Source organism: Arachis hypogaea, chromosome 6 (genome assembly GCF_003086295.3).
Source record: "Arachis hypogaea cultivar Tifrunner chromosome 6, arahy.Tifrunner.gnm2.J5K5, whole genome shotgun sequence".
Lineage (NCBI taxonomy): Eukaryota > Viridiplantae > Streptophyta > Magnoliopsida > Fabales > Fabaceae > Arachis > Arachis hypogaea.
Window position 1 is genome coordinate 114,316,383 of NC_092041.1, and position 70,222 is coordinate 114,386,604.

The 70,222-nt window shown below is 33.2% G+C and overlaps 8 protein-coding genes across 15 annotated transcripts; all 8 read left to right on the forward strand.

Moving 5' to 3' along the window:
- Nucleotides 1-5,324: 5,324 nt before the first annotated feature.
- Nucleotides 5,325-12,707, forward strand: LOC112755922 (glycine dehydrogenase (decarboxylating), mitochondrial). 2 transcript variants are annotated; one of them, XM_025804257.3, is made up of 16 exons: nt 5,325-6,239; nt 6,721-7,283; nt 7,632-7,874; nt 7,956-8,033; nt 8,140-8,240; nt 8,324-8,519; nt 8,646-8,771; nt 9,078-9,263; nt 9,380-9,493; nt 9,920-10,072; nt 10,451-10,639; nt 10,744-10,821; nt 10,909-11,034; nt 11,138-11,236; nt 11,607-11,724; nt 12,470-12,707. In XM_025804257.3, exons 1-16 carry the CDS (start codon nt 5,579-5,581, stop codon nt 12,562-12,564), a joined length of 3,126 nt encoding a protein of 1,041 aa, XP_025660042.1. In that variant the 5' UTR covers nt 5,325-5,578; the 3' UTR covers nt 12,565-12,707. The 2 variants fall into 2 exon arrangements, 1 of the variants encoding a protein (XP_025660042.1); XR_011862707.1 differs by lacking the exon at nt 10,744-10,821 and having other exon boundaries at nt 5,326-6,239; nt 10,451-10,664; nt 10,867-11,034.
- A 1,686-nt stretch (nt 12,708-14,393) lies between these two features.
- On the forward strand, nt 14,394-19,178 carry LOC112755923 (uncharacterized). Its single transcript, XM_025804259.3, has 8 exons — nt 14,394-14,745; nt 15,136-15,236; nt 15,837-15,930; nt 16,052-16,140; nt 16,239-16,409; nt 17,534-17,644; nt 18,406-18,472; nt 18,562-19,178. Exons 1-8 carry the CDS (start codon nt 14,481-14,483, stop codon nt 18,840-18,842), a joined length of 1,179 nt encoding a protein of 392 aa, XP_025660044.1. The 5' UTR covers nt 14,394-14,480; the 3' UTR covers nt 18,843-19,178.
- Nucleotides 19,179-20,795: 1,617 nt separating this feature from the next.
- LOC112755926 (uncharacterized) lies at nt 20,796-25,393 on the forward strand. 4 transcript variants are annotated; one of them, XM_072197772.1, is made up of 4 exons: nt 21,185-21,398; nt 23,409-23,630; nt 24,247-24,339; nt 24,426-25,393. In XM_072197772.1, exon 4 carries the CDS (start codon nt 24,456-24,458, stop codon nt 24,930-24,932), a length of 477 nt encoding a protein of 158 aa, XP_072053873.1. In that variant the 5' UTR covers nt 21,185-21,398; nt 23,409-23,630; nt 24,247-24,339; nt 24,426-24,455; the 3' UTR covers nt 24,933-25,393. The 4 variants fall into 4 exon arrangements, with proteins under 4 accessions (XP_025660050.1, XP_025660048.1, XP_025660047.1 ...); XM_025804263.3 differs by lacking the exon at nt 24,247-24,339 and having other exon boundaries at nt 21,132-21,398; XM_025804262.3 differs by lacking the exon at nt 24,247-24,339 and having other exon boundaries at nt 21,139-21,398; nt 23,406-23,630.
- A 5,545-nt stretch (nt 25,394-30,938) lies between these two features.
- On the forward strand, nt 30,939-40,884 carry LOC112755924 (probable serine/threonine-protein kinase SIS8). 2 transcript variants are annotated; one of them, XM_025804260.3, is made up of 13 exons: nt 30,939-32,310; nt 33,075-33,515; nt 33,972-34,075; nt 34,681-35,711; nt 35,900-35,940; nt 36,744-36,812; nt 36,887-36,987; nt 37,249-37,327; nt 37,754-37,852; nt 38,696-38,764; nt 38,858-38,907; nt 38,984-39,160; nt 40,244-40,884. In XM_025804260.3, exons 1-13 carry the CDS (start codon nt 31,888-31,890, stop codon nt 40,335-40,337), a joined length of 2,778 nt encoding a protein of 925 aa, XP_025660045.1. In that variant the 5' UTR covers nt 30,939-31,887; the 3' UTR covers nt 40,338-40,884. The 2 variants fall into 2 exon arrangements, with proteins under 2 accessions (XP_025660045.1, XP_072053874.1); XM_072197773.1 differs by having other exon boundaries at nt 31,633-32,310; nt 33,005-33,515.
- On the forward strand, nt 40,417-46,483 carry LOC112755925 (uncharacterized protein ycf36). 2 transcript variants are annotated; one of them, XR_003179105.3, is made up of 5 exons: nt 41,038-41,644; nt 42,905-42,933; nt 43,120-43,176; nt 43,547-43,856; nt 46,378-46,483. XR_003179105.3 is itself a non-coding variant. In XM_025804261.3 (4 exons), the coding sequence occupies exons 1-4, from the start codon at nt 41,146-41,148 to the stop codon at nt 43,760-43,762; spliced, it is 801 nt and encodes a 266-aa protein (XP_025660046.1). In that variant the 5' UTR covers nt 40,417-41,145; the 3' UTR covers nt 43,763-43,977. The 2 variants fall into 2 exon arrangements, 1 of the variants encoding a protein (XP_025660046.1); XM_025804261.3 differs by lacking the exon at nt 46,378-46,483 and having other exon boundaries at nt 40,417-41,644; nt 43,547-43,977.
- A 2,550-nt stretch (nt 46,484-49,033) lies between these two features.
- LOC112755929 (protein REVERSION-TO-ETHYLENE SENSITIVITY1) lies at nt 49,034-52,696 on the forward strand. Of its 2 annotated transcripts, XM_072197766.1 has the most exons (4): nt 49,113-49,349; nt 50,535-50,783; nt 50,967-51,383; nt 52,149-52,696. In XM_072197766.1, exons 3-4 carry the CDS (start codon nt 51,099-51,101, stop codon nt 52,569-52,571), a joined length of 708 nt encoding a protein of 235 aa, XP_072053867.1. In that variant the 5' UTR covers nt 49,113-49,349; nt 50,535-50,783; nt 50,967-51,098; the 3' UTR covers nt 52,572-52,696. The 2 variants fall into 2 exon arrangements, with proteins under 2 accessions (XP_025660051.1, XP_072053867.1); XM_025804266.3 differs by lacking the exon at nt 50,535-50,783 and having other exon boundaries at nt 49,034-49,349.
- A 3,870-nt stretch (nt 52,697-56,566) lies between these two features.
- LOC140173780 (uncharacterized) lies at nt 56,567-57,355 on the forward strand. Its single transcript, XM_072198367.1, has one exon. The coding sequence runs from the start codon at nt 56,567-56,569 to the stop codon at nt 57,353-57,355; it is 789 nt and encodes a 262-aa protein (XP_072054468.1).
- A 3,907-nt stretch (nt 57,356-61,262) lies between these two features.
- Nucleotides 61,263-66,989, forward strand: LOC112755930 (uncharacterized). Its single transcript, XM_072197775.1, has 9 exons — nt 61,263-61,728; nt 63,260-63,550; nt 63,668-63,791; nt 64,445-64,574; nt 65,060-65,096; nt 65,200-65,440; nt 65,973-66,083; nt 66,172-66,268; nt 66,513-66,989. Exons 2-7 carry the CDS (start codon nt 63,320-63,322, stop codon nt 66,068-66,070), a joined length of 861 nt encoding a protein of 286 aa, XP_072053876.1. The 5' UTR covers nt 61,263-61,728; nt 63,260-63,319; the 3' UTR covers nt 66,071-66,083; nt 66,172-66,268; nt 66,513-66,989.
- Nucleotides 66,990-70,222: the final 3,233 nt, after the last annotated feature.

The following is a 70,222-nucleotide window of genomic DNA, read 5'->3' on the forward strand; positions in this document are numbered from 1 at the left end:
TAGTATTTAAATTTCCTATTTTGTTTCCTTGTAATTGTTATGGATGGACAAGACAACTAGTTACAGCCAGTTACATACATTTTCTTTTTTGGCGATAAAACCGCGTGACGCCTAAAATTTTGTATCAAATAGTTATACAAAGGGTTAAAGCAGCTCCTCTACAATCATTTGAAACATGTTTCTTAAGGCAGCTGGGGATAAGTCATTAAGTCAATGAAATGGAATTTGGGATTTTGGGGGAATTTTTTTTTTCATGATATCCCTCGGCTCAAACATAGATTGCTGCATGTACAATGTAAAATTCAAATTTTCGACACTTACTTAAACAGATTCGTGAGTTAACCGTTCGGCTGATCTTTGCTTTGAGACTATCCAATGCAAGCCAATATGCTCCTATCTAAAAAAGAGCCCAACTGATCTAAATCCAAACCACCAAGGCCCAAACGAAAAAGTATACATCGTAATGGACCAAATCAAACTATATAAGCCTCCTAACAAAAAAATTATATAAGGCCCAAACCTGAATAAAGACATATTTTTACCACAAGGAAGACCCCCCACTCTCTCAATTCAATTTTAATTTTTACTTTTAAAGATAAGTTAGCGTTCAAGAGCAAAAAAAAAAAAAAAAGGTAGCGTTAGTATCTGTTATTGGTAATTTGGTATTGTACTATTTTAGTGTGGTGTGAATGTGCGCATTTTAATTTATAGATTTTATAAATCGGTACAATAATTTATTTTCATATTTTTTGAATGTAAATTTTAGTTAATATAAATGGTTTTCCTTGCATTTTAACTAAAATCTACATTTTTTGGTTAAGAAAGGATTTACTGGTAAAAGGAAAGATCACCATTTGTTCCACTGGATCAATGAATCATGCCATTATAACTCTACTTTCCTCTCAGCAATAAATTAAAATCTTAGTATTTTATAAACCAATTAATTAAGATGTACTATATATCTTATAAAAGTTTTTGATAATATTTAATTGAAAAAGACTTGATAAAGAGGAGATGGAACATTAAATCCAAGTACTTTTTTTCTTTGTCAATTTTTAAATCCATCGTCATATTAATGCATATTATATGAGAATCTCACTCCCCTTTTGGACCAAAGGTCTAGCAAGGTTGAAAGTGCAATTATGCCGACACTTTTATAACATCTTCTCTTCCATATTTAGTTTAACCATCCAAATCGATGGAAAAAAGGTTCAGAATCAATGAAACTCCTTTTTTTTATAAGGCAAGTGAAGTAATGAGCAAACAAGTTCACCTCATTAAATTAATCAATGACAAATATTTTCATATATTTAAGAAAAAAACTAGAGAAAAGATAACTAAGATTATGTTTGAAAAAATTAGATGAAAATTTTGATTATAATCTCTAATTATTAAATACAATATTCCGTCACAATCTCAGGGCTATTTTTTTTTATATTGATTAAATATATGTGTAATACATTGTTACTGGACGATTAAGTATTTTTTTTATATGGTGTTTTATTCAAATTGGACGGTCCGATTTGTTTGATGAAAAAAATAAACTATAAATCGGAGGGTCCGATTTGTTTAAAAAAAATAAACTACAAATTAGAGGGTACAATTTGTATTTTGTATTTTGTATTTTTTTATTTTTTAAAATAAAAATCAGACGGTCCGATTTCAATATTAAAAATTTTTTTATTTTCGAAATCACAAATCGAACCGTCCGATTTGTGATTATTTGTTTAAAAAAAATAATACAAACAATTCAGTGCCTCCAATTTGTATATCCCATATCAGTGTGAAACACACATCTCCTCACAACTTTTTGTTATATACTTCTCTCTCACACATGAAAAATAATAAGTGCAATCACAGTATCAATTCTAAAAAATAAATGTAGTCTAAAAATCTCAAATAGATTTTCCTAATCAAATTATTTTTTTATTTTTATCTTTGTATTTGAGAGTATTTGTCTTATAATTCTATTTTCGACCTGACTGGGTAAATTTTCAAAAGTTTTAGACTTTTATGAGAAGTCAAATTAAAATATGAATGTATTGAATGTATATACTAAAAAAAGTAAAATCTTTTAATCCATTTTAGAATTAGTAAAAGCAATCTCAATAAATATGCAAATAAATTTCCTTAATCTTTGGATCTTAGTCATCGGTTTGGTTGAATATAGAATTGCAAATACTGATAGTCTGATACTACTGTACATACCAAACCCCTTGTTATTCAATCACCATAGATACCTACCATTATTTTTCCTTTTATTAAGCATAATAATTTGAATAGTGTTAAATGTGCATCTCTTTTCCCTCACCTACCACCTTAAGCGAAATTTATATTATTCTCTTCCACACCAATTGAGATTCTTTAGCCCTAAAATACTGTCCTTTTTCACCAACTCATTTTCCCATTTTTCTTTCTTTGTACTTAATTATTTATTTCTTTAATTATATTATTTATTTATTTTGCTAGTGTTCACCTACTACCTTACCATTTCCATTTTGTTTTAGACGCATGAACCCTCTCAGGCCCTCACGGTCACATAAATATTTTATTTATTTATTACAAATAATAAGTTTATGAGTAAAAATCATTTTGATATAATGAGAATTCATGTACAAAACAAATAAATGACCAAGATTTAACCTAGTTGATAGTTAATTAGATTCATTAAACATTTAATCCTTATTAATGGTATAAGGAGAATCTCATAACGAGGTAGGTACTTTCTTAAAAGAAAATAAACTTACATCCTGTAAAAAACTAAAATTAAATTATCTAAGAGGGCTAAAAAAAATGTAATATTATTATTTAATTGCATATTATTATTAAAAAATAAACTTATTTCTATCTCATTTTAATTGCTACTTAAATAGGCAAATCCTTAAATAGAGTTTCGATTTGGTAAAAAAAAAAAAAACTAATTTTTTTATATTAATTAAATATATATAACATGTTATTATTGAAAATTTGGATTTTTTTATATGACATCATTTTTTTAATTGATATTAATCAAATCAGATGATCTGATTTGTTTGAAGAGGGAAAATAAACTATAAATTAAATTAGAGAGTCTAATTTATATTTTTAAGTTGATTTTAATATAATTTTTTTAATTTTCAAAAAACGCAAACTGAACTGATTTGTGATTTTTTTAAAAAATTAGACAATGTAAATCAAATAATACGATTTATGGACATCACCATACAAAGAAAAAAGAAATCGATGTCTCAGATTTCCTAAAGGCCATAGCAATAAAAATCACATTTCATGACTCATCTTTTTACACACTTAGATGGAGCACAATAAAAATAATAAACAACTTAAATAATCATACATATAAAAAGATCCAAATGATAAACTATATCCATAAAAACATATATTAAAATTACTAATTAAAATTATTTTATAAAAATGTACAAAATTTAATTTGTTGATATATTTGTTATAAAATAAAAATAAAAAAATTCAAAATTTTAACATATATTTTTAAGATACATATAAATTTGGCTCATAAAAAAAAAATCTTTTTTAGTCAGATTTTTTTTCCCCTAAAAAAAATCCTCTTATACTATTAATGTGGATTCAAAGGTAGAGGAAGCCAGGGGGAACAAAAATCTTTGACTCGTACAACTTCAGAATCTAGATTGCATTTGTCAGTCAGCATTAAACACAATAGCCACCACAATTATCTCATTTACTAATCCAGTGTGTGCTGCGCAAATACCTCAAAAATTAAAAAAAAAAATAAAATTAGTAGAATAGCCTAAGTATACTCTAATCAAAATCTCACGTTGTTTTTGATTGTGACGGTTACTTGGTTACTTTCTAGCGTGTGATTACATACACCATTCACTTGGATCTAAGTGAGTCACATTATTTTTCATGCCCTAAAAACACCAACCCCAAGTACCCGTTTGTTTCTTTCTGCCAAATTACACACTCAAGATAAGCCAATTGTGAAAGAGATTCTGCCAGCAACTTCACTCACTAAAAAATACAAAATAAAATAGAGAAAGAAAAAAGGGAAAAGAGAATTGAAGTTCTATTAATTCCCCAAAATCTAACACCCTTTTAATGTCTTCCATTGAAACTCAATCCTTAAAGATTGAATGCCTTCCATACATTTATTTGAGTTCCACGGTTTGTGGTGGTGTTTTGTAAATACATGAGACAGTGATAACTTTGGAATGTGTCCTTTTCCTTCATTGGTGGGCGCACAGTCACCAACCACCTACCATCTCCACCAGATCTTGAATCTACACTTTATCATCCTCACAAAATATTCAGGGTCTCATGTTTCTTTTTTTTTAATTTTCTACGTTAAATTTAATTCCTTAATTAATCCATCCTTTCATCTTACTTTATGTCAAACTCTTTACTAGTTACAAGTAAAATATGAGAAATTCTTCGAAACTAGTAATTTTCAGTAGTTTTAGTTATTATTTGATGAACATAAATATTAAATTATTTTTAATAAATAAATTTTATTAATTTATGTATGTAAAATTTTGATAAATATAAATACAAATTATATATTTTTTGTGTACAAAATTTTTATAAATATATGTGCAAATTATTATTAGATAAAAATAATAATATTTATTGATCATATAGCATTGTTAGTTTATTTTTCTTGATGTAAAGTTGTTAGTTGATAATTATTAGATTATTTAATATATTTGATTAAATTATTATCTAACAATTTTTAATTAAGAGTAAAATATCGTTTTTGTCCCCAACATTTGGGGTAAATTCTATTTATGTCTCTAACGTTTAAATCGTCCTATTTGTATCCCTAACATTTGTAAAAGTGATTCAATGTTATCCTGGCATCAATTACACATCATGAGATCTCTTCTTGAAGTTAGAATACAAATATCTGGGATACAATCGATGATTTACTCCGAAAAATAGTTCATCAAATGTTGAAACTAATTCCTACAACATTTACATAATTCACTCTTATAAGGATATAATTGAATCTAAACACAAATAGTGAGTATAATATTAAAATCGAACACATCCAAGTGAGACTTAATTGAGAATGAATGTATCCAAGTGAGAATAATTGAAAAATATAATATGATTTGTTAATATAATTGATAGTAGAATAACATTGAGTCACTTTTATAAACGTTAAGGATACAAATATAGCAATTTAAATGTTAGGGACACAAATAGGACTTATCCCAAATGTTGAGGATAAAAACGATATTTTACTCTTTAATTAATAACTTCACATAAAAATAACTGTATTACATTTTCACCTTAACAAAAAAAAAATTAAAAATGATAAATATCTAATTTATTATCAACTATTTTTTTATACGGACTGTTTTCACTTTTCATGCAAAAATAAATAAAAGCTAAAAGTTTTATTTTATTTAAAAAAAAAATTGATAGATTTGTAGCCAGGAACCACACTATATTATCGGGAGGTCCAATCCACCATCCTCCACTCACTTCACACACTCCAATGGAATCGTAATCGTAACATAATAATAATAAGAAGAAGAAGAAGAAGCTCAAGACAAATCTCATTTCTTTCATTGTATCGATTGAATCTCTGCATTCATTGATGGAACGTGCAAGGAGGCTCGCAAACCGCGCCATTCTGAAGCGCCTCCTCTCTCAAACAAAACAGCACCGTCACCACGAGCCTCTCTCCAACTCTTCCTCTTCTTCCCCCGTTCTCTACTCTCCGTCCAGATGCGTCTCCACCGTAACTCCCTCTGTTCTCCGCAACAGAGCATCATTCCATCATTTCTCTCAACAACAAACTCGCCGAATTTCCGTTACTGCCCTCCAGCCCAGCGACACCTTCCCACGCCGCCACAACTCCGCTACCAAAGAAGAACAGAGCAAGATGTCTCAGTCTTGCGGCTTCGACTCTCTTGATTCCCTCATCGACGCCACCGTTCCCAAATCCATTCGCCTCAACGACTTCGCCTTCTCTAAGTTCGATGCAGGATTGACGGAGGGCCAGATGATTGAGCACATGAAGGATTTGGCGTCGAAGAACAAAGTTTTCAAGTCTTTTATTGGAATGGGATATTACAACACTCATGTGCCACCTGTCATCTTGAGGAACATCATGGAGAACCCTGCTTGGTACACGCAGTACACTCCTTACCAGGCTGAGATTTCGCAGGGCCGTCTCGAGTCATTGCTTAATTTCCAGACCATGATCACTGATCTCACTGGCTTGCCTATGTCCAATGCTTCATTGCTTGATGAAGGTAACTCCGCCGATTCGGTTATTTTACTGTTTTAAAAGTTTGTTAGATCTGTTACCGACAGTTAGGAGGGAGTTAGTTAGTTAGTTAATTAATTTTGTTTGTTTTTGCTTCTGAGTCCTGGCACGATGGTACTGTATATGAGGCCACAGATTCTGTTGGTGGATTTGAATCCTGCCTATTTGCCTTGCAACTCAAGGCTGCAAATACTAGTTACAACTTACAAATGAAGGGTGAGTCTTGCTTTGTGAGGCTATGTAGTTAGTTATGAAGGGGAGTCTTGGATTTGATTGGTAGATTCAAATCTGGCATCTTTATCTTGCAGACTTATTAGGTGAGGGGTGAGAGCCTCTCCGGCCTCTTTGCCTTTTGAGCTAAGGCTGCGAATATCTATGCTCGATCGATGGGTGTTATTAGTTGGTTATGAATGTAACATGTAATCATGTATGTATAACTCTCTGTTAATTAATTAATTTTTCAATAGGAACTGCTGCTGCTGAAGCAATGTCTATGTGTAACAACATCCAGAAAGGGAAGAAGAAGACTTTTGTTATTGCAAGTAACTGTCATCCTCAAACAATTGATATATGCAAAACAAGGGCTGCTGGTTTTGATCTTGAGGTTGCCACTGTGGATCTTAAGGATATTGATTACTCAAAAGGTGATGTTTGTGGTGTGCTTGTTCAGTACCCCGGGACTGAGGGTGAGATTCTGGACTATGGGGAGTTTATCAAGAAGGCACATGCTCATGGGGTTAAGGTTGTTATGGCCAGTGATCTCTTGGCACTGACTGTGTTGAAGCCTCCTGGTGAGTTGGGGGCAGATATTGTTGTTGGCTCGGCTCAGAGGTTTGGTGTTCCGATGGGCTATGGAGGGCCTCATGCCGCTTTCTTGGCAACATCACAAGAGTACAAGAGGATGATGCCTGGGAGGATTATTGGTGTCAGTGTTGATTCTTCTGGAAAGTCGGCTTTGAGAATGGCGATGCAAACAAGGGAACAGCATATTCGGAGGGACAAGGCTACTAGCAACATTTGCACTGCTCAGGTAACTTTGCTGATTTGGTTCAACCAATTTTAGCTATATAGTTGTCCTCTGTGAAGACTTCAGAACTTATTTAGAAGTTTTAATTTGTAAATTCTAAAGTGTCTATTTCTGTTCCAGTTCAATTTTGGTTTGGAAGTTCTGTGTAATGAACCACCACCATAGTGTTACACAAATGATTTAATTATATTTCTAACATGACACACAGATATTGCACGTACTCTTATTTACCATTCAACCTGTATATTATTCAGTTATATATATTCTTTGATATCATATCATATACAATCTCTTCAAAATGCTTAAATTATTTTAATGAGGGCATATGAATGATTCTTATAACTATCATAGGCGCTGCTTGCAAATATGGCTGCTATGTTTGCTGTATATCATGGACCGGAAGGCCTTAAGACCATTGCTCAACGTGTTCATGGTCTTGCTGGTGTATTTGCCCTGGGATTGAAGAAACTTGGAGTAGAAGTTCAGGGTCTTCCCTTCTTTGACACTGTGAAGGTTAAGGTTCCCAATGCCCACGCAATCGCTGATGCTGCTGTGGAAAGTGAAATAAACTTGCGAGTTGTAGATGGAAAAACTGTAAGTGTTTATTTTTGTTGCAACTCAAATCAATTAATATCATTTGTTTGTCTTTGGATTATTGAGCTTGGTTGCTTTCAGATAACCGTTGCTTTTGATGAAACAACCTCATTGGAGGATGTTGATACACTTTTCAAAGTCTTTGCTGGTGGCAAGCCAGTAAGTATGATTAATATATAATATGATGTATCCTTTTTATAACTATCAATTGTATCATTAATCTTGAATTATTGTAAGTCCCTCTAAAATGTTTGTTCATACACAGGTTTCCTTCACAGCTGCTTCTCTTGCGCCAGAAGTCGAGTCTGCGATTCCTTCTGGATTAACTAGGGAGAGCCCTTATCTGACGCACCCTATCTTCAACACGTAATCCCTTCATATGGAATTTGAATATAATTCCTCTGGTTACATTTTTAGAAACTTACCTCAACTTTATTTTGTTCTAATAGGTACCACACTGAGCATGAGTTACTCAGGTACATTCATAGGTTACAATCCAAGGATCTCTCATTATGCCACAGCATGATTCCACTTGGATCTTGTACTATGAAGTTGAATGCAACAACTGAGATGATGCCAGTAACATGGCCCAGCTTCACTGATATTCACCCTTTTGCACCAACTGAACAGGCTCAAGGTTATCAGGTAGCTAGTTAGATGTTCAAATGGTTCTTTTTAGATTCTTATAAATGATCTTTGGCCTGAAAATATGGGAGAGAAGGGATTTTTTTATTTTATTTTCTGTGTCTAAACAATAAAATTTGGTGTCAGGAAATGTTCGACAATTTGGGTGACTTGCTGTGTACCATCACCGGGTTTGACTCCTTCTCTTTGCAACCAAATGCTGGAGCTGCAGGAGAGTATGCTGGGCTGATGGTTATTCGAGCATATCATTTGGTATGATGACTTGGCTCATTTTAAATATGTCTGCTTAACTTTTATGGAAAATATTTGCTATTGGAAAGGATTTTTTATCAATTTATGAGTTAATTTATGACTCTTCTGATTTACTTACATTCCAAAGCAGTATTTGACATTTTTATTTAACATTGTACTTGTTCATTTCATCCGATAATTGATAACCTTCAGTTGTGCTATTGTCTCTTGCTATATATTTATAAAAGATCAATTTTTTGTTTTTTAATGTTGCTTAAATAAATTCCTGCAATGGTTCTTAATTATTTTGGAAATTGGAAACTGCAGGCAAGAGGAGACCACCACCGCAATGTTTGCATTATACCTGTCTCGGCACATGGTACAAATCCTGCCAGTGCTGCCATGTGTGGCATGAAAATTGTTTCTGTGGGAACCGATGCCAAGGGTAATATTAACATTGCAGAGTTGAGGAAGGCCGCTGAAACTCACAAGGACAACTTATCAGCACTTATGGTAAAATTTGCTTCCTATAGATTGATACTTGTATATTCTAGTTATATCGGCAAATTGACATTATTGTCAAACTTTGAGCCTTTTTTACACTAAGTTTGGTTATGATTTGATTGTAGGTAACATATCCCTCAACCCATGGTGTTTATGAAGAGGGTATAGATGAGATTTGCAAGATTATTCATGATAATGGAGGCCAAGTATACATGGATGGTGCCAATATGAATGCACAGGTTTGTTTTTATATGCATATTTTACCTTCATGTACGTTTGTGTAACATGAAACCAGTTTCTCTCCTTTTTTTCTGGTCTATCCAAATTGTGAGTTATGTTAATTCAAAATCTTAACCCCTATAGTGTTCTAAAACTTGACAGTATACAACTTATGTAATTGTAGCCCCGTTCTGAATACAAATTGTTTCTTGAACGCCAAGTCTTGGTTGACACCAGATACCAAGTGGGAAAAAGAATGTATTGTGTAAGAAGATAGATAATCTTGTAATGATGGGTCCTGCATGACTTTTGTGAGTGTGGTGTCTAGTGTCTGAAAAATGGGTTCAAATAACAAGGCTCGTCTACATATCATGTTGATCGAAAAGGAAACAATTTGCGCAGTCGTGCCTAACTTTGAATGATGTTTGTAATGTTTGTATTTGCAGGTGGGTCTTACAAGCCCTGGTTGGATTGGAGCAGATGTTTGCCATCTCAATCTCCATAAGACATTTTGCATCCCTCATGGAGGAGGTGGCCCTGGTATGGGTCCAATTGGTGTAAAGAAACACTTGGCACCATTTTTACCTTCACACCCTGTGGTAAGCCCTTTTTATTTGGTTATGATGAAATTTTGTGTAATATACATGCATGATTTTAGTTATTTCACTAAAAGCACATGATTTTAACTTTTAATAGAGTCCTTAGTTTTTCTTCCACCAAACTGGATGACATTGTTACTCCTTGTATATGATCTAATAGATATAAAACCCTTTATATGCATCTAAGCAGCTACTTAAAACTATTTATGTACCTCTTCCTAACAGCTCATGATTTTAGAAGAGATGGTTTTTATGAATTATTGAACTGAGATCCTTTTATTTTTTTTTTTTTTATTTTAGGATAAACCATTTTTTTAAGTTGATGTTAATAAAATCTTTGGTCTTCTTTGTATTTAATTATCTGATATCATAATGAAGGTACCCACTGGTGGAATTCCCGCCCCAGAGAACTCTCAACCTCTTGGTACCATCTCTGCTGCACCTTGGGGCTCAGCACTCATATTGCCAATCTCCTACACTTACATTGCCATGATGGGTTCGAAAGGACTCACCGATGCATCAAAGATAGCCATTTTGAATGCGAACTACATGGCGAAACGATTGGAGGTTTGTGCTTTCTTATAGATAATTTGTGCTGCTTTTCCCTATGACTTTTTATTCTTCTTATGAGTTGTTAAAACTTGTTTTCACATATACTTTGATGTACACAGAATCATTACCCTGTTCTTTTCCGTGGAGTCAATGGAACTGTTGCTCATGAATTCATCATTGACTTAAGAGGCTTTAAGGTAGGATCACTTGATAACTTGAAGTTGCTTTTCTCAATTAGCCAGAACTCTTCATGTCTGATTCTCTGTATGCGATTTCAATTTTAGAACACTGCTGGAATAGAGCCTGAAGACGTTGCAAAGCGCCTCATGGACTATGGCTTTCATGGACCAACAATGTCATGGCCTGTACCTGGCACACTCATGATTGAACCCACTGAAAGTGAAAGCAAGGTAGACCTTTCTGAAAAAAACCTCTATTTTTAATTATGTCCACTTTTCCTTGAAGTTTCTTTGTTGTGATGTCTTTTTCTTATTCAACTAATTTTCATTGCAGGCTGAGTTAGACAGGTTCTGTGATGCTCTTATTTCCATCAGAGAAGAAATTGCTGAGATAGAGAAAGGAAAAGCTGACATTAACAACAATGTGCTCAAGGTAAAAAACCTTTTGTTCTCTCAACTCTGATAATATTAATGAGAAGAAAAATACTTCTTTAGATTGCATCTCATATTGGCAAAAATGGGGGTAAAATTTCGTTGATAAACTCTGTTTGATTTTACATACGGAGCCTATTCATGAAAATGAATCCCTCATTTTTTACCAACATAGCAAACAAACCCAACATGGGTGGAAATTTTCACGGATGAGTTTCAACTTTCAAGTGAAACACATCAAACTCCTCCATTGAAAATTTTCACCCTTCCCAAACCCATGAAGAGTGATTATTTATACTTGTCTAGATATTATGTTTACAATTTCAACCTAATTCATGCACTTTTGAGTGATTATCTTAAATATTTTGCAGGGAGCTCCTCATCCACCATCATTGCTCATGGGAGATGCATGGACCAAACCATACTCCAGGGAATATGCAGCCTTCCCAGCTCCCTGGCTCCGCGTCGCAAAGTTCTGGCCTACAACAGGTAACTATACGATTGTTCACTTGTCTCTATTGTAAGATATACTAAGCATCAATGCTACATCATCAAAGAATTGGTCAGAATAATGAAAAAAAAAGGTAGGACAGTTCTATTACTTTTCTAAGGATCAACAAACATGAGTGTTACCCTGCAATAATTTATAGTTGTAACTTCACTGCAGGTAACTCTTGTGTGTTCCTTAAGAACATTTAGGCAGTGTTTGGTTGTTGTCTCAAAAAAATAGAGACATAGACACAAAGACACAAATACACATGAACACAAAGATACACAAATTTTATAACATGTTTGGTGATAATACACAAGACACATGTATTTAATTCAAAAGTCCATTTTATCCCCAAACTAAAACAACTCAAGTGTTAAAGATAAAGGACAATGGTTGGAATTTTAAAAAATAATTAGGGATAGAATTGGAAAAATCTGTGTCTCATGGGTTGTGTTTTAGTGTCACGGCTTGAAAGAGATACACTAAATACATGTCTTTTATGTGCATCTATGTGTAACCGTGTCTTTTAAAATTTTATGTCTCAGCAAACAAACGGTGTACACGTACCACCGTGTCCATGTCTCTCGTGTCCATGTCTCTGATGGACATGGACATTAACCAAACGGAGCCTTAATGCATGCTCTAGAAATATCCATAACCAGTCATTTTAATTTCCATAATTTTCTCTCTCTCCAATAGATATAGACTAATGAATTCAAAACTATGGTTGGTTGTTATCAGGGCGTGTTGATAATGTGTATGGCGACCGCAACCTCATCTGCACCCTTCTGCCGGCAGCACAGGTCGCCGAAGAACAAGCTGCTGCAACCGCATAGTCCCTCATTCCTTTCATCAAGCATTTTCATCATTTCTAGTTGTACATAAACTCCTCCTCCTATTTATACAGTCATTGCAGCTGCTGACTTTTGCTTCTGAATATGATAATGATGATAATCCAATGCTCTTAAGTTTCATACAACCACAACACATATCTGCTCTTTCCCCTCTCCATCTTAATAAACTAGAGGGAAAGTTCACCCAAAAAAAAAAAAGGAAAAAATTTAGAATATTGGTCAGGTAGTAGAATTAAGTGCTATTAAAGTTACATATTCGTATGCATGTAAAATCAGTAAATCATAGGTTTGAATAAACTCGTTAGTCTCAGCTAGTGTATTCATAGGCATCAATGTGCATATGAATCCGCTTTTTATTTATTAACTATGTATAACAATAATAAATATGAGATTAGTTAAGATTACAAGTACTTTATGCTTTAAGTTTAACTATTTATCAAATCCCTTCCAATTTCTCGTTATATACTGTAGAGTGTAGAATACCTACATGAAGCAAGATGGAAATCCATTTTAACTGTAAGGTGAAAATCATTATTAGATGGAAGGATAAATAAGCCTTAAAATTTTACCTATGAATACTTGTTTTATATTACAAAAACATAAATACTTTCAGCAACTATTCAAAACACGTAATTTTATCAAAAGAAAAGAAAAAGTTGAGACAATACAATGGAATTTAAAAGCATGCTAATTGAAGTTCAAATTAGTAATTTGATTTGTACATTACAATCCTAAATTTTACTGTTTCAAGTTGATTACAAATCCTTAGTGGTAGAACTAATAGATCTGCCAAGTGTTTTGCCATGAATTTCTACGTCTTTAGATTAAAAATAAATACTAAATAAATTCTCGAAAAGATTTTATGGAAGACTTATTAGTTCTTGAGGAGGGAAAAATTATCAAGTCTGTCTTGAAGAATTATAAAATTTACAGGTTCTTGAAAAAATATGAATGTTAAACACTTTATCCTTTTGTTAATTTTTTATCGAGTAAAGTATATTTTTTATCTTTAAAATTTGACAAAAATTTTAAAAATATCCCTAAGTTTTATTTTGTTTTAACTTTGTTTCAAAAATTTTCGATGTGCATCAAATATATCCTCAACGGCTAAATTTTTTCAAAAAATTTAAGACCAATCTAACAATAATGCATAAAAATTATACTTGATTTGTTTATGTTAAAAATTATTCTTATGAAATTGTTGTTAAATTGGTATTAAATTTTTTGAAAAATTAGCATCAGGAATATATTTGATACAAATAAAAATTTTTAAAAAAAAATTAAAACAAAATAAAATTTATCAATATTTTTAAAATTTTTATCAAATTTCAAGACAAGAAATATACTTTGTCTTTTTTCATCTCATTAACATACAAGTTCAGCATTACAAATTTTAGTGATTTAGTACTTTTTTTTCAAAAATCTTTTCAAAGACTTAGAGATCTTTCTACCATATTAAGTACAAACCATGTTAGGCAAATTCTAATATGAAACCATTCTAGTAAAACATGAAACACGCAATAGTGTATGACCAAGTTGGGTTACCAGCTCATAATATATTTTCTTCAGGCTATTCTTCGCTGGTAATCAAATTTTCACCAATAATTCCAATATCATTTTTGTAAAAACTGATTTATTTTTAAAATAAATAAACATCTAAATGAATGAACCCTATTCAATTTTGGGATTTTTGGCTACTTTGGTATGTCTGTTAATAGAATATTTGGACTTAATTGAAATGCAATTTAAAAAAAAAAACTTTAGAAAAATATTATTTGATCAGTTTTGTCTCCCTTAAACTATGGCGTTTTAGTTTTTTCACCTAAAAAAATAAAAAATCAAATAAGAAATTCAACTAACCCAAAATCACTGAACTAAAATCACTGAACTGATACGTGATGATGCAGCAGCATTACCCCATCCTCTCAAACCCTAGCAGCCACCTTCATCCCATTCCTCTCCGTTGGCCAGAAGTTCGGCCGGCATCGTCACAGCCGACGTCGTTCACCAAGCCCGCGTCATTCACCTCTCACCTCGCCACTGTCTTTCACCGAGCTCACGTCGCTTCCACTTCTCTCTTCGCCGTCGCTCACCTCGCCGGCTCGCCTCTCCGGCCTCTGCTTACCTCGCCGTCCCTCACCTTCCTCCCTCGTCATCTCTCTGGTAAGCATTTCTCCCGCTGTGATTTCTGTGATTTTCATTTACCTTGAAGTATTTATTAATTATTATAGCATTGTTGTGATATCTGTGATTTTATATTTCTGTGATTTTCCGTGATTTCTGTGATTTTATATTAGTTGTTGTATATGTCCTAATGATGAAAATTCTTGCTTGTGATTATGCCTCATATATGTGCCTCTGGTTTAATTGAAGCTATAGTATTTGCTTTAATCAATCAATTCTGCACTGTTATCCAACTAATTACTAATTCATGCACAGTGGCTGAAGGGAAATTGGAATTGAATGGTTGAAGTTACTGTGGATTTGTAATGACAATTGAGGATTATTTTTTTATTTCAAATTTTTCTGTTTTTTTTTTTTTTTTTTCTTTAGCTTTTAAAATAGGCGGATATCTCTGGAGACCCCGATCCCCGATCCCCGATGCCCGATGCGGGGATGGGGCGGGGGCGGACTATGGGCTGCGTTTGTTTACAGTGAGACACTGAGACACAAAATCGTGTTTGACAGAGGAGACATGGACAGAGACAATTTGTCCAGAGACACTGAATTAGTGTATTTTGTGTCCATCCTGATAGGAAGTACACAGAGACACTAACAAGGGACACAACTTATTTTTTATTTTTTCTTTCATTATTCTTGTTAATTTTTTATAATTATATTTTTTATTATTATATTTTTCATCTCAAATTTTTTGAATGAAAAAAAATGAGAATAAATTGTATTTTCATAATTTGTTTTAGTTTATCACCAAACAGAATACAAGAACACAAAATTTTGTGTCTCTATTAGTGTCTTGTCCTGTTTTCAATGTCTTGTCCTATCCCGTTCTCAGAAACAAACACAGCCATGGGGACGGGGACGGGGACGGGGACGGAGCAAGTCCCCGCCCCCATGGGACCCATTGCCATCACTAGGTTCTACGGTGCCATTTTAGCCGCTAGTTGTATTAAAAGAAAAAATAGTTGATTTGAATATTGTTCTTGTGATCCTAAACTTTGTATGACATTTGATAAATTTGCTTCGTTTTTTAATTTCCTTAAACAACCTATTCATATTGTGGTTGTACTTTACAGAAAGAGTGCATTGTAATCATGGTCCAGTGGCAAAGGCATTTCTTGCCAGTTTTTCGTCAAATTGCACACTCTGCTACCACCTCATCTCCCCAAGGTTGGTGATTTATGTTTTTAACTATTTCCTTCTTGCAAACTATGTGAAGTTGCTCATGCTTTACTCTTATTTTTTTAGGTTTTATTAAATACTTTAGAAAACCTATTTCTGTACATTGTAGGTAAGGGTCTGACGACGTTGACAGCAAGAACAATACTATTGCCCTCAATTTCAAGTCGTAGCCCTGTTTATCACTCTTTCCAATACCAGGTTTTGATTTACATTGTGACTGATCATATCACGTTATAAGCTCTCTACTTAAACTCTATTGACAGATAGTTGGAGTTTACACGGTTCTTTTGTTTTAGGGAATTTCGGGTTCTACCTGTTTGCTTTCTAAGTCATCAGATCTGGAACAAACACCAACTTCCTCCCCGTTAGCCTTAACTTCCTTTTTGGGTAGCAAAGAAGCTCAAGACCAGAAGCAGACACCTGTTAAGAAAGAAAGAGTTCAAGCAGTAATGTCAAAAATAAAGCAGGTTTGTTTTTTTCCCTTGTGTAATTCTGTTATCTTGTATTTCTTAAGTAATTGCTCAATTTACATTATGGACATGACACAAATCTTTTGATTTCATTGGTTTTCTTTAATTTATGCTAAAGAGTACTTATCATTCAAATAGTTTAATTCCATTTCATTTTAATAAAAAAGCATGTCTATGATATCTACTTCTGCCTTTGACTCTGTTTTGAAAATGGTACTTCTTCCAAAAGCAACAACAAACGAACCCCTTTATTAAGACAACCCTATTATGAAGTAGTCTATCAGAAAATGAGAGGACTGAGAGATGCTTCTTACAAGAGAAAAAAAAAACAATAAATATGATTGAAGCGCAGGTTTCTAGTGTCTAAAAACGTCTGAGAGAGAAACTCCTATTAAAACATCAATCTTTCATCCTGAAAGGTGCTTTTAATAAAACTATTATGATTTAGACAAGGAAATTGTTCCTGCTTAACAGGTTCAGTCACTGCCATTGTGCTTATCTTGAAGTAAGATTTTCGAAGACTCCTGAACTTTTGAAATGCCTTATAACCATTGGGCACTTCATGCTTGACGATATGATACACAACTCAACTCAACTCAAATGCTTACACTAACTATGAAATGCCTTTCATGCCATTCACAATTATTGTTATATTATTATGGATAATTCAGTTTTAACAGCATAACATTTGGTGCTGCAGTGATTTTGTCAATGCCAAATTGCCAATATATCGTGAATTGCTTATGGATATCATTTTTTTCCCCTGTTAATATGGGTCATTCTGAAGTAACTGCTTAAAATACAATGTTAGCTAGTTGAGACTGCAGCATAGCAATAGTTTGAAAACTGAAAAGTATAACATGATCTGTTTCATCCTGAGACTATTGGTTGAGCATCTCTGAACGTGCCCATAGAGAATACTAGGTCACCAAGTCAAATGGTGCCTCTGCCTACTTTTTGAGAAACTTTCTGTGTTTCTTCAGTCAGCATAATTTTCTGGTCAATGAAAAGCCACCCTTGGATTGAATGCTATGGAAACATGATCATAATTTCTTTCTGTTTTTCTGTGGTCCAGTTAGCATATATGACTGATTACCTTATTTTTCAACGTGCTTTCTCAGAGTCCTAAGAAGGTCAACTTGGTTGCTGCTTTGGTTCGTGGTATGCTGGTTAAAGATGCATTGCTGCAATTGCAAGTGACAGTAAAGCGAGCTTCAAGAACTGTATATCAGGTAATAAGTGGTATTACACTGTATTTTCATTTCTGTGTGTAGACAAAACTAAGAGTATTCAATTGCTTCTTCTAGAGCACCATACAGCATCAAGGCTAGGCTGTTGATTTATCTGTCCTCATTGGTTTCTAACCAAGAGTTCGTATTTCCTTAGAACAAGTTCAGCTGTTGGTGTAGTCGGTCATTAAGCCTTGTATCTTAGCAATATATCTGCAACTCTCTAAAGTCACAGATTCATTCATTCACAAAATAGACCATAAAGATCAACTTCTTTCTTACCTTCAGATACTTTCAATGTTGTTGTGCTTTCTCTCTAGCTACCTTATGTCCTCTATCATTTTCTACATTCTTTTGGCTTTCTGGATTGTTCAATTTTTTCTCCTCCACTTCGGTCCACAATTTCAAGGGCCTTATTGTTGTTGTTGTTGAGTTGTTTCCGTGTGGCCTCAAGGTCACGGATTCATCATTCAAGCCGTGGAATTGGCTACTTATGTAATTATCATGTTAGGCTGCCTACATTACGCCCTTTTGGTGCGGCCTTTCTAGTGCTTGTCTATAGAGCTGCCTTTATTATTATTATTATTATTACGCACTGCACTTGTAGTTTGTTTCCTACATATATTTCAGCTCCCAAAATTTCATCACTTCTTCCCCTTAATATTACCATTATCTAATTCTATGGGATTGTTCCTCCTTTTCCATGATCTGTGCTGGGAAATGCAGAATTTGAAACTTATGTTTTAAAGTTATAAGCACTGCAGGGTATTACTCAAGCCCAAGGAAATGCCGTAAATAATCATGGATTGGATGCAGAGCGCCTCATTGTTGGTAACGCTTCAAATTTTGCAATTGTGTAACTTAATTTGTTTAGCCACTTTGTTTAAATCCGTGCTGATGCTGTTTCATATTTCTTGCAGCCGAAGCGTTTGTTGGAAAAGGATTATTCCGGAAGAAAGTTTCTTACCATTCCAAAGGAAGAGCCGGCATCAAAGTCAAACCGGAATGCAGGCTAACAGTTGTAGTAAGAGAAATAACCGCCGAAGAAGAGGCAAAGATTGCGAGGTTGAAGGTTCACAATTTCCGCAAGCTCACGAAGCGTGAGAAACGGCTTGTGCCGCATCAGCTTATTGTGTCCAATCCTGTTTGGGGCCGCAAAAACAAATCTAGCGATCGAAACTCGAGTGCCACTGCTGCATGAGCTTCTTAAATATTTCAGAGCTTCAAAATAGTTGTTTAATGGTTGTGGCATATTCTTGTTATCCATCTTCATGTGATAGAAATAGTTGTTGAGAAATATCCTGGCTAGTTTCACATCGAGAGTAACTCCAAATGTTAGGATATGTATGGAGAAATTTGTCTACCCCTTAATTCTAAGGTGGTTACTCCAATGAAGACATTATGAACTGTTAGATAGTTTAATATATTTGATTGAATATATTTGATTGAACTATTTAACGGTTCATAATATCATTTTCACAAAAATGCTTTTATGGAACAGCCACCTCATTTGAATAATAAAATTGTGTTTGAACAATTCCCCTCTTTTATTATTATTTCCCAATTCATCTTTCTTCTCAAAATATCCCAGGTTTTCTTTCTCTTGTCCATTCGTTTTAACCCAAAAACCAATGGCACAAAAGGTTCTTGCTTTTATTTTGAATTATTTGTAAGGGGTACTATGTAATTTTATTGAACATGAAGTAGTAAATGGCTTTTGAAATCTTGTTGGACTGTGATGATGGGTTTGCAAAAACACTTTTTGGATCTTTAAAGAAAGTAAAAACATTTTGGAATAGAGGAGTGAACTGACTGGCTATAGAAAGTTTCAAGATACATTCGGTCTTTAATTTTGTTGATTTGCATCCTGTTGCTGATAAAATACTAAAAATTAGTGTCCCAAAAGTTTCTCATTAGTTTAACAGGAAACCTAAATCCCTACCTGCCGTTACTTCCTCTCTTCTCAGATTCAGCAAAACCTAAACCCTTCCACAGATTCTCTCCACTTCTCCTATCATCACCGTCTGCCACCCTCGTCCTCCCTCACCGCCGCGCTCTCCCTTCTCAGTGCTTCCTCCTCTCACTCTGAAAGTCACCGCAGCACCGTTGTTGCGCACCTGAGAAACCTGTCCGAGAAGAACGTCGTCATCGCGTGCCTCACCCAGCCCGAGGAGAATCATCTTCATCGTCGTCCAGCAAGATCGTCATAGTTAGAATCGTGTTTGTTCGTTCTCTATCGCCGTCGGCAGCCTCTTCTCTGTTGGCCGCTCTTCTTTCCGGTAAGTCAGCCTCTGTGATTTCTTTGATTTTTATTTACCTTAAAGTATTTATTAATTATTATAGCATTGTTGTGATATCTGTGATTTTATATTTCTGTGATTTTCCATGATTTATGTGATTTTATATTAGTTGTTATCTATGTCCTAATGATGAAAATTCTTGCTTGTGATTATGCCTCATATATGTGCCTCTGATTTAATTGAAGCTATAGTATTTGCTTTAATAAATCAATTCTGCACTGTTATCCAACTAATTACTAATTCATGCACAGTGGCTGAAGGGAAATTGGAATTGAATGGTTGAAGTTATTGTGGATTTATACTGACAATTGAGAATTATTTTTTTATTTCAAATTTTTCTGTTTTTTTTTTTTTCGATTTTCTTTAGCTTTTAAAGTACGCGGATATCTCTGGAGACCCCGATTCCCGACGGATACCGATGCTTGATGCCCGATGTCCGAGACAGGGGCGGGGGGCGGACTATGGGCTGCGTTTGTTTACAGAGACACTGAGACACAAAATCGTGTTTGACAGAAGAGACATGGACAGAGACAATGTGTCCAGAGACACTAACAAGGGACACAACTTATTTTTCATTTTTCTTTTATTATTCTTGTTAATTTTTTATAATTATATTTTTTATTATTATATTTTTTATCTCAAAATTTTTGAATGAAAAAAAATGAGAATAAATTGAATTTTCATAATTTGTTTTAGTTTATCACCACACAGAATACAAGAACACAAAATTTTGTGTCTCTGTCCATTATTAGTGTCTTGTCCTGTCCTGTTCTCAATGTCTTGTCTTGTTCTGTTCTCAGAAACAAACACAGCCATGGGGACGGGGACGGAGCATGTCTCCGCCCTCATGGGACCCATTGCCATCACTAGGTTCTACGGTGCCATTTGAGCCGCTAGTTGTATTAAAAGAAAAAATAGTTGATTTGAATATTGTTCTTGTGATCCTAAACTTTGTATGACATTTGATAAATTTGCTTCGTTTTTTAATTTTCTTAAACAACCTATTTCAATGTTTTGAAAATCGGACCGGATCGGCCGGTTCAATTGGGTCAATCGAAAATCGGTCACCTAGCCAGTCCGGTCTACCTACAAAATTGCGCTGCAAAAAACCGGCAGAAAAATCGGCCGAATCGGTAGTTAACTGGCAAATCGGCCCGGTTTTAGAAAGTACCGGTTCTTCCCCCCAGCTTATGAAACGGCGTCGTTTGGCTTTAAAAAAAAAAGAAGGCTGAAGAAGTTCAACGCGTGACCAGTTTACCCTAAACCCCCAAAATCTTCGAAGAACACTCCCAGTCTCCCACTCCCAACCCTAAGTTCGAGGCTGGAGCTTCTGCAGACGACGGACAACCGACGCCGTGAATCGAAACAGACGCCGGAGCAAGCTCACTGTCGCGGGTCATTTTGTTCTCTACTTCGAGGCTCGAGCTTCTGGCCTTCAGTTCTCTGCTTCTCTTGCGGTAAGTTCTGGATTTCTGGCTTCTGTTCGTGTTGTTTTCGTTTTTTGTTCTGGGCTTCTGTTCTTCTGTTTTTTAATTTTTTAATTTTGTTTTTTATATGATTAATCAAATGTTGAATAAACTTGTTGTATGTTGAACTTGAGAATAAATTTGACGTATGTTGAATTTGAGAAGTCTGCCCTGCTCTGTTCTTCAATTTTTTTATCTTTTCAATTATGCTCTATTCAATTTTTTGTTAATTTCAATTCTGCTCTGTTGAATGCCATATGAATTGTATGAACTATGAATTGATATATTGGTTTGGATTCTGGAAACCCTATCAGAGCTGCAGCCACCTTAAAAAACTTGGCTTGTTATATTGATTCTGATTTCTGAGCTTTGTTTTGTTATACTAATTCTGATTTTTGAGTTGTTGGTTCCTGATTTTTTCTAATTCTTCTAATTCTGAGTTGTTGGTAGTACTTTGTTGGGAATGAATGTGTCAATATGCAATTGAGATATTTGTGCTCTTCAACTGGATTTATCTCTGATTTGATATTGGAAGAAGAGTTTTTAATGGATGATCTTGTTTTCAATTGAAGATAAGTGTGTGTTCAATTGTTCAAACCCATCGTTGCTCCAAACCCTATAACAGAACTTTGCTATGAACAAATGAACTTATTTTCAATGGATGTTGATTGCTTGTGTGGTTTGTTTGTTACAGAAAGTACAAAAGGCTCTTTTGCAATTTGATGTCCACTCAAAATCTGATTTTCAGTTTTTATTTTTTATTTTGAATGCTATATAGAATATTTTGGATTCTGGATTCTGTAATTCTGGATTTTTGAATGTTATATTCAATTTTGTAATATGGATTATCTTTATGATGGGAACAATGGAATACTTAATGATGATTATGATTACTAATGAGTAGTGTCTTTATTTAGTTAAAAATTTGTTTAATTTTTGAATGATATATTCAATTTTTGATTACATATTGAATTTTTTTATAATTTTACTATATATTTAATTAAATCGGTTCGATCACGGTTCAATCTCAGTTAAATTATTAAACCATTGAATCAGTCACTTGACCGGTTCAATAATCGATCCGGTTCTCGTAACGTTGGACTTACCTATTTTGTTTCTAATGATTAATAAACATGATAGATAATTAATAAAATAATAATTTATAAAATAAAAAGTAAATTTAATAATTAAATTGTAATTAAAATTAAATAAAAATTATTTAATAATTATTAAAAAATTTAAAAACATATATTTTGTTAATAAATTATTTAATAGTCCAAACTTTATAGAAACGTCAAATCCTAGGCCTCTTTTTACCTTGTTAAGTACAAACTATTTTGGGCAAATTCAAATATAAAACTATTCTAGCAAAACATGAAACACTCAATAGTGTATGACCAAGTTGGGCTACCAACTCATAATACATTTTCTTCCGGCTATTTTTAGCTGGTAATCAAATAATAATCTAATATTATTTTCGTAAAAACTGATTTATTTTTAAAATAAATAAATATGTAAATGAATGAACCCTATTCAATTTTGGCTACTTTGGTAGTTTGGTATGTCTCTTAATAGAATATTTGAACTTAATTGAAATGCAATTTAAAAAAAAAACTTTAAAAAAATTTTGTGTTTGTTTGTGCGAGTAAAAAAAAGATTTTTTTTATTTTTAGTAAATTTTTAATAATAAAAAATATTTTTTTTAATTATAATTTATATTTTTTTAAAAAAATTTATATAATAATTAAATAAAAAAAATAATTTTATCTTATTTTTTTCGAACATAATTGATAAATAAAAAAATTTATATAAAATATTTAAACATAAAATTATTTTTATTTTTATAATTTTTTTTTAAAAAAAATATCATTAAAAAAAAATCTTTTTGGAACAAGTCCATTATTTGGTCGGTTTTGTCTACCTTAGAGGGTTCCCCAAAAAAATCAAATAAGAAATTCAACTAACCCTAAACTCATCCATTGATGCATGATGATATAGCAGCATTACCCCCATCCTCTCAAGCCCTAGCAGCCACCTTCATCCCCCTCCTCTCCATTGGCCAGAGGTTGCTGTAACAGGCCGGCATCGTCATAGCCGCCGTCGCTCGCCACTGTCCCTCACCGAGCTCACCGCTCCCACTTCTCTCCTCGCCGGCTCGCCTCTCCGGTCTCCGGCCTCTGCTTACCTCGCCGTCCCTCACCTTCCTCCCTCGTCGTCTCTCTGGTAAGCATTCCTCGCTCACTACTTGCTGGCAGTGCTTATTCAGTTTTTCTTTTCGAGTTAATTTTTATGATTTATTTTTTATATTAAAACAGTTAAAATAAACTTAAATTAATATAGTTTATGATTGTTGTTGATGGTTGATAATCTGATTTTGTGTTGTTAATTGTTGATGGCTGATTGTTATACTGTGTTCCTGACTTTCTTCTTACTTAGTTGTTGCTGATTTTATCATTTTAGTCACTTAGCTGTTGCTAAATAAAATTGATAATCTGACTTTGTGGTGGAACATTATGGATTTGATTGTGGATTAGGCATTTATGCTATGATTTATCATTTTTGTGCATTTTGATTTCCTTTGGTTATAAACTTTGATATTTGAACTTGAATATGAACTTTTAATTATGAAATATAGACAAGTAATTACGTGTAACTGTAGAATTCTGAATTTTGTTGTTATATAAATCATTGAATTTTCATATGAACTTTGTGGTTACTAATCATAATGCTTAACTTAAATAGTTAATATGCTTAGTTCTTAGCACAATGAGAAGGATAGTTCTAACTATTTCCACTTAATTCATTCTCCACTTTTCTTCCTTTTTATTTTTTACTTCAGAAAAAAAACGGTGAACTATTTAGGTCCATGAACCAGCCTTATATGGGCCGGGGTATAGCTTGTTTAATTCGCGGACTTGAATCATCATTATTGGTACTGTAAAAACTGAACAATGTTCTCTTATTAGGAACCAGAAAATGCTCACTGCTAACCTTGTTTTTGATGCTTCATGAGTGTAGCTATATGTGTGAAGGCTAAAGGGGAGGAAGATGAAGACAATTTCTGGATATTGTGTTTCGTCGAAGGATATATCACTGTCGAAAGCGGCAAAAATTCTATCGAAGTTTGTCTCTGCTGAGAACGGTGCCTCACATGCCATCAATGCATATCTCCACAGGGCCTCTGCTGCTTTCAGTGAGCTGAAGCAGCTCCACAAGGAGGTTAAATCTTCCCACTCACATAAGAAGAAGCACAGGAGACCTGGAACTGAAGAGGATAATGTTGACAATGGGAGAGTGGTTGAAATTTCTGTCGGGAATGCCAAGCTGACCCATGATGGGAGTGCAGTGTCTAAGAGCAAGTTCAAGAGGCGTCTCGAAAAGAACGATGATGTGAATGATGAGAAATCGACTCAAACTGCTGTTGAATTCGATCAAGAACTTAATGGTTCTTTAAGGGAACATTCACGACATTCTGGCAGCACTGAGAAGCATAAGAAGCATAAAAGCAAGAAGCAGAAAATTTGAGATCAGAGGTTGAGTTATGTGATCCTCCTTGATCATTGTTAGAATTTGATGGATTCATATAAACAGCCCTGCAATTTTGACCAAGAAATACTTTTGTTCTAGATCACAACCCCAAAGATGAATGCTAACAGGCTACTTGGCTTCAAAGATTGTTTATTACCAAAATGATTGGAGCTTGTGCTATGAATTGTTTGAGAGCTCCTTTGATGTACCCTTTGTATGAATAGTAGTCATTACAGTTCTAAAATGTCATTATAGTGCAAAATACTAAAGGGGTATTCTGAAGGGGTATTCTGATTTTGATGAATTTTTTTCTCGTTTTTAATCTATATTGTGTAGTTGAGGTTTCTTTAGAGTCATTGCTACAATAATTTCTTTGAGACCCCCATTCAATAATAGAATAGTGTGTATTGACTCAATGTATCAAATGAAATGAATACACTATAGGAGAATTATACAAATACTAACCTATTCAATAATAGTAATCACGTACTATTTTTTAGTTAAGTTTCACATCATTTATAATTTTATAAAAATTTAGAATCAAGAACCAAATATTGGTTTATTAGTTTTCAGGGATCAAACGTGATTTCTATTCAACTTCAAAAACTAAATTGATCATCATTTCCTTACAAAAGACTAACCCTTTACCTAAAATTAAAAATAAATAAATAGAAAGGGTGATGGTAGATGATTTTCTATATTTAAGTTCATTAGAAATCTTGAAACAAGACAGCTCACCAAAAGGATAGGTAATTAATAAATGCAACCTTTTGTAGCATTTTAGGGTTTTCATAGCACTTTATTGCAGTTTTCCTAACTGCTATACACTTCTTTTTTTTTTTTTAACTCTTCTCTTTAATTCTTTTAAATAGATATGGTACATTGCTGGACCTATATGGCATACTAGGCAAAATGGAAGGTTCCTTTCCAAAGTAAAAGCTACCAAACTATGCCAAATTAGCTGAGGCAAAATAAGTTCTTAAGCTATTTCTAAGAGCTGAAATGTCGAACTCTAGCCACTGAAAAATTATTAAGTGACACTGAATACTTGAACCATTTTGTGTGTACTTCCCACTATTAATTTTTAGATAAAAGATTGAAAATTAACTCCTTTTTTTCAGTTGATAATCAGGTAATATTTCTCTTTTTTTTTTTGGTCTTTTTTAAACCTCTATTCATTCATTACTTTGTTGACTAATTGTTAGTTAAAGAAAAATTATTTTTGTCAAAAGATTATATTTTTTATCAATAAAATCGTAAATTTTATCAAATATGTAAGTGTAGAAGTTTAATTCCAATTTATGTTATTCAATATAAAGGTTTCCATTTGTAATATCATCATTTAAATAGTGGTGGGAAGGAGGAGGGGTGTTTGGGTTATGAAAATATTAAAAAAATTTAAAATTATAAGGAAAAATTAAAATTAATATTTTTACATCATAAAGGCATATCTTTGATCATATATATATATAACATAGAAAGTTGAATATTAACATTTTTGTTCATCCAAATCATGTGATACCGGAAAAGCATTTCTAGCAAAATTCATTCTTTGTTCTTTTAGGCTGCGTTTGTTTCTGAACAAGACAGAATAGGACAGGACAAGATACTGATAAACAGAAACATAAAATTTTGTGTTTTTATATTTTGTTTGGTAATAAATTAGAACAAATTATAAAAATCTAATTTATTATCATTTTTTTTCATTCAAAAAATTTGAGATGAAAAATATAATTATAAAAAATTAACAAGAATAATAAAAGAAAAACTGAAAAATAAGTTGTGTCCCTTGTTAGTGTCTCCGTGTCCTTTCTCTCAGGATAGACACAAAATACACTAATCCAGTGTCTGTGGACATATTGTCTCTGTTCATATCTCCTTTTTCAAACACAATTTTGTGTCTATGTGTCTCTCTGTCTCAATGTCCTGTCTCTGTAAACAAACGCAACCTTAGTAGAATAAATTCATTCTAATCAAATTGAAAAGCTTATGCCACTGATTCTCTCTAATCAAGTAACAAAATTAAGTAATTAACAAGTGAAGAGGTATTTACAGACCCAAAAATCTTGAGTCTATGTTTAGGAAGAGGAACAAAAAGCATCAGTAACACCTTTTTTGTTAATTGAAATATTCGTTGAACGTATAAGCTAAGAAAAAAGGGAAAATGCTTCCCTAAATAATTTTTTCTGGCCAATTTATTTTTGGAATTGTTAACGAAAATTATATACTTATATTTATGTTTGAAACAGTATTATAATAATGAAACATCTTTATTAAAAAATAATTACGAGATATATACTTTTATATTGAAGAGTAAATATTACTTCTCTACCTTAAAGGCAAAAGAATATTAAATATCGTTGACATTGAAGTTTTTTGCTTGATTCATGGATCCATCTTAGAATTTAGAAACAAGGTTGGATGAAATTTTAAAAGTAGCTAAATGAATAAGGGTTGATGATATTGGTAGGTCAATTATAATACGGGTATAAAAAAATTAGTTACTAATTAGTTATCTGTATATAAGATAATTAAAATAATATATATTAAAAATATGTAAAATAATACATATAATATATATAAATATATGATGATTGAACTTTTTATATGTACAAAACATTTTTGGAAAATCAATATCATTTGAGATTTGCTTATTAATTTAAATTTTTATGGTGAATAAAAAAAGGCGCTTTAAGTATTGTTTAATTTAATTCTATAAAATTCTTGTATGATTTATAAAATTAAATATTATAAAAGTAAAAATAGCTACTATATTTTTATAAAAATAGTAAAAGATCGAAAGAGGAATTTCAGGTTTAAACCTTCTTTCTTTACCTTTTGAAAACCAATTTAAACTCACACTTCAATAAACAATAATTTTTTATTAAAAAAATATTGATGGGCTAATTTTTTTTATATTGGATTGTTATTGATATTTTTTGTTAATATTATGATATTTTAGTATAATACAATGATATGAGATAAAAAAATTGTGAATAATAATTTTAAATAAGACAAAAATTAAAAAAATAAACAGAAATTATGAATCATGATTTCAGATACGACAAACAAATATAAAAAACTGTGAGTTACGATTTAATTTTTTTAATTTAAAAAAATTATGATTTATAAAATTAACAATTTTTTTCGTTATGCAAATCGTGAGTACTAATTTATGTTATACATCACACTTATAAAATACATCTATTTCAAATTTTCAACTCATATCAACGAATTACACAACTTTATCTATCATATAAAAAATAACTAGCAATAAATTTAAGTATAGTGCTTGGTGTATTGGTTTTTTTAAGAAAAATAGTATGTGCGAATTATTTATTTTAAGAATAGATTGAATTGAACCAATTACATTTTTTCTTTATATATATAAATAAAAAATATATAATCCTACGAATTACTTCTAAACAAAATTCTAATTTTAATAAATTAAAAAAACATTTAAGAACCATGACATTTCGTGATTCATTGTTAAATGGGATGGGGAACTAGAATCAATTTCTCAGTCTCTGTTAAATTAAAATTTGTGTTTGTGAACATTTCTCAAATCCAAATACTCATTTGTGGTTGTGGATTTTTTAGGGTGTAAGTGTGATATACAAGCTTTGACTTTGGCATCTCTAACAGCCATCAGATGAGAAAGCTGTTGGTCAATGAATCCAATGGCGAAGATTGAATCAGCCCCATTTATCTTTAACGCGTATTTGCTCATAAAATGCATTCAACAGGTACAGGCCTCAACTGTTCCTATTACTTCTTAGGAATTATTTTTAATATAAGGCATTGAAACATATTGTTTTAAATAATTGGATATTTATTATTTGTATCATTTTATTATTGTTTATTCACAATTTTTAATATTTTTATTGCTAAAATCTATTTAATTTAAAAATAACAGTAAAAAACCTGGCATATATACTTTAAAAATTGTAGAAATATTTTTATTGACACATGTTTCTTTTTTTTTTTTTTTCAGAATATTGTAACTTTTTAGTTGAACTAGAATAAACTAAACTACAATTATCCAATAATACTTGTGGTAACAAATAACTATTATTTTTTTTAAAATAGTATATCTTCAACCCATTGCATGCATATTCAATGTATTTAAATTAAACAATTTTGAGATATACCAATTTTATTAAATTTATATTATTTTAAGAAAGAGATAGTATAAGAACAAAGGCTAATTTTTTTTATATTGGAGGAGTGTGTGAGTTGTGTTTGGTTATGGTGTATACAGGTGTTAGACACAGGTGTGGGACAGGAAGAAATCGGATCATCCGAGTTCTTTGTTAAAAAATTCGTTGATCACAAATCGGACCGTTTGATTAGTTTTTTTTTATTTATTTAAAATGAAATCGGACTCTCCGTTTATACTTTTTGTTTTTTTTTTTGTTTTTTTTTTAAATTGAAAACGGACCCTCCCTTAACAATTTTTGTTTTTTTTTTTTATTTTTCCTTTAAAAGAAAATGGACCCTCCATTTTTAGTTTTTTCTTTTTTTTTTTTGTTCAAAAATCAAAACGGACCGTCCGAGTTTTATTAAAAAAATATTTTTTTGTAGATCTCCTCTAATCGGACCGTCCGAATTTCTTGCTCCAAATTCCTCGGTCCGATTTCAGCCTCCTGACACTACATGCAAAAAAAAGCACCCCTATTCTTCATAATGATGTTACACCCACACCTTTCTCCATATTAAAAATAAAAAGTGAAGAACAAAACTAACTCATTATCATTATTAATTTTTTTTTATAAGATTCAAATCTGAAAATTTATATTTACATTAGTACATTACTTAAACCAATTAAATATATTGTATACAGTCAGAACTATTTCTTTTGGACTAATCTTTTGTACAAATTAAGTTTTAAGAATAAACAATAGCAATTTAAACTTAAAATAATTAGATTTATAACAATTAAGCACACACTTTTAATGAAAATTAATTAGACACTTTTAAAGTAATATTTTTTTATTATTTAACAATATTTTTTATTTAAAAAAATAAAAAATATTATCAAAATATAAAAAGTATAATTTTAATTTTAACAAGATTTATATAACTATTATAGTCACTTTAACATAATCATACTAGAATATATATAATATGAAATAGAATTATATATAATTTAAAAAAAATATTTTTATTATATATAGTTTATAAAAAAATACTTATTAATTCAAAGACCTGAACTCATAATCTTTTAGTTTTAATATAAAATTAAAACAAATAGGAAAAAAAGTTATGAGTTTAATTTTGATGGACGTGATTAACATAAAAAGTAGTTATTTTTATTAATATAATGTTATTATATAATTGAATCCACATATAAAACTACTTTATATTAACAATGCATTAAAATTAAATTCTTAAATTATCCCAAATTAATAAATCAAAAGTACTAATTTCATAAAATATTTTATATTCATTATTTAATCATGTATAATTTTTCTAAGCATTAAGTACGATTGTAGTATCTAAGGTAGCGTTTGGTGGAGAGACAGAGACGGAAAGATTGAGACTGAGAGACAGAAATTGAAATAAATTTCAGTATTTTATTTGGTGCAAAATGGGAGATATAAATTGAAATTAGAATGAACTATAATTTAATTTGCACAAAGGGTAAAATTGAATTAATTAATTGAAATGAGGGTATTTTAGGTATAAAATGTTATTAAAGTTTCAGTCTCCATCTCTAAAAATTTTAGTCTCATGTGTCCCTACTTTTTGGAGGTACTGAAATACTGAAATTTTGGAGATAGAGACAGAAATTTTAGTATCAGTCTTTGAACAACAAACATGATACTGAGTCTCAGTCTCTCAATTTCTGTCTCAATACCTCAAAACAAACGTTACGTAAGATACAGGTAAAATTTTTTTTTTGTCTCTAACCTTTTTTTATATACAAAATCATCCTTAAAGTTTACAAGTTTTAAAATCGTAATGTTTATTTAAATATTAAAATTTTGAACCAAATTAACTATAACAAAAAAATTATAAAATAAAAAAATAAGAGAAAGAGAATGTTTTTGCTCTTTCAAAGGAGAGGGAAGAAGAAGAAGGGAGAAGGGAAGAAGAAGAAGCTGTCCATGATCCACCTCAATCTCTGCTTCCGCTGTCACTTCCGTATAATTTTGGTCTTTAAAGTAAGAAGGATTTTAAAATCAAGTTAAACCTTATAGACAATTTTATATAAAAAAAATTTTGGCCTATACTTTAGATATCAAAATCGTGCTTAACTCTTTTTCTGATGATTATTCAATATTCATACTTTAGTATACAAAGTAATTATTCTTCTTAATTCAATAATATATAAATAAATGTTTGTATAAAATTAAATTCAAATTGGTTTACACCGAAATAAAAAGGGGCTTAAATAAATTTTTAATTTATATAAAATATCTATATGTTTGGATTTCGTCCCTATAAATTTTGGTGAATTTTTTCTCTTAGTTTTAGTTTCAGCTTTTTGATGTTATTTTACTTCATTAAATATTAATGTGATGGTTTAAATGATGAGATAAGAAACTTAAATACGGATGTGAGAAGACGAGTCACATCTTATTTAATCTGTCACGTAAACACTTGACCGAATAAACTATTAAGAATTAAAACTAAAGATTATTGAATTTTATAATAAAAAATGATTTAAGTAAAAAAGAAAATAGAAATGGTTAGAAAGAAAGAAACTAGTACACGAGAAGAAGAGTAGGCATTGGAGGGAATGAATGAATGAATGAATAAATGGGGTTTGTGTGTGTGAGAGAGAAACTGTGAGCGGTTAATTTAAGTGGTGGTGATTTCTGTTCTTCTTCCTCAAACTTGAAAACTTGTACACAAACCCAAACCAACCAACCTAATTAAATTAATTGTGTACCGTACTCCGCACCTGCGTGGTTCATGATCCTCATCCTGATCCCGATCCACACCCATGCCCAAAATGAAGCACCTCCTTCGAAAGCTTCACATCGGTGGCGCCACCACCGCCACTCCCACCACCGCCATCCACCACGTGCCGCCGCCGCCGCCGATTATCGCTCCCTCTACTTCTTCCGCTTCCTCTTCCGCTCTCCCCTCTCCCACTCCAATCGTCGTGGATCCAATTCCAAACCCTAGCAGCACCACCACCACCAGCATCAGCAACAGCGAAAACGGCGTCGTTAGTGATTTCGGTTTGTTGGAGGAAGAGGAGTTTCAGATGCAATTGGCTCTCGCGATCAGCGCCTCCGATCCCGATGTCCATAAGGACCCTGAATCTGCGCAGATCGATGCCGCTAAACAGATCAGCCTCGGATATGAAGCTTCTCTTTCTGATACTCAAGGACTCGTTCAGTTTCAGTCCCTTCGTTACTGGGTACTCTCTCTCTCTCTCTCTCTCTCACACACACACACACACACACACACACACACACACACACACACACAGAGTAGCAGATACATTAGTAGTCCCTAATTACCGATACATCAATAGCTAGAAAGGATTAATATGACTATTGATTGTCTTGGTTAGGATTAATGTGGGTAAATGGTTCTCTTTTTTTCTTGGTTGATATGATTGTTATTCTTATAGTTACTATACTCAATCAATGAGGGATAATGTTATGGATTGTACTTATCTGTTGTTATATGGATGTTTCTTATTTGGAGTGAAGTTTATTGCCATTAGTGTTGGGCATTTCCATTCATGGTTTTATACTTTCGTGGTCGTTATGGGGAAATTTTTGGCTGCTGTGTCGGTGTAGTTGTGGTTCTGGAGTCTGCTGAAAATGCTAATTTGCTTTGCAGAACACAACTTAATATTAGAGTTAATGAATTCAACTTGGGTTGTATTTATGATGATGCAATTTAATTTAATGTTGGAATTAACAAATTATACTTAGGGATAACTGAATGTCAGGACAATTAGATGAAATAAGATGAATGTCCAAAACGAGCAAAGTGATATTTAAATATATATCTTTTAATTATTATCTATTTTCAATGTTCCATTAGCTTTGGCATCTTACTATTTGTGGAGATTTGTTGTTAATGACGATGATTTGTTTTAGGTGAAAGAAACTTTTCTCATAGTAAGGTTCATAAGCTGTAACCATGCTGTTTGTGTCTTATCTCTGGCAGAACTATAATATCATTGGTTATGAGGAGAAAGTGATGGATGGATTTTATGATGTTTATGGCATCACATCAAATTTGACTGAGCGGGGAAAGATGCCGTTGTTGGTGGATCTGCAAACTACACCAGTCTCAAGAAATATTGATTGTGAAGTGATTGTGGTGAATCGCACAGTTGATACTCAGCTGAAGCAGCTTGAAGAAAAAGCCTATGCTTTACTTAACGAGTGTGGTGTTTCTGAACTAGGACTAATCTTGAGCGGCTTACTTCAGAAACTTGCTGATATTGTTGTCAGTAAAATGGGTGGACCTGTTGGTAGTGCTGATAAAATCACAAAAAGCTGGGCTGTGAGGAGTCGTGAACTTCGAGATTCCTTAAGATCTATTGTTCTTCCCCTTGGCAGTCTTGATGTTGGACTTTCACGTCACCGAGCCCTACTTTTCAAGGTAAGATTCTCTCAATTTATTATGCAACGTGATTTGCATATAAAACTTGAAACACTTTAGACAACTTATTGCGGTCAATTTTTTTAATCATCTTCAAACTTATATGCGGAAAACAATTTTTTGATTGTGGAATTTTGTGGTCCCATTTTACCTGTGTCTATTTGACATATTGTCATTAAAATGGATCACACATATGTTTTGATTGTATCATTGCGATGACCTGATAACAAAGCATAAGGCCTCCAGGTGGGCAGAATTCTTACTTTTGAATCTTTATTAACCTGGCATATGTAGAACAATAAAATTGAACTTCCTTTGCCTCTCTTTAACCAAAAATACAAAAAAGAAAGAATCATTTTTAAGTAAATGTTATGTCACCATGACTTCAAAGTTGGTCACACTCATGCAAGGTCTTTGATTTCAGCTAATGCTATTCTTAATTATTCTGGTGCCTAGGTACTAGCTGATAGGATTAATATTCCCTGTATGCTTGTCAAAGGGAGCTATTACACAGGAACAGATGATGGAGCAGTGAATTTAATTAAAGCAGATGATGGAAGGTATTTATCTTAATATTGCTATTACCCAGATTAATGAGTTATTTTACATTTTTATTATTGCTTCTAAGAAAATTTAATTCCCTAAACATTTCAAATCAGCCTCTGATGTGTTTGGTTCCACATGGAATGTGTTCTATTGGGTTAGAAGCTTTATTAGATATTTCATTTTCATGTTCATCCAGAGGCAGAGCACACCCAAGAGCAATTTTATTTCACATTTTTCCATTTTGTATTCCCGATGCTTTGCAAAACTCTGCCTCACCTTTGAGATGGAGAAACTAGTCCACCTGTATGAGTTAGTTGAGCATATTGCATCTTCTGGTGTAGGTAATTTAGTTTCACAGGGAAAAACTGTTCAATTTATTGCACTGGTGGATAGATTATTGGATTACATCGAGTCATTGATTGCAATTTATGCTTATTTGGATTCTCAAATAATTTCATGTTGCTCAATTTGAACTTATTTGGAAGATATTAGACCACAAACAGTTTACCTTAATGACCTAGCATTTGGCCCATGGCCTTTAAATAAAATTAATAGTGCTGGTCTTGCATAATGTTGGAACAATTTCAATTGCTGTTACTGATTTGTTCAACTGATGCAGTGAATACATTATTGATATGATGGGTGCTCCTGGGGCTCTTATTCCAGCTGAGGTACCTAGTAATCAGCTCCAAAACTACAGCTTTGCTGTCAGGGGTTGTGCAGAAATTGTAGGGTTACCTAACACAACACATCCGCTGCTTGCTGATGAAACTGGAGTGCTGGGAACCCCATCTGATCTTGGCAAAATCTCAACCCTGAGGGTCCAGCCAGAAGAACTACTATTAAATATGGGCAGTCAAACAAAACCAGATAAAATACATCATGTTGAAGAAAATGACACAGAAGCATACAAATGCTCTTCACCTACAGAACCATCACCTGCAGAAAAGATCCGTGTAAATAATGTCTCCAAGTATGTCCTCAGTGCAGCAAAGAACCCGGAATTTGCTCAAAAGCTGCACACTGTTCTATTAGAGAGTGGTGCATTACCCCCTTCTGATCTTTTTTCTGATATGAATCTTCAGGATATGGGTGAGCATAAAGTAAATGTAAAAAATGCTGATGCTGTTCAAGCAGACCCAAATGGGTTGTTATTAAGCCATGAGAATTGTCTCATACCCTCTCAAGGGCTAGGCTGTGCCAATAATACTAGGTTATGTAAATCAGCTGACTGGTTAGCTGGACAGAAAAAAGAATTGCATATAGATGCCATTAGATTTTGTAACTCTTTACAGGGTGATAATACAAGGAAGGGGCTTGTAGCTGCTTCTGACAGGATTAATGGTTTAGAGCTATCTAATTCATTAATTGATTCACTTGCTGTCATCGAATCTTCTGAGCCCAAAGCAGCTGTTAATGGGTTTGACTTCTTTGGTGACGATGAAGAAAATAGTTTTCCAAATAAGGTTGAAGCAACTTGTAGCAACACTGGAAGGGGGACAGATTCATCCACTCAAATAAATGAGATGGTCAATGGAGGTGGTATACGACATGATGGTAAAAGCAAGGAAGTTAATCCAGTACTTGGTGAAGGAACAGAATGGGAAATTCAATGGGAAGATCTCTCTGTTGGTGAGCGCATTGGTATTGGTAAGTGAATTCCCCTGCTTAAATGTGAGGGTTTACTTGTATATTTTGTTAAATAGAATTCAAAATTGTACATTGCTATTTGAATGAATGGATTTCACTAAAGGAGATCTGGTATAAAAAGGTTGAAAATATTCTCCCTGTGCTTATGATGCTATCTTGCTAATCTATCTCATACAAACTTCTTGCAGGTTCTTATGGTGAAGTTTACCGTGCCGATTGTAATGGAACTGTAAGTGCTCTTATACTTGCTTGAAGTTTTGTCTTAAGTTACGTCAAGGATTTCTTATGTTTTGCTTTTACACTCTTAAAGAAAATTATTGGAATTATACATGTCAAGGTTTTTCAGATAACTACTAGGTGGATATATTTTTGTAAGATTTTTTTTAAGCTTTGATAGTATTTGTAGATAAAATATTAGTCATTTTCCGGAGTACTTTATTAATGTCATATATATGCTTTCATTGTCATATAATATTATTAGTCACTATTTTAATTAGCATTGTTTCTGGTTACTCATAGAATGGGAGCCTTGGAACAACGGTTGAGTTGTCTCCGTGTGACCTCAAGGTCACGGGTTCAAGCTGTGGAAATAGTCACTGATGTAATTATTAGGTTAGACTGTATACATTACATCCTTTAGGTGCGGCCCTTCCCCGGACCCTGCGTTAATTCGGGGAGGCTTGTGCACCGGGCTGCCCTTTTTGTTTTTGGTCACTCATAGTTGGTCTTTTGGCGGAGTATCTTTTGAGAAACAAATCCAGAACATAACTGAAGTACACATTCTGTGGAAAATAAGAGCATAAAAAGTTGTAAAGAAAATACAACAGTACTATATAAAGTTGAATGAACTCTTCTGTTATTGATCTATATTCTGATCCCCCCCCCAAAAAAAAAATGATCTTACAATTTTTTTTTTGTCTGAACTAAATTTGCTTCCATGTGAAGATCAATACCTGCTTTACCTATGGAAATACTTGGTCATATTTTTTGGTCTGATTTTCGTAATTTTGTATGAATGTGTTTGCCTGACAGGAAGTTGCAGTGAAAAAGTTTCTCGACCAAGATTTCTCTGGTGATGCGCTAGCTCAGTTCAAATCTGAAGTAAGCAACTGTCTTTACATGCTTATCTGTAATGCATTAATATGCCCACCCCACATAACTTTTCTTTTCTGCAGGTTGAGATCATGTTAAGGCTGCGGCATCCTAATGTCGTGCTTTTCATGGGAGCAATTACTCGCTCTCCACATTTCTCAATCTTAACAGAGTTTCTTCCTAGGTCAGTTTACTTTTAGTTAGATGTTTTAAGTTATACATATGATTGAGAGACTGCATGAAGGATGATAACAATACAGAGTTTTATTTTCCTGGTTTCTTGGACAGACTCGTTGTTGGTTTTTATTTGAAGTGTTTTATTGATTCTGTACCCCATTTTGTTCATTGATGTCATTATCCAACCAACATATAACTCAATCAGTTGTTTAATTAATTTTGCCATGTTATTGTTTTGCTCATTTTAGAATTATTGGTTTACATACAGAGGCAGCTTATACAGGCTATTACATCGGCCCAATGTTCGAATTGATGAGAAGCGGCGGTTGCGTATGGCTCTTGATGTGGTATGAGTTGAAAATGGTTTTTTTCCTACTTTTTTTCTTAAGATGTGGCAGAGAAGGGAATTAATCATAAAGAAGAGGCTAAAAACAGATTTCATAAAAATACGAGGTTGTCCAATACCTGTATGCCAATGTGAGCATCTCCCTCAAAATAGTCATTAGCTGAAAACACCAAAAGAAGTTCATAAGTATAATCCTACCCTGAAGTATGTTCAGGGACATAGAAACTTTTAATTTGAGCATTCTTACTCCGACCAATAAAAGTAGCACATTGCCAAAACATATTAGCCTTTTTATTATTGTAAACCCCTTTATAATGAACCATCAAAAAGTGCTGTAAGGTTAAGAGGTCAATCGATTCTTCACCAAACATCCAAAATTTATTTGCAGTTTTAATTCTCTCACGTGAATTTACGTTGCACTTTTCAGGCTAAAGGAATGAATTACTTGCATACAAGCAATCCTCCCATTGTCCATCGAGATTTGAAGTCTCCAAATCTTCTTGTTGACAAGCATTGGGTTGTTAAGGTATTCATAGTTTCATACTTGATTCCTTATTTTGAGTTTGTTTGACAGCTTAAACTATAGGAGAGGCAAAGAGAGAAATAAAATTAGAAGAGTGAAATTGTGCAACTAGGCTTGATTGTTAGAACTTAGAAGTTGGTCATTCTGTAATTAGGCTCAACTGTAGGATTTTTAACTACCACCGTAGTTACTTGAAATCATTCAAAAAGTAACATATGATTGGATGAAAGGGTAAAATTCTTTATATTTACATTGTATGACAACTTATATATATAATGTAGTATAAATAACGGTAGCAGGAAAAGTCAGATAACTTATGAATAAAAGTTGTTTCTTAAAGAAATATTAATAATTATATTATTTGTTAAATCATTTCCACATGTAATGAAGTATTCCCAGGACAGTTGCCTAGAAGATAAGCTTGACAGGTGTCTAAACAATTTCAAATGAGTGCCATTGGATTCGTTGGTGTTCCACATTAAATAAAGTTCGCCATTTTGATATTGATACCTGAAATTTGACTTGATACCATTAGCATGTTTCAAGGCCCTCATATTTCTCTACATTGCAACAAAACGAATTTCAAGTTGTGTGTGGGATTCTAGGTGGAATTATTAATAAATAAAACACATGCAAGTGATGAAAAATTGTTGTACACTGATTATTTTTAGCTTTCTTCCCTATTAAGAGTTGATGGAAAATTAATGCTTATCTCTTTGCATCTTCACGCATTTTAGTATTGAGTATTTTAGAAGTTCTTAAAATGCCTCTGCTCTCTTTGCATAATATTAAGATTAAGATAGTTATTATTTTTTGCCTTTCGTTCGTGTTTTTTTCTCTTTACAGGTTTGTGATTTTGGTCTGTCACGGATGAAGCACCATACCTTTTTGTCATCAAAGTCTTGTGCAGGAACGGTAATGCTTCACAGATACAGGATCTTATACTGCTGTTGTTAAACCTTAACAAAAATAATGATTGAATATTCTAATGTATCTTTTTGCTTACAGCCTGAGTGGATGGCGCCAGAAGTCTTGAGAAATGAACCAGCCAATGAGAAGTAAGTTAAGTCAGCTTCATTAGAGAAGGGGCATAAAATGAAAATCAATAATGTAATGGTTGAATTTTGTTTACAGGTGCGATGTGTATAGTTTTGGCGTAATCTTGTGGGAGTTGGCTACCATGATGATTCCGTGGAAAGGTTTGAACCCAATGCAGGTTGTTGGAGCTGTTGGGTTTCAAAATAAACGGCTTGAAATTCCAGACAATGTGAATCCTGCAGTTGCACAAATAATACGTGATTGCTGGCAAATGTAAGTCCTATTCTTCAATTATGCTTTCTGAATGCTACTTTAGCATCTATTCTTGTAGGAATTTTTGAAATACACATCGTATCCATCTTCACTGTTAATTTCATGACAGTATAATGTATCCCAGGTGATTCATGATAATTAGAAATTGATGTTCTAAAATTTGAGGGATGATTTCCTCTAGTGTAAGTGCTAGTTTGGATTGGCTTTTTTAGTGAAAAAAAGTACCTTTTTTTAAAAAATAAAGTATTTTTATTTAATTTAAAACCTATTTGGATACATCTTTTAAAAAAAGTACTTTTATTAAAAAAAGCAAAAGCAAAAGACGTTTTTAATACTTAAAAACTCTTTAAAAATCCTATCCAAATGTGAAATAATTTTTGTTTGTTAAAAAAAGATCTTTTTTAAAAAGATGTAAAAAATAAGTACTTTTTTCAAAAGCCAATCCAAACTGACAATTATCAAAGTTTTGTTATGTTCTTGTTCTTTAAATTTATTTATTTATTTTCTAAATTTAATGGTATGTTAGTGTGTTTCTCAATAGACCATAGATTTCCAATTACAGGTTAAATCACTGCAGGGCTCCATCTAGTTTCTCTCAATTTTCAATTAGGTTATTCTGGTTTAAAAATTAATAATGGAGTCTTTACACTATATAAAAATTTTCTGTTAGGTCTTTATAGTTTAAATACTTCAAAAAAGGTACCTATAATCTACAACCTTTTTCAATTAGGTTTCACTAGTTTGAAAATTTAATGATCAATTCAAGCCCCTTATATTGGGTGATAAGTTGCTGATTTTCTTTTGAATTTTTTTATAATGTAAGGAATTGAATACATAATTAAATTAAGACCTAGTTGAAATACAAGACTTTCTTAGACCCGTTTGAAAGTTTAAATTATAAGGACCTGATTGAATAAATTTTTGTACAATATAGAGACTTGATGACAAACTTTAGACTATAAGAACTTAATTGAAAGTTTAGTAGAACATAGTATATAGAGTGATTAAACCTTACTTATGTATCTGCTATACTGGTGTTTGCTCTATCCCTTTGGTTATTAATTTGGGTTGAATTTGATTCAGGGAGCCACATTTGCGGCCATCATTTGCCCAGCTGATGTCTCGTCTCTCCCGTCTTCAACATCTGGTTGCCGGAATAGCAAGCTCCCCACAGTAAATGAAGTTGTCCATAACATAGCACCTTTTGTAATAATACTCGAAGTTGTTCCTCGGTTCGAAGAGCTGGGGAGCAGCCGTTTTTTTTTTTTTGGCCCTTGTTGGCATATTAAGTGATTGCTGAACAGTGGAAAGTGCCAGTTCATTCAAAAGTGGGAACTGGGCACAACCCCTTCAGAAAAAAAGAGCAGAGACCCTCCTAAGTGAAACTGCATAAGTGCAGTGGAGGTTTAGTTGCAGTAGTTACATTTGAAGAAATCCCCAATGGGAAGTAAAGAAGTAAACAAAAGAGAAAGAAAAGAGTACAAAATTATTCTTTGTCCGTAGAGGTCGTAAATTTGAAATTGTAAACATTTGATCTCTTCAGGTTATTGTGGAAAATGTATAAAAAAAAAAAAAGAAAAGAAGAAAAAAGAAACAACAGGAAAATGACGAGGGAAAAAGCATTTAGTTACTTTCTATCTTAACTCAGCTTTAGATTTTCTTGGCTGGGCAAGTGTATACATGTTGCTCTAATTTAATGGTTATCAGGAGTGGCAATTCCCAAATTCTCATCTCTCTCATGAGAAGACATATTAGTGTGGTTTCATGTTTTATTTCGAAATAGTCATGATATGTTTTTTATCACCAAAGAATGTAAAATTAAGCGATCATATTTTGAGGTATACCAGTGGGTGGAGTGGAAGTTTAGGATTTATCCCATCTTTTATTGGATATAAACCTAAAATTATTAATATCTATTAATTGCATATAACTAAACTACGAACACCGGAAAAGGCATACTGTTGGTGTTGGTTGCTCCAACAAGAATGTCCACCACACCACTCCTCAGCACCATCACCATCACAATAGCAGCACCTCAACAAACAAAATCGATTCCCTTCGCCACCACACCACGGTTCCTCTCACCATTCTCCGGCCACCACCAATTGCCTGTCTCCTCCTTCTTCAGAAGAAGCAGCAGCAGCAACAACCCGCCAGCGCCCGCTCCCGAAACACAGTGCCCCGTCCCTCGTGGCCAGCAGCCAATCAACGAGTACAACTCTCTCTCCACCTCCTTCCCCTTCTCCTGGGCCGCCGGCGACCCCGTCGAGTACGCGTCCCGCCTCTTCGCTCTCGGTGCGTCGTTTACGGTGCTTGTGGGCCTCCCTGTGGCGTGGTTCGGCACGGTGGGAGCGGAATCGGAGCCGCTGGAGAGGGTGCTGTGCGGCGCCTCCAGCGGTATCTTGGTTGTGACGCTTGCCGTCATGAGGATGTATCTCGGTTGGGCTTATGTTGGCAACCGACTGCTCAGTGCCACTGTTGAATGTAATTACTCACTACTCTTTTCTTCTCTTCTCTTAGTTTCAAATATGCAACTTGCTTCTTGCTTGGTGTAATTCTCAATTTGCCACTCCTTTTCTATCTCTAATCATTTTCACTGCTTTCCCATTTTGTTAATTTGTTTGTTTATTGCTTAACTAAGGCATTATGAGAAATTTAGTAAAAAAATAACTTCTTGCAAAAGTCTTGAATGAAAAGTAACTTAAGATGGTCTTGGAATCTAGAATATATTGGGAATAAAGGCAGTTCGGTGCACAAGCATCTCTTGTTAACGCAGGGTCTGGGAGAGGGACGCACCCAAAGAATGTAATGTGGGATTATTTTGCGTGTAATTTAGACAGCCTAATATGATAATTACGTAAGTGGCAGATTCTATGACTTGCATTTATGACCTTCATGTCAAACAACTCAACCTTAACTTCAAGCTCCCCTTCAAAATATGTTTGGGAATAAATTAGTGATTTAGTTCCCTAAAGATGTATGTAATATCAGTTTGTTTTGTGGAAATTTTTTTACACTAGTTTAGTCTCCGAAAGATATATATCATTGTGACCATCATTTTTCCGTCCTAATAGAGTATATTTTTTCATATATTTGTCAAAAGTTATTTACCAGAATGGAAAGTTTTGACTTATATTGGTACACCGGTATTTCAGTGAATTTTAACCACTGATCTTAATTATATATATTATATATATTTTTTATAATTAAGATAACGGTTAAAAATTACTGAAACACTAGTATACTGGTACACTTGAAAGTTTTTCTATCAGAATTATTAACCACTCATAAGCTGGGATGTGTAGAGCACCTTTTTGTCTACTTAGAGAACTTTTCTTTGTTTCTATGCACAAATTGTTTATTTTTTTTATCTTGCAAATGTTGGACTAAGGTAATAAGCAATCTTGGTTTAGTAGGACGAGGATGCTGCTTAAAATTACTAAGTCATCCTTATGGGAAGAACATATAATTTCTTTATTTTCTATGTAGAGTATAATAGTAATACTTTGCTAAGTGGTTCAATTGAGTTAGCATGAACAAAAAACCTTGTGATTTCTTCAAAACTACCAATATTTTGTTCTCAAATAAATTCAAGAGACATGACCAATGTGAGTAGGACAAAATTTCTAGGTTGTCTTCCTAGTTGATAATTGTTTGTTTTCTGATAATTACCGTGAAGATTATTCAATCTTGTGAAGAAATTTGGGAATATACTTTCTGATAATCAACCTCTTGATATTTCAGATGAGGAGACAGGGTGGTATGATGGCCAGGTATGTTCTCTTCTCTTCTCTTCTCTCTCTCTCCCTTTATTTTCTCTCTTCTATATGTGGGTTAGGTTCTAATGCCTCTTTGTTTAACTTTGAGTGGCATCTACAAAACAAATTTACATTACTATTGGAATGTTTGAGGCATTTTGAAGAAGTCATTTATCCGAATTGATTGTTGTTTCTGAACAGATATGGGTGAAAACTGCTGAAATTTTGGCTCGGGACAGACTCTTAGGATCATTTTCTGTAAGCATTCTATTAAACTATTGCTACTTCTATACACCAATTCGTTACTTTTATATATTCTTGCTTTCTTTGGGAACAGATAATTCTTGAGATTATGTTTGTAGAGCAGCTAGAATCATTATTGTGAGTTGTGACTGAAAAAGACATGTCACATGGCAATTGCCTTATCAAGTTGAAACTTCAGTTATGCTAGTCATCTTCTACTTGTGTATGTGGAAATTGTTATTTGCTTTGCATATATGGTTCTATTTCACAAGCAATGGTTTCCATTTATCTCATCAACAGTTCATAATGAGTTCCAAAAACAAGAAGTGGATAATGTTTTGTTGAATAACAATTAACTCACTAAGAATCTTTTGTTATGTTTAAGGTCAAGCCTGTCCTCAACAGATTGAAAATCACTCTAGTCAGTTTGGGAACATCATTACTTGTATTTGCTCTTATTCTCTTCAACATCAATGGGGACCAAAGTTATCAATCATCAAAAGAAATCAGAGATCGGGTCATACCTGGAGTTTACAGTGATGAATCTGCAAAATCATTTGAACCGGACGCCTTTTGCGGCGAACCTGATCTTCAACAATAATACATGAGAGCTTATTAATGAAGATTGAAGAATTATGAATCATGGACCTTCCTTGCATTCATTTGGAGGGAAGGAGTGAACAATATACTCAATAGTAAGTTCTATAATTCTGTACATAACTTTTATTCTCATGTAGAAACAGTATATGTAGTAGCATTGAAATCACTGTAAAGTTGAAAATAATATGAATGGTAATGATATTTTTAATCATGCAAGTAGTAATAGTTTGTAACTTGTTACAAGGATTTGTAACCTTTTTTACAGAAGGCGTCAGACTTAATTGTTTAACAACAAAGAGAACACGGCCATAAAATGAATATATTTTCGTTATGGGCGAAAAATCTTTTGTATTTGGATATTGGGACTACTTGAATCTAATAGAAGATTAAATAATAATAATGATGATGTTGATGATGAAATGATACAAGGATACATTACATAACATCTGCTTTGTCCATATATTTGTTAACTTGTTTGATATTTTAAAAGATTGAGAATTAATTTAACAGGTATGCTACACATACAAGTTTTTTTTGCTTACAAGTCTTACAAGTTGGCACAAGCCCAACAAAACACACGTGCATTACACTCCCACATTCAAGAGTAAATACACGCACGTTACTCAACCACTTCCTGTTTTCAAAGCGTGCTACTCACCATTATGAATGACTCTTCTTCTTCTTCCTCGATGAAAATCACAATTGTCATTTTTTTTCGCGTTTCTCCTCATTCTCCTCTTCTTCCTTCTTCTTCTCCTTCTTTGTGTTTCTCTTCTTTTTTCTTCGCGTGTTTCATCTTCATCGTCGTGTTTCTCCTCCTTCTTCTTTTGATTTTGCAATATTATATATTTTTTTCTTCTTTGTTTGATTTTTTCCTCCCAAAAAGAATTATGAGAATATGAAATAAGAAGATGAAGAAGAAGAGGCAGCAGAAGATGAGGAGGAGGAAGATGAAGAGTTCTGAATTATGCAGAACTCATCAGAATAAAAAATACATTTAAGTATCTTCGTTTTACACCCAAATATCTTCATATTACATCCAAATATCTTCACTTTTACACCCAAATTTGCTGCAGATACATAAATGAGTTATGTTACGTGTATACTAAAATCAGTCACCAAAGTCAGCAAGGACTGCAAAATACACCCAAAATACACCATATTAAAACAAGCATAAACTATAAAATGCAAATAATTTTTGCCCCCCAAAAAGAATTATGAGAATATAAAATAAGAAGATGAAGAAGAAGAAGCAGCAGAAGATGAGGAGGAAGAGGAAGAGTTCTGAATTATACAGAACTCATCAGAATAAAAAATACACCCAAGTATCTTCGTTTTTACACCCAAATTTGTTGCAGATACAGAAATGATACGTGTATCCACCAAAGTCAGCAAGGGCGGCAAAATACACCTAAAATACACCATATTAAAACAAGCATAAACTATAGAATGCAAATACAACTATAAAACCATCATAAAAAATAATAAAAACCAGATTCATGAATCATAACTAAACAGAAACTAAAACAATTCAACTAAAAGAATAAGATAATTCACCCTCCGTCAGATAAAAAGTCATAAACTGTAAATACACCTAAACTTTTATAAAAATATACCCAAATATTCCTGATCTATACCCGAATGTCTGATATAAAATGGACAAGATTATATTAATTCTAAACAGAACTAGTACATTAGATTCAATTCAAACAATGAAGAATTAACAGTAAATTTCACAGGCAAGGTTCACGCACTAGTTCATCTGATAATCTAAAGTTGAATTATCCATTATTTTCAAAAACGATTTCAAAGCGTGATGTCAAAAAACAATGGAAATCAAGAATAACGAAGAAAGAGAACAAAGAGAGAAAAGCACGTAAATGAAGAAGGAGAAAGAGAAGGCAAAAAATTCAAAAAAAAAGAAACGGAATCCTTTCAAAAATTAAAAATCTGTTAGAGGCGCGTGAAACATATGTGCATAACAAGTGCGTTTAAACATAATATCAATTAGAGAATTTGTAAGACTTGTATAGCAAAATCACTTGTATGTAAAGATTAATCCTTAATTTAATAATTTTTTTAGTCAAAGACTAGTTTGTTTCAATAAAAAAAAAAGTATTATAGAAATTTTTACACATGATCTTAAAATGATTAATCACATAAAAATATTTTATTTAATATAATAATTAAAATTTTAACATATATTTAGTCAAATATATTATATTATTTAATATTTTTCAATTTTTTTATATATAAATACATATTTTGACGTGAATGATTCTGATATGTGTATCCTAAGTCCGACTAGTCAAGGACTAATTTGTTTTTGCCTAGTTTGTTATGAATCTGAATTCTATTTAAGAATTTGTCGCAAACCAATAAGTTGCTGCATACACAAAAGTAAAATTTGAATAATCGACACTTAATTAAACAAAATAGTATAATAATTACTAAACTAACCTAACTTGATTAATACAAAATATATATATATATATATATATATATATATATATATAAATAAGTTAAATAATATAATATTTATATAAAAATAAATAATAATTTATTTTTAATAATTAATTTTGATATACACTTGATATATTTTTTATGTGATAATAGGTAGTTGGACTTTGAGAACTTGGGGTGGGATGCATGGCGGCAACAGACGTATGGCAAAGAGATGGGCAAACGTGAGCATTGTGAAAGCTGTCATGCTCTCGACACAACAACATAAATTATGTTATTATGTTTGCCCAAAAGCCGAATCCACAAAACTAAAATAGAATTTACATCCTCTAACTTTTAAATTTTTATTTTAGAGAATAAAGTAAAAAATTTTTTTTTGAATATTTTTTTTATGTATTTTTTTAGTCTTATCTATAAAAAAAATAATAATAGATCATTTTTTATTCTCTAAAGTTAAATTTTTACTAAGAATTTAAATTTTTTAAAGTTTAAATTTTACTTTAGAGAATAAAGTGTGATCTCTCACCATTTATTTTATAGGTGAGACCAAAAATAAATATAAAAGAGAAATCATTCAAAAGTAGAAGATTACATTTTACCCTTTAAAATACAAATTTAAAATTTAAAAGATTCAAATTCCTTTTAACGAGTTTATCACCGCTCATTATTTTATTTGCATTTTTGCATCTTGCTTATGTCTTATGAGTTAATAAACAAAAGGTAGAAGGGAGAGGAAAAAGAGATTTAAAATGTTAATATTAATGTAACTTTGAAATCTTTCACCCTATTTTAGTGTATATATTAACTGTATAATTAGCAGATATGAATATAAATAAACTAACATAAAATATTTTTAAATAAATCAAACTACTTATAGTATTGCACAAGATTTTGAATAAAAATAGTAACTTATAGATAAAAAGATAATAAAAAGTAGTGTTATTTGTTTATTCAAAATTAAAACAGTCATAAATATCTTAATATAATAATAAAAAATATAATAGTTAAATTACTTCAAAATATAACCATCTCAAGAACCAAAAGCTATAAAATAAGTGTCTACAAATAGTATCAGAAAACAATTATGAATTTACAAAAATCCTATATACATAAAATCAAATTAAATTATCTATTAGATATTTATATATATTATCTTATATATTTTTAATGTGACATATAACTCATTTTTGGATAAAGTATCAAAATAATATATAATTTTAAATTTCTAACAAAAAAAATATCACTTTTAAAAATGATAAAATATTTTTAAAATATTATAAAATATGACAAAAATATTTAATATTAAATTATATTTTAAAAAATATTTCAGAAATTAGATTTTGATACAATTCTTTTTAAGTATGATTATAAAAATGAAATAATTTTATACTAAAAAATTGGTAATTTTATGCTAAAAAATTGGTAATTTTATGCCTAATAATTTTTTTGTGATTCTTTTATTAATGACCAAAAATACTTTTAAAAAATAAAAAATTATAAAAATCGAATCTTTGCCTAGTTTTTTATATGTACCTTTTTAATAATTATCTAAATATTCTTACAAAATTTTGGATAAAAAACATAAACGGTTTGCTAAACATAAAATTCACTTGTTACTTATAAAAAAATATATCTTTTATTATTTTGGCAAGTGTTTTATAATATTTTGAATACATTTTTAGTATTATTAAAAGTGAGGGTTATTTTTATCAGAGTCAAAATATTAGATATAATTTTGATATTTTACCCCTAATTTTTAATATACATATAACATATTGAATTGGATAAACTATTAAAATTGTTCTTAATTTTATAACACACGGGCAAAAATATTTTTATTTTTATTAATGACAAAAATATTATTAAAATATTTTAAAATACGATAAAATACTAATATTGGATATATATTTTTTAAAAATATTTTAAAAAATAAATTTTGATAATTTTTTGCAATCATAATTAAAAAATAGATATTTTTATTTTAAAGTTTAATTATTTTATGCTAAATAGATTTTTTGAATTTATTTTTACTAATGACCAAGAAAAAATTAATGAAAAATTTAAAAAAAATTGAATTTTTATTTTTTTTGTATTTTAAATAATTATTTAAATTTTTTTTATAAAATTTTAAAATAAATATATAAATAATTTATTAAATATACAAATTGTATATTATTTATAAAAATAATATTTTTAATTATTTTTATCATATTTTATAATATTTTAAATATATTTTTATTGTTATCAAATTCGAGGAGTATTTTTGTTGGTGTATTTAAAAATGAATACGTTGTAGTGGTTTACCTTACCCAAATGAATTTAAACATGGTAGGGCCCACCATGGATAAAGGAAATTGAAAAAATCAGCAAAAGGTTCATGCACCTTTCCCATTTTCCATTCATTGCTTCCATTTCAAAACAACAATAAAATAAATGTAATAAATTAATGAAAAATTTTCTGATGTTTCAGTAATGGTTAATTATTGATTTTAATTATAAAAAATATATAATATATATAATTAAAATTAACGATTAAAATTTATTAAAACATTTGAATTTTTTTTAAATTAATAATTAATACAAAACATAGTATAACAAATAAATAATATAAAAAAGTATATGAAACTAAGAGGTAATCAGCCAATAAATAAATAAATTAACTAATTTATAATTATATTTAATTAATTTTATTTATTTTTAATTTATAATATTCGATATTAATTGATTCTCACTTCAAATTAAAATTCTGAATAATATATTAAAAAAATAAAGCAGTATCATAGAACTTTCAACAATTCCAATTCTTAGTATATAAAAAAATTTATTCTGATACTTATTAAAAGAAATATTATCCCTAACATAAATACCATCATAAAAATTTTGGATTCATCCAAAAGCATTTGGCCGATTTTTGGCTGGATAATAACAATTCCTATTTCCTACAGAAGTGATACAAAGAGATTGGGGACTTTGCTAAGGAAATTTCTGATTCCTTGCTAGTTTTATGGTGTCCTCGTCAGAATAAATATTATCTCAGGTGCTTCTCAGCAATAACCCCAAAGAGAGTTTAATTTGTCTTCTGCAACCTTCTTCATCTTTTTCAAGCACAAGATCTTCTTCTTCAGGTATGAATTGGGTTAAGGATACTTCAGTTGTAGAAATCTGATTGTTTGACATCTCCATTGTAGAAATCTAGGTATTCATCTATAAAAATGGGGACATTATAGTTACTTATACCCCTTTTGACTAAAACTACAATTTTCGCCTCAGTTGCTGATTCTTATGGTAATTCTTTTCTGAGACTGAAGTTGATTTCTTGAATAGGTGAATGATTTAATGTGTTATGTGTGTAATATTGAAACACTTTTTGTTTTGAAAGTTTTTGTACTTGATTAAATGTTTCTCTTTGATACTTTTTTTTTTTCTTTTAAACGGTTAGTGCTGTAATTGGCTTTCTGCTAGAACCTGTGGTTTAAAATTGTTTGTGTTTGATTTTTTTTTATTTGTTATTTATTTATTTTTTTGCTGAACTCTGTTTGTTCTGTGAGTTATTGGCATGAGGGTTTGTGCTAGGTTTGAAAAAATTGTTATGACATGAACTTTGTTGTGATAGTTCAATATAAACCTCATGTGGAGCACAATGCAAGAATGTTGTAAGTGGCTAATTAATTTCCACCACTGAGTTGAGTTAGCTCTAATGATTCTTGAAATGCTGGTCTGTTCATACATTTCAGCTTTTTTCAAACCCATAGCTTATTATTAACAATTGGAGGGAAATTTGCTAAACTATAACTTGAAGGAACATTGTTGGCTAATGAGGTAAAGGTTTTCTACATCAATGGAATGAAATTGGTGTTGGTGTTTACTATTTTGAAAAAGTTATTAATCCACGGATGAAACCACAGTATGTTACACTTTTGTGGGAATAGGGTGGCAATTTTATTCTGCTTTTTGCTGGGGTTGGTTGATGATATATGTGCATAACTATTGTTTGGTTAAAATTGAATTGATTAAATTTCAAAACAAGAAACTATCCGAAACTCACTTTTCATGATTACCTTTACTATATGATTAATGCCAAGAGGGGTACTCGGCAACTTGGCAATGATCAACATAAATCCTTAGAAGAAAATCGTAATCTTGTTAAACCATTCTTTTTATATAAAAAAAAAAAAAGCATACTAAATATGTAGATTGAAATGAAAAACAAAAGAAGGCTAGAAAGAAAAACATAAATCCGAGAATGTGGGAGGAGACCGAGTCCTATTTATACTAACTAACTAACTAGTCCTTGGATCCTATGTCGTCAGCCAAGCTCCATTCCGCGAATCTTGGCTAGCCGGCCAATATAACTGCTGTGCAGGTTTTGCATCGTGCGATCTTTATCCACACGTGCTTCGGCATGGACCTTACATTGAATCTGAGCTCATTTCCTTTCTTGGGCCAGCTGGATCACTCTTTGACTTGACACTTCCTCTCTTTCCTCTTTTATTGCACTCACTCAACCATATTCAGCTGTTTTTACTTCCCCCTTCTAGATTTGAGTACAAACAAATATGGTAATTACATTATGCATTGGTATTTAATTTTGGCATTTTGACAGAGATACTTCCATACTTAGAAATTTAAGTATTTCCTACTATGAAGTTTGATGCCTCAACATTTATAATGTATAAGGAAGTTTTGATTAGTGTTTGTGCTCTTGAGCTTATCTGGTATCATATGTCGTCTTATCTATGCAGCATACATTTTTCGCTGGATATTTGTGCTGAGTTGCGAGTTGAGTTGGGATGTCTCGGTTAGTTGTTTTGAAACAGTGATGCATCTACTCAGAAATTTGTGCAAAGCTATATGCAATGCTGTAGACTTTTCACATGGAGTTAAATGCAAGTTATGACATTGAGCATTCTCGCTCCTCGGGAAGCTTAGAGCATGACATGTGGCCTTTAGATCCAATTGATCCAAAGAAGGCGAAATTTCCGTGTTGTTTAGTTTGGAATCCCCTCCCAGTTGTCTCATGGTTGGCGCCCTTCATTGGTCATGTTGGCATTTGCAGGGAGGATGGAGTTGTTTTAGATTTTTTTGGATCCAATTTTGTGAATGTTGATAATTTCGCTTTTGGTGGAGTCGCTAGATACTTGCAACTTGATCGAAGACAGGTACTGTATATCAACTTTGCTATCTCTGTTTGTTGTTGTCATCTGTCTCTCAGATTGTTTACTTGAAGGCATAGAAATTTTACTGCCAATTTTTATTTATGGTACTATTGAGGCTAAACATATATGAATTAGGAAAACACCAACATGATATGGCTGGTGACATCATAATTATGTCTTTGCTGAAAATAGGTTGCATATTGATCCAGATGCTCAAAATAAATTTGGCCTAAATTTTCCTCTTTGATTTATTAAGATTCATTTGCATTATAAATTAGAACACCTTTTAATTTCACCCCGGCAGCATGCGTGCTTGCACGCGTGCACATGCAAAGACACACATTTTGAAATTACTATTTCTAAATAGGTAGATAGGTATCAAAAGATGCTAGTCCAAACCAGCATAACAAGTTTGAAATTGGTTTACATACACAACTACACATACACGAGTAGTCCAGTACATAAGAATTAGGTTATGGGTGCTTTTGTAAAGCTTTTATAATGCTTATAATTTTGGTGTTTTATTCCAGCTACATAATGATGTAGAAGATTAGCTAAATTTGAATAAAGATTAACAAATTCATAATTTTACTTTTATTTTTATATTTTTTTAATGCATTCCCCTATGCTTTTTGGAAAGCAATTCATTTTCAAAGTTCTCCCCTTCCCTTTGCCTATAAACCTTTTGGGTTCAATTTAGTTTTAACAGTTTGAAAGTGTTAACTCCAATTTGACATTCTGTGGAATCTGGTAATGACATGTTAACAGTGTTGCTTCCCTCAAAACATATCTGCGCATTCATGCAAGCATGGCTACCTGCACTCCGAGTATGGGACAGCAATCACATGGGACGATGCCTTGCATTCGAGCATGCGCTATTTCGAGAACAAAACTTACAACCTCTTCACATGCAACTGCCATTTGTTCGTCGCCAACTGTCTTAACCGGCTATGTTACGGTGGATCAATGAGCTGGAACATGATAAATGTTGGAGCCTTGATACTATTCAAGGGTCATTGGGTTGATTTCATGTCAATTTTAAGGGCTTTCTTGCCTTTTGTTGTGGTTGTTTGCATTGGTGTTTTGATGGTTGGATGGCCCTTCTTAATTGGCCTATCATCATTTTCATTACTCTTAATTGGGTGGTATTTAATGGGAACTTACTTGTTTAGAAACCTTTTAGAGCGTTAGATGATGCACACCCTTGAATTGAAGGATGGTCTTTATTTTTGTTCCATATTCACCAAATGATAAGTTTCAGAACAAGAAATAAGTGTCATTTTGTGGAAATTGAATGAAAATGGCTTTCAATGTTCCTTTGTTTTCGTATAGTTAAATTGTTTTTCTAAATTTGTAATTAGCTCCTTGTATCTTTAAAACTTTCAATTGATTCTTAGATTAGTTTTAAATTTGTTATTAAATTTGTTATTAAATCCTTTTTAACAGTAAATATTACAAAAATGTTTTTATCCATCTTACATTAATAGCGAATATGTCTTGGCATATAGTTAAATATTTTTTGAATAATAAAAATGTGATTACAAATTTAAAATTGATGTAGAGATTAAATTAAAAGTTTTTAAAATATAAAAATTTAAGGTGAATTCTATCAAACATTCTCAATTTTAAAGAGTAAATTATCCTTTGTTATAGTCAAGTTATAATTCAAATGACATAATTTTCTCATCCAGACCTAAGTTACATTCTCGGGTTTGAGTCTCACTTTTAACTTGGGAAAAAAAAACTACCCTTTGTTAGTTTGTTATATGTCACAGTATTATTAGTTGAAATAAATTTATTTATCATGGTTAAATTTATTCATTATTCATAATAACTTAACTAATGAACTATAATATAATTTTTTAACAATTTATAAAAAATATTAAAGAAGTTTTATTTTGTAAATTTTTTAAATTACATATTTATTAATTATTTTCAACCAAAAAATCTCAAAAACTAAAATAAATAAATAAACAAATTCAAAAGACATAAAAAATTTTCATAACACTATCGCTTAATAATTCTATCTTACTTCCTTCGTATTTTCAAAAATATTTTCATTTTTCTTACAAAGACAATTAAAAAAAAAAGGTTAAAGTCAGAGTTGTTGATACCAAAAGAAAAAATGAAAAAGGAAAAAAAGAACTATACAATCTACCCTTAATTTAAAATTCAAATTCAATTGGATAAAATTAAGGAAGTTTATTTTATAAAATATATTATTAAATAAAAATTAAATTTAATCATGATAAACTAATTTATTTCAATCAATAATATTATAACATATAATAAGAGGTAACTTATCTTTTAAAATGGAGAGAATTTAGTAAAATTCATCAAAATTTAATTATAAATTTAGTAAAATTAAAAACACTATAAAATAATTTAACTTTTTCATATGGAGAGAACATGTTTTTATTTGAGTGGGTAGAAAATTTCTCTCTTTAAAAGTTATGTCAATCATATAGAAGGTAAAGTAATAATTAGTGTGCTTAAATTTCAATAATCAACGGCACTTGGCTCAATATATAATTTAGGAATGCCACCTAAAATATTTCCAGCTGTTATACAGTATTCTTTTTTCCCATAAAAGTTATACAATATTCTCAAAGTATATGGAAAATTCTAAAGGATATTAATGCAACAAGAAAATGGAACCCCTTGAACATTGGGAGAGTAACATATTATTTGAAACATCTACCATGACCAAGATCCTCTTCGGCTTCAACCATAGCCAGTTCTAAACCCGAAATAAAAATGGGAGTAATTAAATAATTTAGTTCCAAAAATTTTTAATGTCCAATAACACTTTAGTTTTTTATGTTTTAAAACAATCTGCCGATTGATATTTCGAAGAAGGAACTATTTCACTTGTTCCATTGGACAGGACGAATCAACGACATCTATCTGGCTCGGAAGCTGAAGAATGGAATTGTGTATATGTTTGCGTTTATACGATACACAACAAGAGGGGGAGCGATGAAGGCCATAGCCGAGATGCATCATACAAGAATAAGGGGAAAGGTAATCTATGTAGGTGAAGCCAAATACAGAAGGGCTATGAAAGGGGAGAACAATGGGGCATGCGAGGGGGACTCCGTAAGATCTGCGGCAGAGGTCAGACAACTTGAGAAGGGTGAAAGCTCTACGAGAGTGGCAGAAACTAAAAAAATAGCTCCAGTCGAGAACAACCAAGGAAATGGTTGGATGAAAAAGATTGAAGTGCCAGTAGCGAAAGAGAATTTCGATTGGCTGTTGAGAAGTTTGGTAGGCGGTACCACAAGAGCCATGGACTTTAAAGCTTTACGAAGAGCCATTGATCACAACTTCCCACAGATTGTTGAAGTCAGGGAGCTTGGAGCTTACAAAGCACTTCTAGTGTTTGATTCTGTGAAGAATGCGGAGGCAGCGTTTACATTTAACATGAACAGACTATTACAATTCTTTTACAGGGTATGGAGATGGGAGGAGACAGAACGTAGTGAGACCAGAAGAGTGTGGCTAGAATGTCATGGAGTCCCTCTACATGTTTGGTCAGAAAAGACTTTCAATACAATAGGCGGCCTTTGGGGAGAAGTAGTCAAGTGTGACGACGTGACAAAGTCTGCTTCATCCTTCAGTGTTGGGAGAGTGTTAATTGATACCTGTGTTTTTGACGAAATAAAGGAAAGGATTCATATTACGGTTGGGACTAGTGGATTTGATGTTTTTGTGAAGGAAATAGGACGCGAAATATACGGAGATGATTGCTTTCTGGGAACCACAGGCGTGAAGTCAATATGTGAAAACGTAAGTTCACAAACCGGAGAAAAGTTGTTGATGGCGGCAATGTGGGATCCGGCAGCTGACCTAATCGGAACAGGTGCTAACGACGGTGGTGAAAATAAGGGTACTTTGGTCACAGCAGACATTTTTTTGAATGATTGCAATAAAGACAATTTAATTGTTTTGAAGAGGCAACGGATGTCGAATCAATACGAATTAAAGGGGATTAATAACGATGCTGATCTTGGAGGATTTGATGAGTGTGGATCGGAGAGAACGGTCACTCAGATTTGCATTGAAAAAAGAAGTGGGACCAAACAGGATGAGAAAAGAATGCACGGAGAGGTTGAGATTAATGGGTGCTTACAAAGGAGAGAGGCCCACAAGGCTATTCAAAATGCTGGGCATCTATTGGGCCATTCAACAACTGGGCCTCAAGAAGTTTATTGGAGTGAAGGGTTGCTGTGTGGAATCCAACAACTCCAAATATGCGGTCTCCAAGGAAAGTTGAATGGAGCATCTCTCCAAAAAAGGGCCGGACGTGAGGAAAGGCTGGGTAATGAGCCTCCTGTTGAAACTGGGCCTGGAAAGCATAACGGGGTAAGGAAGGAATCAGAAACTGGAAATAAAGATGGGCTGGGCCAGGCACTTCCTCGTGGATCTGGGTCGAAGGAGCCGGGTAGAGAGAACCAACAGTATCAACGCGATTCTGATCCAGGTCTGTCGGTTCCCTGCGCTGCCGGGTCGAGGAACGTTGAAGCTATCCATGTCGGAGACGCAGTTCATGAAACTGGCTGCACGACTCTTCCCCGGGGAGATGAGGTGGATAACCGGGGTGTCTTCCCTGCCTGTGCATCGATGAGGGAGGCGTCTGAACGGCCGGGCATCACTGACGACTGGACTGGCGAGAGAACAGAGGAACGAGGCCGTGTGGAGGCTCTGTGCGCCGATGAAGGGTCCGAAGGAAGGGTGGTCCGAAGAAGGCCGGTTGCTGTTGATGCCGAACCGGAAGAGGACAGTCTCACTAAGGAAGGAACCAGCCGGTCTGAACAAGGATACCAACTTTTACTATGTCAGATAAAGGTGTGTGAATTGGAAGAAAGGGAAGATGAAGGTGTGGGTCAAGGGAATGTGAAGGACTGTAATAATGAGGATGCGGGTTCCGAGACAGAACTTGAACACGCACCACCAGATGATGAGCAGAGGGATACACAGGCAAAACAGTTAGTAGAAAATAAGGAAACGTTGAAGCTAGCAGTGGAGTCAGGTGCAGTTTTCTATGACGATGAGGAAGATCTTATGGCGATTCTACAAAGTCAGAATGAAGTAATTGCAGCAAAAAGAAAAATGGCAAAACAGAGGGAGAAAGCTAGAAGAAGCAGGCCCAAACAACATAACAAGGTGTGTAAAAACTATTTTAAATGATTTATAGTTGCTGGAATGTTAGAGGACTAGGAGGGTATGGAAAATGGTGCATGGTGAAAGAATTGAAGAAAAAATATAGATTGAATATGCTAGGCTTGATTGAAACCAAGAAGGAGTCTGTGTCTAGGTTTGATGTAGCACGTCTGTGGGGTTGTGATACGGTGGACTGGGAGTGTGTGGAGTCTGTTGGTGCGTCGGGTGGTTTGCTGTTAATGTGGGATAATTTTCTATTTACAAGACTAAATTGCTATAAAGGGGACGGTTGGCTAAGCGTGGAGGGTATTCTGACAAAAAACAATTTCAAATGTGTTTTCTGCTTGGTATATGGTGCACATGTTAGGAGTGAAAAACTGGTAATGTGGGAGGAGTTAAGCTACATGGTGGGTCTTTGTCAGGTTCCGTTTTGCTTCATGGGAGACTTCAATGAAATACTACAGTTGGAAGAAAGGAAAGGTGCTACTAGTCTACCGGCATCTGTGGAGGATTTCAAGGACTGGGTACAAGATTTGCAGTTAGTTGATTTACCTTTAACTGACCGGAAGTTCACATGGTTTCGAGGTCAATCGTGTAGCCGCATTGACAGGATCCTGGTCAGTTTGGAGTGGCTTGAGGAGTTTCCAGACACTCGTCTGAAAGGAGGACCACGAGGCCTATCAGACCATTGTCCATTGATATTAGAAGACTCTAGAATCGGTGCGGGCCCAAGACCTTTTCGCAGTTTGGATTCCTGGTTTACACATGAGGGATTTCTGAAGCTGGTAAAGGATGAGTGGAGGAAACTGTGAGAAGACATGTTTACAAACAAGCTGAAGGCGTTGACAGTACCGCTCAGGAGGTGGCATATGGATAATTTTGGTGATATGGATAACAGGATAAAGAAGTTTGAGGAGGAGATTAAGAAGATTGATGACAAGGTCAGTGCTGGTAGTTATGATGGAACAATGGAGGCTAGACGTAAGGCGCTGGTGACTTGTTGTGCGAAGTGGTATGTCAGAAAAGAGCTGCATTGGAAGCAGATGTCCATATCCAAGCATGCTAGAGATATGGACAGGAACACTAGATACTTCCATAACTTAGCTTCAGCAAGAAGGAGGAACAACAGAATAGATTCTTTACTGATTAATGGGAGGCTGGTACGGAGTCAGGATAGAATAAAGTCTGAGATTGTGGGTTTTTATAAAGAACTGTATAGGCAGGAGCATGCCCCTTTGATTGGGATCCGTGATGGGCTGGTCGAGCAGATTACTGACGAAGAGGCAGCAATGTTAGAGGCGATGCCATCGACAGATGAAGTACGAGAGGCGGTTTGGGATTGTGAGTCCAGTAAAGCTCCAGGTAGTGATAGCTACAATATGAACTTCATTAAGAAATGCTGGGATGAGCTTGGTCAGGAGTTTACTGCAGCTGTGTTGAACTTTTTTCAGAATGCAAAGTTACCAGCAGATGCTAATGTTACTTGGGTGGCGTTAGCACCAAAATTTGTGGGAGCCAAAGAAATCAAAGACTTAAGACCGATTAGTATGGTGGGTTGTGTCTATAAGGTGATATCAAAAGTGCTGGTAAGAAGAATGCGATCAGTGATGCCGCATCTAGTGGGAGAGACTCAATCTGCATTTGTAAAGGGTCGCAAAATACATGATGGTGCCCTCATTGCTTGTGAGACAGTTCACTGGCTTAAGCTGAGGAAAAAGCAAGCGGCAATTGTTAAATTGGACTTCCAGAAAGCCTATGACAGAGTGAGATGGAGCTTTGTGGATATAGTGCTACAGAAGATGTGTTTTGGTAGTAGATGGAGGACCTGGGTGAAGGAGTGTGTGACTACAGCATCTATGTCTATTTTGATCAATGGGTCACCAACCAAGCCGTTCAAGATGGAGAGGGGCCTCAGACAAGGCGATCCTCTCTCCCCCTTCCTGTTTGTTCTCGTTGTTGACGTTCTCCACAGGATGGTGGGGGAGGCGGTTAGAAATAGCAGAATATCTCCACTACTGGTGGGAATGAATAATGTAGAATTGTCGCATCTCCAATTTGCAGACGACACCATTTTATTTTGTCCTCAGGAAACGGGGACGCTAGTGAATTACAAGAGGTTTCTGCGTTGTTTTGAGTTAATGTCTGGCCTGAGTATCAACTTTGAAAAATCGAGCCTAATTTCAGTTAACTGTGAGAAGGAATGGGTGACGAATATGTGCGGTCTGTTGGGTTGTGGAGAAGCAGTTTTACCTGTCAGGTACTTAGGGATTTCTCTTGGTGCTAATCCTCGATTGGTGAAGACCTGGAAACCGATCATTGACAAGGTTGAAGACAAGATGAGTTTATGGAAAGCTAAGTCGCTCAACAAAGCGGGTAAGTTGGTCCTTATAAAATCTGTTCTCAATAGCCTGCCGGTTTACTACTTAAGCTTGTATAAGATGCCAAAGGGGGTTGCAGAAAGGATTATTGGGCTCCAAAGAAGGTTCCTGTGGAGTAAAGAAGATGGGAATAATGGGATTCCAATGGTGAAATGGGAGGTAGTTCAGGCTCCGAAAAAACTAGGAGGTTTGGGGGTGGGGGATGCTCTAATTAGGAATGCGGCACTACTGTTCAAATGGTGGTGGCGTTTTTCAAAGGAGGACTGCCCACTTTGGAAGAAGATTGTTTGCTCTTGTAATCAGTTGGACCCAACTGTAATGTTATCAAACCAACCTGTGAGATCAAGAGGGGGGCCGTGGAAAGATATTTGCCAGCTCAATATTAAGGACCAACAGGCAAGAGATATGATGATCAGGGGTCTGTCGATGGAGGTGGGAAATGGCAGAAACATTCGCTTTTGGGAGGATGCGTGGTTACAAGATGGCTCCTTGAAAGAATGTTTTCCAAGACTCTTCTCGGTTTCAAATCAACAAGGATCCGTAATAGGGGACTGTGGGTTCTGGGATGGGCTAGAGTGGGTATGGGACTTCCAATGGAGGAGGGAACTCTTCCAATGGGAGTTAGAGTTGCTAAATCAATTACATGTCCGGTTGAGGGTCGTGAGGTTATCGCTTGATAGAGAGGATTCAGTGAGTTGGAAATTTGATAAAAATGGAGTGTTTTCTACTAATTCTTTTGTGCAGGTGCTACATAATGAGACGCTCCCAGCAGACATCACAAGTTACAACTTCACAAGTTCCATATGGAGAGGCTTGGTTATACCAAGAGTTGAACTTTTTGCTTGGTTTGTGCTAGTAGGAAGGGTAAATACAAAGGAGAGGCTGAGCAGGCTTGGCATTATTAATCATCATGACAACATTTGTGTTTTGTGTAAAAAGAACATAGAATTTGTACATCATTTATTTTTTGCATGTGAGTTCACGTGGCAGGTATGGTGTGCATGGCTGACATTTTCTGATAGAGCTTGGGCCATCCCGGGAACTACTAAAGAGTTCTATGAGAGCTGGATTGAAGCAACAGGTGGGAAGTCAGAGCAAAGAAAATGGATGATAGGATTCTGTGCGGTTGTTTGGAACATCTGGTTGGAGCGGAATAGCAGAGTCTTCTAGCAGATAGAGACAAGTGTTGAAGGAGTTAAGATCATGTCCTTCTTGAGTTACAAAGATTGGTGTGGAGTTGATCCGTTTGGTTGTTGATGGCAATGCCGGAGATGACAACGGATACCAGCTTTTTAGTTATGTCTGTTTTTATTTTTGGTCATCTTAGCTCCTCTGCTCCACTTTACTGTGTTGAGCCTCTTTTCTTCAAAAAAAAAAATATACAAAACAGTTCTTAATATTTATTTGGTTAGATAATACAATCCCTTTTCATTTAATCTATTAATCAAAATGACTGTTTTAAAATTTTTAAAATTTTAATCTATTTTGATATTTTAAATTTTTTAAAGACTAATTTATATTTTACTTTTTAAATTAAATTAAAAAAATATTATATTATTTAATAAAAATAAACATTGAAGATTGTTTTATATATTTTAAAATTTAGAGACTAAAATATCTAATTTTACAAATCTCAAAAATTAATTTGGATCATTATTCTAAAAATAGGAGATTTTATGGTGCAGATAAAACTTTTATTGAATTTACTAAAAGGAAATGTTAAAATAAGATGAGACCTGTCCTTTTAATCTCTGTGAGAACTGAGAAGGATCTCAAATAGGTTTTTTCTCACTTTTTATTTTTATTATTGAGATTTTTATGGTATTTTTAAATAATGTGGAGAGTTAGTGTGTTTTTTTTGTGTGAATAGTCAAAATTTGAGGATTAAATTTGTAGATTTTAAATTTTTTTTATGTCACAAATCTAAGAGTTAGATTTGTGATTTTTAATTTTTTAAAAAAATACAAATTTGAGAGTCAGATTTGCATGTTAGTATTGTTAAACTTAAAAATCGAACTCTTCAATTTGTTTAAAAGCGAAAAAAAATTTATCTTACCACAAATTGAAAATGTATTATAGAAATATAATTCTTCAATTTGTCAAATGTGACATCCGATTTGTTATTTAAATTAAAATAAAAAATGTTAAATCCATATAAAAAACATACCAATACACCATAATACTGAATTACACATTATTTTTTTTTTCATTTCTTAAAAAATTAGCCGTTTTTTCTTTGGTGTGGTGCTTGGAGATCTATAGATTAATATAAAATTAGGAGAAAATATGTGGGTCATATTGTAATTATTGAATATTAAAAAGAAGCCCTTCTGGCAAATGTAAATCAAACTAACTAATTGGGAGTGCTACTTTTTTATTTTTATTTTTTTGGGTTTTTGGTGTACAGAGAAAGAAGAAGGGGAAAGAGAAAAACACAAGACCCTAACGCAGGCCTTGCCGCAACTGCCGCAATACCGTACTTGGCGGAAACAACCACTCCACAACTTCACTTCATTCAGTTCAGCACCACCACGGGCACCCGTCTAAGCTATTCTCTTTTCTAGAAACTTCCTGAAACCTCACCTCTCAGTTTCTCCGCTGTTTCAAATCGAAAACACGCCGCAGCACCTCCTTCTCCGTATGAATCTCCGGCAATCGGAGGAAAGCATAAACTGAATCTGTCTCATGAACCATTAAGAGTGCTACGTTAATTGCACATTAAGGATTAGGGTACAGGGAAAGAGCCAAGGAGGCTAATTTGCAACGCATGATTTCACAGTTTCATTAGTCTTGCGGCGTCGAATAAGGTTTGGTTTTCCTTTCCTCTTTACCTCTGCTTCCCTCTGCATCGAATCATATGGTTCTGTGTTGTTAGAGTTGAAGCGTGCTACCTTGTGCGGTTGAAACCACCTATAACTGAGTTCATTTGTTGGTCTGATTTAACTTTAATTTGTAATTGATGCCTGAATTCTAGGGTTTGAGTCACTGAAGATGGAGAAACAAATAGTTTTTGGATCAGATCTATATGTAATTGATGCTTGTTCTGTTTGCTTTTCATAGTATCATTCTTTAGGTTTTGAATTTGTGCAGTTACTTGGGGGTTTTCTGTTAAGGGATTTTCGTGGATTAAGGGAACATGGGACAGCAAGTAACTCTCTTGTGTAGGTAGATTGCATAGCTCTTGCATTAGTCCAATTTTCCAATCAAATGAACCAAAGTTATAGTGGCTTCTTATAGGCTTATAGTTTTACAAAAGAGAAGATTTCTTTAGGGTTTAGTTTAGCTTTCTTTAGGGTGGAGTCACAGAGATTCTTGGAAGTTTAGTTATTATAAATTTCGGACTAGAGTGATGTGGACTGCACAAGGCAAAATTATTTGCCCAAACTATGAACTCTTCATTCGTGTAATTGTTAGAAATAACTGATGGCATCAAAATTCCATGTTTTTGGCATTAGTCTTTGTATTGGGTCGCTTTAATTTTCATCAATACTTAGGCTAGCCACCTTTAAATACATTATATATATATATATATATATATATATATATATATATATATATATATATATATCACTTTGAAACCTGCTAGAGTTAACATTGTTGTTGATGAATGCTAATTTCATCAATAATTAGGCTGGCCACCTCTAAATACGTTACATTTATATATATATCACTTTGAAACCTGCTAGAGTTAACATTGTTGCTGATGAATGCTAGTTTTTAAAGCAGAAATGCTAGTTTTTTACTTTGTTATTTCTAAAATTTGAACAAAAAATTTATTAATTATAATATAAAATACTTGTCATGTTGACTAACCTCATTTATTATTATCATATATATTTAATTTATAAAAAATATTAATAGACATTTTATTAGTACTTTTAATTGCAGTAGTACGTTATAATACACTTTAGTTAGATAACTAATTTCTTGTCCTAGGTATAAAGTAGCTTTAAATTTTGTGGTTAATGTCTATCTTATATATGGACCAAAAATACACGAATGGGTTAGTCTTTTTTATTTTTTGTAAGACCATATCATTAGGTTATCCCCACTCATCACTGTTCTTCTCTCCTCCCTCCCCCCTCTCCCCTCCCCCTCCCCCCAAAAAAAAAACTTATATTCGCCGTTCTTCGAAACTCTTCTTCCTCTGGTTCTCAGTATATTCCTTTGTAATCTACTTCTTCTTCCTACTGCGCACCTTTCTTTGTTTTTTCCTTCTCTTTCCTTGATCACGTGGATGCCTGAGTTTCCCCCTATCCCTTCCCAATCTGAATTCAGTATCATTTTGTATATTCTTCTCAGTGATTTTCATTCCTCTTATGTTGTTTTCGTTTTCAGTGTTCTCATTTTGTCCTTGTGGGTGCCTGTGGAGGAGAATCGTCACCATCTTGATTGTTAATGGCATACCAAGCGATTCAGGGCCCAAGCTCGGGATCGAGTTCAAGTTCGGGGTTTCAGTTATTGAACTCTCCTTTCGGTGACACCACATACACCAAGGTTTTCGTCGGAGGGCTGGCATGGGAGACTCAAAGTGAAACCATGCGCCGCCACTTCGAGCAATTTGGTGAAATTCTTGAGGCGGTAGTCATCACTGACAAGAACACCGGGAGATCCAAAGGATATGGTTTTGTGAGTATCTCTTTATTCCACTGTAATTGCTAGCTACTACTTCAAAAAAAAATTGTTGGTTTTGCAAGTTTATACTATTAGAATGACTTGGTTTCTGCATGGAATTGGAGGGTATAGGTGACTTTCCGGGATCCCGAGGCTGCTAGGAGAGCGTGTGCTGATCCAACTCCAATCATTGATGGTAGAAGAGCTAATTGTAACTTGGCTTCACTCGGTCGACCACGCCCTCCGCTGCCTTATGGTATTCTATTACTAAATTCATTCTTCCACTGCCTCAATTAATTGACTACATTTACTGAGTACCTTGACTGATGTTTATGCTACGCTCCAATTGCGCATACTAAAATTTGAGTACATTGACTGATGTTTCATCGTTGCTTCTATCATCATTGGTCTTGTCGTTTTTACTACATTTAAAATATATATATTATTTTGGAGATGGTTGGAAACCCACATTTACATGCCCATGTTATCAAGATAAATTTGTGGGCGGTGATTTAAAGTGCTTGATTGCTTGTATTTTCTGTGGAGTTTGGGTTTTTATCTTTTATTTTTTTTAGAACATGTACTGTTATCTAAAGAACACGTACTTCATCCTAAATATGCAAGGTGAGCGTTTATCTGATTTACTGTGATTGTCTCAACTTTTCTTTTGGTCCACAATTTCTTATTTCTGCTAAGTGCTCATGCATGTCAATGTATGGTCAATTTAAAATTAGTTTGATCTCTCTGATTGGCCCATTTACCAATTCAGTCTACTTTCCTTAAACAATTTTGTTGACTTGTGCCCAAGCAATATTTCATTGTTATGAGTACTGTTGTAGCATAAACATAGTCTACTTCTTTCCACATGGGTTACTTTTATTTGGTGCTTGATTCCTTTGTCGTTTATAGGACGGATAAGACCAGCCTCCCCATATGTTGGAGGTTTGCAACCAGCGAGAGGAGCCTTTTTGGGAAGTTTCGGCTACCAGCAACCAGTTTCATACGGCTATCAACAGGGGTTGGTTTATCCACCTTATGGGTGAGTTGGATGTTATGCCCCATTGAGATAATTTGATTTAAAGATTTGTTTGTGTCTTTGTTGTCAATAGTTACTACTACTTTAGCTTCTTCTATATACTTGTCACATCTATGGATATATCTCCAATATTATTACTATTTGTTGTCAAGTGATATTGCTATTGAATGTTAAAACCCAAAACTCAACCTGGTTAAGGCATTTTTTCATATGGCGATCTTTATATACAATTACAACATGTGGCATCCTCGTAGTAGGGATTAATTAGGATAGGAGAATCGTATAGAATAAGGCATTAGTTGTTTATTGTTTAGTGGAAAACTTATGTCAACGGAACGTAATAAAAACTAATCATTTGCTACATTTATCTTTAAGTATGTGAGGTGTTCCTAACTACATTTGCATTGTGCATCAGGATGTATTACACCAGAATCATGCTATAGAGGTGATCTTTTCCATTATATGTGGTTGTTTTTTTATCCTTGCAGGTATACAACGTATGGACCTGAATACGTCTACCCACAGGTCATATTGATTTTTATTTTTATTTTTTCAATTTGGCTTAGGAAGAATTTAGTTTTATTGATCTTCTGCTGACTATTTCTACCTCTGTCATCTTGTTTAATAGAGTATGTACAATCCATATATGGGTCAGCAGTACCTTCAGATATATGGAGTGCCTGGTGCAGTAAACACAACCATTTATCCCTCCTATGGACAAGTGGGTCAGGCTATGCCTAGTGGACATGGGTATACAGCAATGCAAGGCTATACAATACAAGGCCATCAGATCGTGCCATATGGTGGATCTAATGTTAATGCGATGTCAACTTCACCTATGCCTGCCATTCAAACACCATATCCTAGTGGTACACACTGCTTTTTTTTTATTGACTTGTAAACACTCTTGTACTTTTCACTTGTGATTGTAAGAGTTCTGCAACATAGTTGATTTGGAGGTTGTTTTGTAGGCTTTTTTGAGACATGAAAGCTGATATACATAGGAACTAATATTCACAGTAAAACCTATAATAAGCAGTGATATTCCAGAAATGCATAGACTTCCCAGTTGCTAGTATATCTTTCTGCAAAGCGGTTAATTAACGAAATGAAAATATTGCCTATGTAAGCATTTTAGTTACTAATTAACATTTGATAGAATGTGGAGATAATTGATAATATAGAGCTAGATTGAAGTTTAGATGGATACCGAGTATTAAATTTGTATTTGATCAGCACTTAGTATAGGCAAGTTTTTTATTACTGTATCCAATGTAGAATGATGCTGTCAGATGTGCATGTAGTCATGCTGCATTTCACTATCACTACTGATAAAATCTTCTTGAAGTTCACTGTTGATGTATGTGATTACTGATTTTGCAATTGTGTTGACCATTTCAGGAATCGCTGCACCAGTTCCAGGCCAACCACAATTTATTGTTCCTGCTCCTTCTCCACAGTTTATGCAAGGCAGTGGTCCTGACCAAACCGCTGGGTGAGGGGGCAAATAAGGTGGGCCCTTCACTTGTATTTCTACTGGTACTGTATATCTCTATGTTATGTCCAGCATGAATTATGCTTTGAAAGTACTATGTTGCAGGTACCATTAGTGTGCAGCAGGACTAGAGCAGTGGAACTGCTACTTGAGTGGCGGACTTCCAATCTAGCCTTGCAAGTTATTATTTTGCATTCTAGAGGTACTTTTGCTTTGCTTTGCTTCTAGATTGAGGTTGAAATGGGTTGATTCCCATATGAACAGCTCATGATCGACAACTATTTTTCCCCTTTCACTGTTCTCACAATGCATGGCATGATTGTCTATTTTTTGGGTCAAGTATAGCTTTTATGTTTTGCTGGATGATGTGTGAATTTACCATTTAATTTGTTAGTTTGAAAGTGAAATTGTTTGGCATTGAAACCAATGTGTTTTATGATGTGCAGGTCATATATAGTCATGCTCACCAGGTTGTGTATAAGTTGGCTCCAGATGGCAAAGGAAACTGGAATCTGCGGGCTGCTTCTTTTCCATTTGGATGTTTACACTAGTGTATTTATACCTGATACTGCAATTACTCAGAAAGAGTTATGGTAGTATTGGATCAATGGGTGCTGGAATCGGTTTTCTGGTAGCCATGTAGGAATAAACCTTATGTAAAAAAGAAAATCATGTCTGAATCAAAATATGATTCTTTGTAGTCATGTCCAGCATTGAGTTTGTAGATAGTTGTCAATGTTGGGTGAATTTGTGTGACGATGGATGGGCCATCACATTGAATGTGATTTTTGTGCATATTAGTTCTCATAGGTTCTTCAACAATTCTAGAAACACGGGTGTAATTTAATGATTTTAAGAAACCTGCTATTTATGCAGGGTAGAACCATCAAGTATATTCCATTTTAGAGAAGATTGCATTGTTACCTCTGTTTTTCACATTGGGCACCTAGTTCTTGTTCTTATTTCTTTTCATCCTTTGTCAAGCTGTTATTATAGATGTCCTCACATGTAATAACCTCTATATTGTTCTCATTATTTATTCAAATTTTTCATACAAGGTGAATTGCATTGTAATATATATTTTTGACAAGAAGGATTAGTAAGATTAGAAGGAAAAACAAAAGAAAAGATTTTCTATATTGATAATAAACTATTTTACATTATAGTAAACGTAAATATAAAAATCACATAGAAAAAATTAAGTCCTAACAATGATGAAAATATGTCAAATATTTGCTTATAACAAAGTCTCAAGTCCCACGAGTGAAGTTATAAATTTGAATTACATATTATTAATGGAGTTATGGCCGTATGTTACATGTTTTATTATCTTGTATTTTGCCAGATAAAAAATCTCATCAAATCACTTGTTAAGTTTTTTTTTTTTTCAATATATTGAACTATTGATTTTTAAATAAAAAAATTGAATAACATATCATAAAATCTATGATGCACGGACACGGGACACGACACGACACGGGAACACGCATATATATAAAATATAAAGTATTTTTTAGATAAACCGAATGATATTTTAATATTTGATTGATATTAAAATATAAATTAATTTTTTAAATTATTTTTAATGTCTTATTTTAATTATATCAAGTATTTAAAATATTTTTTATTTTAATAAATAATAATATATACTATATCTAAATTTATTTTAAGAATATATATTAAGAATAAGACCGGACACGCTGACACGTGATGGTATTTAGATGTGTCCAAGTGTGTCTGGAGAAAAAAATTTTATTTTTTATTGAGACACGGTTTGGACACAGCAGACACACGTGTCGGACGAGTATCGGTAAGTGTCGTGTCCGAAATGTGTCCGACACGCAGACACGGTGTCCGTGCTGGCGTGCTTCATAGCATAAAATTGTTTATTAAAAAAATTGAACTTAATAAGCAAAGAACGTGAATAGTTATTATTTCAGGATATTTAAGTTCAGTTTGGGTAAATAGTTTAATTAAACTCTTTTTAAAAAAATAGTTTAAACAATAAATGTTTATATTAAAAGTAGTTTATAAATAAGTGATTTTATATTTGGTTTTTTAGTTTTAAAAATACTTATTTTAAAAAAATGTGATTAAAAAAATTTTATTATGAAAAAAGTCTTTTTTTTTAATTTTTCATAAGCACTTAAATAATTTTTTAAAAAACTACAATTTAATTTTAAAAATTGTATCAGATATTAACACTACGTCTTTTCATAAATTAAAAATTTAAAAAAAGTTACTTATGAACCTATTCAAATAGATTCTTAGTATTGGGAATGAATCCTCTCAATTATTAAAAAAAATTGACAATATAAAGTGTGATCTCTAACCTTTCATTGTTCTCTTTCATATTTATTCTTAATCCCACTTATAAAATTAATGGTGAGAGATTACATTTTACTCCCTCAATTGTTAAAAAAAATGGAAAGGATCAATTCCCCTTAGTATTTACTCAAACTCCCGAAAAAGATTGGAGCTGATGATAGGGTGGTCTAAAACTCGTTAGATACTCATGAGATGGTAGTTGGAACATCTGTAAAGCTTGGTCTAAAACTCTTGAAAATACTCATGAGATGGCAGTAGGAATATTTGGAAAGCACTCTGGTACCAAAATCAGCAGGAATCTTAGTAGTGTGATCAATTTAGAATGAAACATTGCCTAAAATAGGTATTTATAGAAGAATACAACCCATAGAGGTGCTCCCAATTTCGTTTATTTTTGTGATCAATCTTAGTGGTGTAGCTGTTTTAGCTGTGAAGGTGTATTTAATTTTTTTTAACAAGGGAGGGCCGGAGACCCAAACCCCACCAATTCAAACATATCCCTCTCTCCCAACTCTCTCTCTCTATTCTAAGGCTGTGTTTATTTTGATGAATAAAACAGTACATGATACGGAGATAAAAATAATAGAACAAAAATATTAAAAATTATTTTTGTGTATTATATTTAAATATAATGTACAAGACATTAATATAAGGTCTACTATTATATTTGGATACATATAAATAAGATTATGCTATGAAGTTATGGAAAAGGGTGATAAAACGGAGATTGAAAAAAGAGACACAAGTAACAGATAACCAATTTGAATTTATGCCAGATCTACTACTGAAGTGATATACTTATTAAGAAGGATGATGGAGAGGTATCGTAGTAATAAAAGGGATCTACATATGATGTTTATTGATTTGGAAAAAGCGTATGATAAGATGCCAAGAGAGATCTTATGGAAGGTTTTAGAAGAGAAGAGAGTAAGGATCGTATATATTTGTGCAATTAAAGACATGTATGATGGGTCACAACTAGTGTGAAGGCTCAAGGTGGTGTGACAGAGAAATTTTCTATTGGTATAGGATTACACTAGGGATCATCCTTAAGTCTATACATTTTTACATTAGTCTTGGAAGTACTCATAAAGCACATTCAAGAGCCTGCGCCATGGTGCATGCTTTTTGCCTATGATATCTTTCTTATGGGAGAGTCAAGGGAAGACTTAAATAAGAAGTTGGACTTATGGAGAGAAGCTCTAGAAGTGTATGGTCTACACATAAGCCGTAGCAAGACGGAATATATGGAATGTAAGTTCAGTTTGAGAAGGGAAAACCCTAATATAGAGGTGAAAATTGGAGAAAACATCCTACGAAAGGTTAAAAGTTTTAAGTATCTTGGTGCATCATACAGGATAATGGAGAGATTGAACAGGACGTAAATCATAGGATCCAAGCAGGTTGGTTAAAATGGCGGAGTGCATCTAATTTTATATACGACAAAAAAGTGTCTTTAAAACTTAAAAGGTAAATTCTATCGCACCGCTATAAGACCGGCTATGCTTTATGGTACGGAGTGTTGGGCGGCCAAAGGGGAGCACGAACATAAATTAAGTGTAGCAGAGATGAAGATGTTGAGATGGATGAATGGTCATGCGCGATTGGATAAAATAAGAAATGAACATATAAGGGAGAGAGTGGGAGTAGCACCCATTGTGAAAAAGATGGTTGAATCGCGTCTCAGGTGGTGTAGACATGTGAGAAGAAGACCGATAGAACATCCAGTCAGGAGGGTGGATGAGATGGAAGATGGACAAAGAGCGAAATGCAGAGGAAGACTTAAGAAGACCATCCATGAGGTGGTCAAATGATACTACATGTAAAC

Coding starts and splice junctions, on each gene's coding strand:
- LOC112755923 (XM_025804259.3), top strand. CDS start 14,481: ATGATGCAGCAGCATTACCCCATCCTCTCAAACCCTAGCAGCCACCTT. Junction 14,746..15,135: donor CCTCCCTCGTCATCTCTCTG/GTAAGCATTTCT, acceptor TTTTTTCTTTAG/CTTTTAAAATAGGCGGATAT. Junction 16,141..16,238: donor ATCACTCTTTCCAATACCAG/GTTTTGATTTAC, acceptor CTTTTGTTTTAG/GGAATTTCGGGTTCTACCTG.
- LOC112755930 (XM_072197775.1), top strand. CDS start 63,320: ATGGCATACCAAGCGATTCAGGGCCCAAGCTCGGGATCGAGTTCAAGT. Junction 64,575..65,059: donor TTGGTTTATCCACCTTATGG/GTGAGTTGGATG, acceptor TTATCCTTGCAG/GTATACAACGTATGGACCTG. Junction 65,441..65,972: donor TCAAACACCATATCCTAGTG/GTACACACTGCT, acceptor TGACCATTTCAG/GAATCGCTGCACCAGTTCCA.
- LOC112755925 (XM_025804261.3), top strand. CDS start 41,146: ATGTCCACCACACCACTCCTCAGCACCATCACCATCACAATAGCAGCA. Junction 41,645..42,904: donor GCTCAGTGCCACTGTTGAAT/GTAATTACTCAC, acceptor TTGATATTTCAG/ATGAGGAGACAGGGTGGTAT. Junction 42,934..43,119: donor CAGGGTGGTATGATGGCCAG/GTATGTTCTCTT, acceptor GTTTCTGAACAG/ATATGGGTGAAAACTGCTGA.
- LOC112755922 (XM_025804257.3), top strand. CDS start 5,579: ATGGAACGTGCAAGGAGGCTCGCAAACCGCGCCATTCTGAAGCGCCTC. Junction 7,875..7,955: donor GAGTTGTAGATGGAAAAACT/GTAAGTGTTTAT, acceptor GGTTGCTTTCAG/ATAACCGTTGCTTTTGATGA. Junction 11,725..12,469: donor AAAGTTCTGGCCTACAACAG/GTAACTATACGA, acceptor GGTTGTTATCAG/GGCGTGTTGATAATGTGTAT.
- LOC112755929 (XM_025804266.3), top strand. CDS start 51,099: ATGGAGTTAAATGCAAGTTATGACATTGAGCATTCTCGCTCCTCGGGA. Junction 51,384..52,148: donor TGCAACTTGATCGAAGACAG/GTACTGTATATC, acceptor ACATGTTAACAG/TGTTGCTTCCCTCAAAACAT.
- LOC112755924 (XM_025804260.3), top strand. CDS start 31,888: ATGCCCAAAATGAAGCACCTCCTTCGAAAGCTTCACATCGGTGGCGCC. Junction 36,813..36,886: donor TAGCTCAGTTCAAATCTGAA/GTAAGCAACTGT, acceptor TCTTTTCTGCAG/GTTGAGATCATGTTAAGGCT. Junction 36,988..37,248: donor TTAACAGAGTTTCTTCCTAG/GTCAGTTTACTT, acceptor GTTTACATACAG/AGGCAGCTTATACAGGCTAT.
- LOC140173780 (XM_072198367.1), top strand. CDS start 56,567: ATGATTTATAGTTGCTGGAATGTTAGAGGACTAGGAGGGTATGGAAAA.
- LOC112755926 (XM_025804265.3), top strand. CDS start 24,456: ATGAAGACAATTTCTGGATATTGTGTTTCGTCGAAGGATATATCACTG.